General features: G+C 33.8%; 1 protein-coding gene and 2 long non-coding RNA genes across 4 annotated transcripts; all 3 read right to left on the bottom strand.

Moving 5' to 3' along the window:
• Positions 1-41426: 41426 nt before the first annotated feature.
• On the bottom strand, positions 41427-45026 carry LOC131947714 (cysteine-rich motor neuron 1 protein-like). The gene is made up of 5 exons (XM_059308994.1): positions 45003-45026; positions 44716-44800; positions 44162-44287; positions 42696-42797; positions 41427-41568 (listed from the first exon to the last, which is right to left on the bottom strand). Exons 2-5 carry the CDS (start codon positions 44791-44793, stop codon positions 41560-41562), a joined length of 315 nt encoding a protein of 104 aa, XP_059164977.1. The 5' UTR covers positions 44794-44800; positions 45003-45026; the 3' UTR covers positions 41427-41559.
• A 6810-nt stretch (positions 45027-51836) lies between these two features.
• LOC131947703 (uncharacterized) lies at positions 51837-56246 on the bottom strand. The gene is made up of 3 exons (XR_009387910.1): positions 56137-56246; positions 52196-52297; positions 51837-51967 (listed from the first exon to the last, which is right to left on the bottom strand). It is a non-coding gene; the product is annotated as an uncharacterized LOC131947703 (long non-coding RNA).
• Positions 56247-56250: 4 nt separating this feature from the next.
• Positions 56251-57810, bottom strand: LOC131947704 (uncharacterized). 2 transcript variants are annotated; one of them, XR_009387911.1, is made up of 3 exons: positions 57781-57810; positions 57467-57556; positions 56251-56305 (listed from the first exon to the last, which is right to left on the bottom strand). It is a non-coding gene; the product is annotated as an uncharacterized LOC131947704 (long non-coding RNA). The 2 variants fall into 2 exon arrangements; XR_009387912.1 differs by having other exon boundaries at positions 57467-57579; positions 57781-57808.
• Between the last annotated feature and the right edge of the window lie 14279 nt (positions 57811-72089).

Raw genomic sequence — 72089 nt, 5'->3', positions numbered from 1 at the left:
ATAATCTATATTTAAAATCGTTATGTAAAGTAAACGGACAAAGAAAAATATTAAAATATCATAATACTTATTATTTTTAACAAAAAAATGAATTCGTGTTTGATAAAAGAAATCAAACCATTAAAATTTTACAATAACGTGCCATTTGTTTACATCATTAATTTAGATTGTTATATTTCAGTGATAGGTATAAAATACCAAGACTAAAATCAGTAAAGAAAGTGTTTCTCCAAATATGCCTCCTGTGTAATAAATGCGTAATGAAATTTTTTTTAAATTTATATTTTACCATCTAGAAGTTTTTAATTGACAAAATGTCATTTAAATAAGATTTAAAGAATGGTTTAATTTTTATAAATTACGATTTTCTGAATATTCTGTCAATCTATTTTTATCAAAATTGAATTTATCTCTTAACATATTTTTTTGTCTTCATTCATTTATAGAGATACGCTTGACGTTAAACTATCCATTCTGCTTAAGAAACTTAGGACCGACAAAAATTTCAAAATGAAACCGAATGTAGTAAACGAATCTTGGAAACTGGAATGTATTTTAATAATGGCGTTTACTAAATTTTATCATTTGTCCACGCGTTTTTGTTTTAAAGATATGCACGTCCGGGTAGAAATAAACTAAGGACACCTTAAGAAATCGTAAATTATACCTTCAAAATAACCTGAAAACCCCATTTAAACTTTATGATAAAAAAATTGAACAAAAATATATTACCATGTGTTAAGAAGCCTTATATTTACGAGTTGTCGAATTTGATAAATATAAATATTTGTATTTGCAAGGTAATTTTTGTTTTAGTACATTTTATTGTTGATTTTTTTTAAGCGAGGTAGTCAAAATTATCGCTACGTATCTTCGAATATTTCATAAATATTGAATAAAAAAATATACACTTTTATTATAAGGTTTTTTATTTCACTTTGTTTTAACTTCGAAAAAAGTGGTTAGATGAATTTTTTTCACTATGCGTTTTGTACAAAGTAATTAATGCAATTCATTTGTTGGTTTTTATAAGAATTAAAAAAATGTGTTTTCTAAAATGGTTTTTATTTTCGTAATATTCATGCATTTTTGCGTTTGATATAGTTTTTTTCCTGCAATCGTTTGTTTATAATATAAACACGTACCTAGTTTTAATACTTTATGCCGTAAACTATTTTGTCTTTTTAAATTGTGGCTTAGACATTTTGTAAGATATAGTTGTACTGATACATTGAGTCTTAAATTTTAATAATGACTCTTCAAATATATTTAGCCTGAATATTTAGTCTTCAAGTTGTATACATTATTTACATAAGATTTTAATTTTCTATTATGTAACATATTTTAAAAATTAATTATAAACAAAGCAATGTCAAGGACGTATGTTTTAATGTTTAGAGGCACTAAGTTTTATTTTTACCATTTATTATTTGCAGTATTTTGTTCACAAAAATTGAAAATTCAGTAGATTCTGTCTGATAAAAATAAGCTGAGAAATAATTTTCCATGTAGAATAGATAAAAACGTTATACACATTTTATCTATACTAAGTTTGGTTTTTTTCGTTTTGTATTTACTTCGAAATAAAGTTGTAAGAAGGCATTTTTCTTTTTACAAAGCTTCATATAAAAAATAATTTTTGTTATTTATTTTTCGATTAAAATATGTATACATACCTTTCATAAGCTTTTAATTTTCTATTATGTCAAATTTTTTTAAAAATAAAATATTTGAAAAAAAAAAACAACCGATGTGACATTGTCAAGGACAGTCGTTTTAAAGTTTTGAGGCACTTAATATTTTTTATTTACCACTTGCAGATTTTTGTTAAACCAAAATTGCAAATTCAGTAAATTCTGTCTGATAAAAGAGAGTTTTGAAGTACTTTAAATGTCCTTATCAGGCTGCTCTCTTAAAAGAATCATCTGGTCCACATATCAAAACAAATAAAAGCCGACTGGACCATATTTTCAAATCACTGCTAACTCTAGAAGCTATCAGGTAAGTCATCCTTTACAGAAATAGAACACTAATGTTTGAACGTTTGTTAACATATCTACAGAGATTCATATTTAAATGTTAGGCCACCATATTATTTGGAAACACTTAAATATCCTGATTTTAATTTAGGATGCAAAGACTGAATTTCAGAAGTATGTTAGTAGATTTTATATGTCGACATTTTGTCTTTCAGTAATACACCGCATAATGTTTGCTGCATTGTCTCTTCTTCTCGTCCTACCTGCCATTTGCGTAGGGAGGTATGTGGATAGACTCTATCCACCATATGTGGGTATGACGGGTATTTACCCTGGTGGTCTCTCATATAGATCAGTACATGGATGGGGAGTAAGTAGTTCTCCATTTATTTTGTCATATGATTGCTGATTCTAAATTATTATATGTTTACGAATTAAGTTAAAAAGAGTGTAATTCAAATGCATTTTGGCTAAAGCACTCTATAAATACTTCATTCCAGGATCAATATGGAGGCATTTTGGGTCCGATGACTAAGTATGATAGATCGGTTCTTGGATGGGGAGTAAGTAATAATTTAAGAGTTGCTTCGCTGTTTTAATTCATAATAATAATAATAAAAATACAATATATGAATAAATTATATTTGTATGTCAATTACTAATACATAAACTATTAACTTTACATAAAAATAAAAATATGTATAAATTTAGGACAACTATGGCAGCGTGCTAGGTCCTGTGACTCCATTTGGCCATTGGAGCCGAGCTAACGCACGAACCTACATCCCACATTCAAAACTTTACCTAAGAAACCTCCTTGGCAAGAGTTACAACAATAAGTACGGTGTTTTAGATAGTACTCACCATAGAATGTTGGTTGATTCGGATTTAACCGGGCTTGACACAAGTCTTTATGGCAATAACTACTTGAGGTAAAATGTTGTTTTCTTTTCTTTTAAATCTTTCTATCATATTTTAATTAAAATAGTAGAAAGTTCATAAAATTATCTAAGTAATTTTAATGTAATTTTTATTTTACGTCGATTTCTCTATCTAGTTACGGTACTAAGACAATGTCTGACATTCCAATCTTGACTTTGGGGATGAAACTCAACTTTGTGACCATCCTATCATTCAAAAAGTTAGATACTAACAATGATGGATTTATCTCCAAATCAGAGATGAAAGATAAACTTTTTGTAAGTTTTGAAAGTATAAATAACCTTTATCATGTGCAACATAACAATTACATTTTAAACATATACCATTGTGTACACAGTACGACTATTTAATAATTACAACTTTAAATCTACATACGCTCTTTACAAAAACAAAGTTCATGGGAAAACTATTGTTATTTTTAAAGAAATTTGCAAGAAAAAAGTGTTTGTTTTTTCTTTTCTTGCGTCTTTAAACTAAATCAGCTTTAAAAATGATTCATCAGGAGAATGTTTGGGATATGAACAAGCAGATCACAAAAGACGAGTATGAACGCTGGGTTGATGTTGTCAGCTTTGATCCCCAAACCAAAAGAGTTTTATTGACTCACTTCGATGATTTGGATAAAGACAAGAACGGTGTTTTGGACAGTGTAGATATTGAAGTCATCTTTGATGAGATTGACATAGACAGAGACTTCAAGGTTTCTGAGCATGAATACAAAAGGTCAGAATCTTTATAGAATTAGCTTTCATATATTCATTAACAATCGAGAAAATTTCAAATATAACTAATTTGAGCCACTTTATATATTTAAAACATGTTAAAATATATACTTGAAACTTTTCAAAGGTTCCTGGCTAAGCAGGTGCACCGTATCCCAGCCTTGACCTTGGGAATGAAAGTAAAAATGTTGATCTCCCAGTCATTTAAAAAGATGGACATGAATGGCGACGGACTTGTTTCCAGGACCGAGATGGAACAAAAACTGTTTGTAAGTAGCTTTGTGAAAATAATATTGTATTTTCAAACTTGCAGTGTTTTTGTTTGCTATACTCTTTCAGTTATTTTATCAGGAGAAAGATCTGGATATTACCGGACAACTGACCAGAGGTGAATATGAGCGCTGGGTGGATGTAGAACAACCAGACATTTTTACTAAAAGTGTTCTCGCCACTCATTTCGACCATTTAGATAAAGATAAGAATGGAGTGCTCAACAGTCTAGACGTCGACATCATCTTTGAAGAGATCGACACTGACAATGATAACTTCGTTACAAAGGAGGAGTATAAAGGGTCAGTTATTTTTTTCGTCGTATCAAATAGTTCATTTATAACGGTTTTATTTTGTAACATCACTGGCTTCAAAATTATATTTTGCCGTTACAAATAAATATTTGACTGCAGTTTTACAAATAGATATTGACTGTAGATTAATTTATATGTTTATCCAACGATATACCACAGATACATTGCTAAACAATTGTTTCGTGGACCCACTGTATCAGACTGCATCGGTGAATCTCCTGTGTTGATGGATGTCAAAATGATCACACCTTTACTTATTAGAACTATGGATACTAATGGCGATGGACTTGTTTCAAAACTTGAAATGCTGGATAAACTACTTGTAAGAGTTTATATGTGTTACTAAAAAATTTTAATGTGTGTTACAATACGTTTAGATATTCTTTTCTTTTATTTTGTTTACATATTGCATGTTTCTAGTATGAACATCTTAATATCCATCAGCTTTTATAATATAAAAAAGAGGCCATTGCAAATAATACAAATAGCATCTGTACTGAAATGTACTTTGCCATTTTCTATCAATAGTGTTAAGAGTCATACAAAAACGTTATTAGAAAGAGAAAGTTCTCAGAGTGAAATTTATTTTACCTTTTTAGGAAAAAGATGTGTACAAGACCGGACAAGTAACAATTAACCAATTTGAAGACTGGGTAAATGGCGTACACACTGATCCTCAAATTAAAAGTGTACTGGGGGAACTCTTCAATATTCTGGACACAAACAAAAATGGCGTTTGGGAAAGAAGCGACATTGAAACCATGTTTGATGAGATCGACACTGACAGAGATAACCACATCTCAGAGATTGAGATTTCCGTGTAAGTTCGAGTTGAAAATGTCATTTATATGGAAACCAGAAAACAATAAGATACTTATTTCTTCTTTTGTACGTTTATTTTCAATTCATAATTCTTTTTGTTAGCATACATTTGCCTTCCTTTTGCTAATACAATGATGCAAAAAACTTGAATCAATGACTTATTAAATAATTTATAACGGGAAATACTCAATACAATAAACGTTTTGCACATGAATTATAAAATAAATATTTCTTTCTTTCTATTTAGACATATCGGATCGATGCCCGGGCTGATTACACAAAGATGCTAATTCATGACAGAGACATACAGTTCTAAATGTCACACTTGCTAAGCATTGCTTCTTTAAAGAGGAAACTACGTATTTGGAAAAAAAATGATACACTTATACTTTTATAGTTTTTTACGTTTGAAATAAAAATACAATTGCAAATTAAATTTGATATTGTTCTTTTTTTCACCAAAAGTGTTTTGTTTAACGTCGTCTGAGTTTTAGTGGATAAAATATAAACTATTTCCGTTAAAAACTTAATACGCATTTCAAAATAAACAATCAAAATGAATGAAATAGACTGTTATACTTCGTTTAAGATTGAGAGTACACATTCGCTGTTTATGTTTTTATGTGTGATTTTTAGCAAGTTAAACCTGAAATCCAAAACGAAACAATGAAAATTTGGATGATATGTGGAGGTTGTTTTTCGCTGCTAATTCGAAAATTTGATTTCTCTGTTTTTTAACATATCAAACTTTGTAACCATTATGAAAAATGTCAATATTAAGTATAAGATTCATAATAGCATTAACTTGCCAAAATAAGAAACATTTTAGGATTAACGTTTAATTTTTACAGCGTCATCGTCAACATAATCACAGGGTTTCTTTTGGTCTTTTACAAAATGCATAATACAAAATGTACACAGTAAAGTAAAAATTAAACAGCGAAAAATGGGTTGAAAACAATTTTGGTTGTCATGGAAACCCGAAATAACCCTTCGTCATTTTAAATTTTTTGATATTTTTAAAAACGCTAAGGATTTTTTTTATTTATGCACTTATATCATTCTACACGACGTATTTTCAATATATATCAAAACTTTTGTCACGTCAACTGTTTGAAAGAGTTAGAATTCAAAATTCTACACGTTCTGAAAATCGTACCTTTTTTAGTATGTTTAAGTTTCAAAATTTGCATATTATTTACAATAAACTTTTTTTTCTTCGAACGCCATAACAATTCCCTCGTGGCAAAAGTTTATATTTTCATGAAAAACAATTACTGAAAATATGGTGGGCATTGTTAAATAAACAAAAATTATTAGTCGGTTTTTTAGTGTTAAAAAACTAAGAACTGAGAAAAACAGCAAAACTTAACGAAACGTAGGTCACGAAAAAAGCATATCTGTGCAATTTGTAAAGCTGATTGTAAGCGATGGGAGTTTCCGAGAATATATGAGAAATTCAGCTTTCCAGTAATGCCAAATGCAATTTGTTTACAGATTTAAAAATGTTCGTAAAGATCTCGTAAAATTAGGGAAAAAAGATTATTTTTTAATTAATAGTGTCATAAAAAAGTATTTTAAGCTCATAATTTTTTCTCTCATTGACGTTATTTATTTTCTCAATACAAAAAATGGACAAAATTTCCAAAATTGTAAGAAACCCATTAAGATAATAAATCAGGATTTTGGTTATTTTTTAAAGCGCATAATCCCTTAAAAATGGTCTGTGCCCTAAAATATGTAGTCTTCAAATTTCATAAAAGCTTTTCATAAGCTTTTAAATTTCTATAATGTCAAATTGTTTTTTTTTTTAAATTAAAGTAAAGTAGGAATGATCTCCCCTTAACTTTCTCGAAAATACTTCTAAAACATTACGCGGGATAGCAACTCGGGATATAAACATGATTTTTAGTATATTTTTAATTACTTAAGCTTTTTACAATTGAATAGAATATAGTAGAATAAATAATTTGCATCAATTTAACAGCAAACAATTTGTCTATAATAGTGCGGAATATTAGTACTTCAAAAATTCTTTTGCGTTTTTTTAAATCGGAAATAGCGTAAAGTACTACTTGTGGAACACAGAAATTACTCAAAATTAGATCTTTTACTTCAGTGTGAAATTTCGTCTATCTATCAGAAACAGTACTCAAGGTATAGGTAAAGTTTATACAGATCCACACATTTGAAATAATACCTAAAAATGAAACTACATCAACCTAGCTGTAACAGTACTCAATTTGTCGTCTTTACAGACACACAAACACTCTCTCTCACACACACAGAGACACGCATACTTACAGACACAGACATACGGATACAATTGCAAAATTAAGTTTTTCCGACCCAAGACGGTGTAAGTTTTTTATCATTACAATACTTCCTCTGTGGTTCGTTTACGAGAAAGTTTGGAGGCCCTTACGATTACTTTTTCATTTACTACTTTTTATGAAAACAAAATTGCTAATTCAGTAAATTCTGTCTGATAAAAGAGAGTTTTGAAGTACTTTCAATGTCCTTATCAGGCTGCTCTCTTAAAAGAATCATCTGGTCCACATATCAAACAAATAAAAGCCGACTAGACCATATTTTCAAATCACTGTTAACTCTAGAAGCTATCAGGTAATTCATCTTTTACAGAAACATAACACTATTTTTAAACGTGTGGTAACATAATTTATATACATATATTCTTATTCAAACGTTAATGTACCATATTATTAAGAAATACTTAAACATCGTGGTTTTAATTTAGACTACAAAGATTGAATTTTATAAATATGTTATTAGATTTATCTTTATTTTTCATCTTTCAGTAATACACCGCATAATGTTTGCTGCATTGTCTCTTCTTCTCGTCCTACCTGCCCTTTGCGTAGGGAGGTATGTGGATAGACTCTATCCACCATATGTGGGTATGACGGGTATTTACCCTGGTGGTCTCTCATATAGATCAGTACATGGATGGGGAGTAAGTAGTTCACGTTTATTTTGACCATTTTTATTTAGGGTAACACTACTTTATATTCTATTTTACTATTTAAACAAGTCGATTGCAATTGTTTTTACGTTAAATCAATGAATAAATGTATGTTTGAATATCACTTTTAAATTTTAATAACAGTATAGATTCTTTTGTATCCAATAACTTAAAACGATACATGAGAATTTGGATTGGGTGTAAAATGTATTAGTGGCTTATAAAAAATCAACATTTTTTATATAACATTTAGAAAATAACTAACTATATTGGTAAATCCAGGATAAGTATGGCAGCTGGCTGTATCCACTGACGAAATATGATGTTCTACGCCGGGTGAATGCAAAATCCTACAGTCCTTTATCAAACATGTTCCTAAGGAACCTCCTGGAACAGTCGTACAAACACAAATACGGTGGTTTAGATAGTACTTACCATGGGATGTTGTTTGATAAGGATTTTACCGGTCTTGACACGAGTCTCTATGGTGATAAATATCTGAGGTATTTTTGTGTACTTTTTTCAGTTATTGTTGAAATCACTTAGGATTATACTACAAGTATAGAAATATGATAAAATTAACCGACGTTGTATAACAATTAGCACATAATACACTATCTAATGTTATAACTTTATTTAGCTACGACACTGAGATCATGCCTGACGTTCCAATGTTGACTTTGGGAATGAAACTTAAACTCATGACTATCATGTCCTTTAAGAAGATGGACATGAACAATGACGGATTCATTTCTAAACCAGAGCTTCAAGAAAAATTCTTTGTATGTTGTTTTATCAATTATAATGAGAAATTTACTTTATGTTACTTAGTTTGTACGATATTCAATATTCTATATAAATTAACACATACTCCGATAATTTAATTTAATTATTTTTAAGATTATTTTTAAGATTAAAATATTAATCGTGTGAATTTTTTTTATTCAGGGATCCATTTGGGGCGTGAAGACACCAATAACTAAAATTGACATTGAACGCATGGTTGACGTTGTCAGCTTTGATCCCCAAACCAAAAGAGTTTTATTGACTCACTTCGATGACTTGGATAAAGACAAGAACGGTGTTTTGGATGGTGTAGATACTGAAGTCATCTTTGATGAGATTGACATAGACAGAGACTTCAAGGTTTCTGAGCATGAATACAAAAGGTCTGATTAATTAGTTCACGTATTAAACAATCTATATTTGTGTTTTAGTATTCATTTTTAGCTTTTGAACTTCGTTAACGGTTCTTGTCGTACTTATTTTGTTTCCGATTTTGCGATAATTATATTACTTTTTTGTGTTGTACTTTATATAGTTCACATTTTATTATTATTTTTTTTAGATTCCTGGCTAAACAAGTCCATCATATCCCAGCCTTAACCTTGGGAATGAAAATCAACATCTTAATTTCCCGGTCGTTTAAGAAGATGGATATTAACGGTGATGGACTGGTCTCGAAACCAGAGATGGAGAGCAAATTATTTGTAAGAAGAAATAAATAGTTTTTATGTTTTGCATTCTGGTGTTCACGTTCACTGTTCTACTAGTGTTTATACGCACAGTCACTATTATGTAACCCATGCAGTGTTTCTTCCAGACTTTTTTCTCCGGGGGGGGGGGGCACTTGAAATTTTCGGGGGGGGCGGTAAACTTTCTTCGGGGGGGCGGACACTGTTAAAAGTATATATTTTCTATATAAATTATATAAATTTCATTTCGTTCGGAGAGATGCCTGGAAGAAATTCTGAACCCATGTAAAACAATAATTTTATTTAATGATCATATTATTTTTACCAGGAGAAAGACATTGATGTGAGCGGCCACATTTTCAAAGATGAGTATGAAGAATGGGTTGAGGCTGATAACCCTGAGATTTTAACAAAAATGGTTCTGAAGCATCATTTCGACGATTTAGATAAAGATACGAATGGTGTATTGGACAGTAGGGACATCGCCTTCATCTTCTTCGAGACTGATGCTGACAAGGATGGACTTGTGACAGAGGACGAATACAAAAGGTCTGCTTGTGTAGTACTCTGTCAAATAATAGTTTTTATCTCTTTCGTTTTAATTAGTGAAAAATAACAGCTGTCACTTAATGTTTTTTTTTTATTTCATCAGTTACTAGTAAAAAAAATAACAAAAAGACTACCCATAACGCTGCCAATATGTCAGACAATGTCTGCCGCATTTCACAAAAATATTATTTTTCAGCGCTTTTTGATTATTAATTAAAATACAAAAACACTATTTATTTTCTCGCATGTTACAGGTACATTGTCAAACAAATATTTCGTATTCCTGATGTTTCTCTCGGCATGAATGTCAAAGTGCTGCCTTCACAGTGGTTTAAAAAGATGGACGTCAGTGGTGATGGTTTGGTATCTAAAGCTGAAATTACCGAGAAATTATGGGTAATGCTTTTCATATCTTTTTCTCTATTGTTTATATGCGGTATATAGTGTGTTCTGATTTAAATATACATTTAAATTTAAATTTTATTATCGTCATATCCAAAGTTTTGAGTTTTGGTAACGAAGAATGTTGAATAACAATTAAAAACAATTAATGCAACTGTTACATTCATACTAAAACCAAAAGTTAATTTACTTGAAGTAAACATACATTTTATGACTTGAGAGTTCAACCAGTTTGTTTAAAAACTATAACCATGGAATTCTACAAATAAAATAATAAAAGCGAAATCTTTTAAATAGGAGAAAGATCTCAACAAGGACGGGCTGGTGACCAGAGATGAGTTTGACCGCTGGGTCGACCTTCACCTGCTCGACCCGCAAACCAAACTCATTTTGAAGGACCAATTCGATGTTACCGATAAAAATAACAATGGTGTTCTGGACATTAACGATATTGACGCTCTCTTCATGGAGGCGAACATGGACGGGGACTTGCACATTTCTGAGGATGAGTATAAAAAGTATGCTGGATCAAACTTTTAACTATCTTTAGAAACATTGGTCTATATGCGTATTTGTTTAGAGACAAACATCTTCTTGCAATAAATAGTCTGTTAATGTATGTAGTATAAAATAGAAATAAAAACAAGGTTTAAAACAAAAACTGAATTACTTATACAATGTCTACGTTTAAGTATCTATACGGTAAAATAAAGAAACTAAAGAAGAGAATCGAAATAGGCTAAATTACAAAATTGTAAAAACTAACCCACATTACTTTTAACATGTCACATTTTTTTGCAACACATAAACAATATTAAAGATGTTTATGTGCTGTTTGATTATTCTTTAGGTACTTTGCTAAGTACTTGTACAGCATCCCATCAGCGTCACTTGGCCTTAAAGTCGAGGTTATGACGGAATACTCCTTTAGGAAAATTGATGCAAATGGTGATGGCTTAATTTCAAAACCAGAGTTAATAGAAAGATTACATGTAAGAGTCTTTGGTCATGTAACACGATCTATTACATGTAAGCGTCTTTGGTCTTGTAACACGATCTATTACATGCAAGAGTCTTTGGTCCTGTAACACGATCTATTACATGTAAGTGTCTTTCGTCCTGTAACACGATCTATTACATGTAAGTGTCTTTCGTCCTGTAACATGATCTATTACATGTAAGTGTCTTTGGTCCTGTTACACGATCTATTACATGTAAGTGTCTTTGGTCCTGTAACACGATCTATTACATGTAAGTGTCTTTGGTCCTGTAACAAGTTCTATTACATGTAAGTGTATTTGGTCCTGTAACACGATTTATTACATGTAAGTGTCTTTCGTTCTGTAACACGATCTATTACATGTGAGTGTCTTTGGTCTTGTACCAAAATTTTTTAAAAGTTTATTTTTAAACATCTCCATAAATAATAAGCCTACATGTTTGTATGAAACGTATGGTGTGCCAATACAGGAAGTATATTCGATAATTTCTTTTATAACAAAAAGTAACTAAAGTGTTTGTTGTTAGATGAAGGACAACAACATGGACGGATACATGTCCAGAGATGAATACGAGCGCTGGGTGGACATTGAACACACTGACCCTACGGTTAAACTAATCGTTAAGAAACATTTTGACGACTGGGACCTGGATAAAAATGGATTTCTTGAAATGAGTGACATAGACGGCCTGTTTAACTACGCAGACACAAACAAGGATGGTTTTATTTCTGAAGTAGAGTTCAGAAGGTCAGTTATAATTAAAACGCTTATATTTCAAACTAAATAGAATTAATGAAAATTGTAGCTAATAGTTGTGTAGATGTAGTAACGCAAAAATATACCTCACACATTAAAGACGATAACCAGTACAATGGACGTTTGGACACAAGGTATTCGACAGAACCTAACAATGTGGTTAAAGCCTGAACAAAATAACAGTGCGTCAGATGTAACTTACTTCAGAGGCGTAGCGACCCTCCCGGCGCCCGGGGACAAACTTTCAATTTGGCGCCCCCCAGGAGCAAATTTTCGATTAGCATCCCCCTTTAAACTTTTGATTTGCGACCCCCCCCCCCTTCAAACTTTCGATTTGCACCTCCCCCCCTCAAACTTTCGATTTGCACCCCCCCCCCCCCGTCAAACTATAATTTGTTTTTCCAACCCATTTTGGCGCCCCCTAAGGTCGGCGCCCGGGGACATATGTACCCCCCCCCCGCTTCCCCCCCTCTTTACGCTTCTGACTTACTTTAATTTTTGAAGAGGCTCACACTAGGCCTACCTGTTGTTGTTTTATTATCCTTATTGCATCGTTGTAAGTTAAAATTTTACGATTTATAAATTACACTGAAAATCATATTTTCGTTTGGTTTGAATTTTAAAAACAATATTTTTACTCAGATACGTTTCTAGCGAGTCTGACTGTATCACTGGTTATCCAACATTGATGGATATGTCATCAATCATTCCCTTATCCTTCACTAAATCTGGTGTCAATGGGGATGGACTCGTCTCCAAATCAGAGATGGAAAGCACTTTGTTTGTAAGTCGATGGGTTCATAAAAATTTTAAATCAGGCTAAAAGTTAACATGAATACTAAAATATATTTGTTGGAAACATGAGACTTTAATCAATAAAATAAAAAACATTTTGTGTTTTAAGTTAAATAAGCACGGAGTATCTAACAGGACGTTATCTAATTGAATTAGGACAAGGATTTTGACAAGAACGGTGTTGTGACAAGATTTGAGTACGACAGCTGGGTCGACGCTCAGCCTTTAGACCCACAGACCAAACGAGCGTTGATGCAGCACTTCGACGACATGGATAAAGATAACAATGGAGTTCTGGACCGCGGAGATGTTCACGTTATTTTTTATCAGAGGGACCTTGACAGAGATAGCCATATCTCGGAGATAGAGTTTGAAAAGTGAGAAAAAAATTTTAAAGCACTTTCCCAAGAGGCCATGTTTTTAGTTATTAATTTTCCATTCCGATTCGAAAACCTATTTTTTTTAAAAAGATTGAACACCATACACTTAGATATTGTTTCGCCACTCAACGGAGCATACACAATTCGATATGTTGCATTTTGTAACAGTTGTATCATTTATTTTGTTTCAGATATCCTGGGTCTATGCTTGGTAGCGTTCTCAGACAGAGATGCTAGTTTAGACTAATGGATTCAGCAACAAAACTAAAAGGCTTACATATGTTTTTTTAATTTTATACTTTTTAAGGGCTGACAAATAAAAGAATATCTGCATCATTAAATTTTGTCCTGACTTAGTGTCCAGTATCCGTATGTAATGTTTCCAATCAACAGTTTATATTACACCATTATAAAATGTTATAAGAACGTAATCTCCTATCAAATACAACTTTTCTACTTTGCTCTACCCTTTACACTCATATCACAGTCTAGCTGTGAGTAGGTTGTGTAGGCAACACAATTGGAGTCTATGAATGATGAATGAGTTTCAAAAACTGCGATCACTGATTTATAAGGGCATGAGTTTTAGTGGTGAATGGTGGATTTACTTTACACAATAAACGTGGTCGGATTGTAGAGCTTACGACTGCTAACCCTAAAGTCTCGAGCTCGGATCCCGGGCTTGATTCTATAAGATGTCCATCATTCCACACAGCGTTGGTGTGTACCTGACTATTTAAGGGTATTAGGAGTAGAGCATAATTCTAACCCTATTATCCCCCTCTATGCTGAGGTCTTTGAAACAGACGAACTCTACATTATCTTTCCCATGCGTCTTGGACACGAACAGGAAAAAATTGATGATAAAAATGTGTTCGCTTTCCAGAGGACTTAGGTTTGAGGTACTCTCAGAGTAAGTGTAAAAGTACACATTATCTTGTACGCCGTGTCTGCTGAGCAGTTCCCACATAAACTGTACAGTTGAATACATTTTCACCGACACGCGTTGATTCGTGCTGGCTGTCTTACCCTTGCTCTCAAAAACGGAAGGGTTTAATAGATAATCTCTCGAGAGAGCAAAGGTTAAAAAAAAAACGTGGACACTGATCAATCGATATAGGAAAATATTCGTGACATTGTTACCTTTGTTAATGACTTTGTAAATAGACCACATGTACTACTTGCAAAGGATAGAAATCAATATTCAAATAAAAATATTTATTGCATTACAATTTATGTAACCGTACAGTACATGTAAAAAAGTTCAAAATATAAATACTAGTTAAAATATTATGATGGTTATCAGGTTTATTTATATTGATTTTTGTAAATGTCGTGCTGCTGTATGTAGTAAGATTTGTTGAGAAATGAAATTAGTTCGAAGACAAAATGATACAACAAATGATTGATCTGACGCCGATAACATGGGTATAAAACCGGCGGTACTGAATAGGGGCAACAACAAAAGCTCATTGCTTAATACAGCTGGGCTATTTTCTCAAGTATTATTAGATACTAATGGTTATAGAATATATTTTCCTTGCTATCTTTAGACACTAAAGTTTAGGATAATAACATCCGGTCATGTTGTGTACGTTTCGTGTAATTTATTTTGATCAACGGTTTACGGGAACAAATCTGTATTATGTGATCACATAAAGGTTTAGAAGGGATTGTAGAGAAACAAAACACCGAGTCAATGTAAGAAAATGTGTATAATTAACACAAAATCAGAGCAGACTCGCGGTCTCTAGAATGACTTCAGATTTGTGTCAGGTCAAATTTGACAAGCTTATCAATATTTAGCAGGTCCATGCAAAAAAAACTTATATAACTGTCTGAACTATTGTTAGGTCCCTTAAGTCCCTTCTCACTGTCTGAACTTATGTTAGGTCCCTTAAGTCCCTGTTAATGTTTTTTTTTAAAAATGGGTCATATCCCCATGTCTTACAAGTCTTACTAACATGAAAGACCAACGTACAAAAGCTATAAAAAGAAGTGAGGATCTCTTTGTTCTTTGGTCGAGTAGGATTGATAATTTTTTTATTTACACCTTAAGCTAATAATTCTTTGACAAAATTGTGTAATTCTAAAAATGAGCTTAATTGTGTTTTTAAAAGGAATTTCCGTCGTCAACACCGAACTGTCTGAAAAACGTGATGCAATTCATATTAATTGTTTCTCATTGCTGTGAAACGTTCGAGTCTATGATATTTTTCTCACTTCACTCGTCATTTTATATCACACGATACCAGTTTTAGATGCTGGAAATCTTTTTGTATCCAACATTCACCAGATGTTTTCATGCAACAGCGTAGATGACCAACGAAACTGACGTAATTTAACACATAGCTCTTGATGTTTTCTCGGAATTGAGTCGTTTGTTCTACCCGTCATCTATGATGGGGACCGTCGTGTCCCATACATTAGCTTTTGTTCACACTATACCTAGAGTCAGCTGAGACTGGGATCAAACTTGCTTCTCGTCAATATCCTCTCTTCTTTCAGAAAAAATGCCGAGGGTCTGCAGAACATCAGGTCAACTTGAGGCATGGCGGGCAGGCTGGTTCCTTCACTGGGTGAAATACCAAAGAAAAATATATGTTTGGTCTCATGGACAATATTTAATATGGGCTAGCTTTAAACTAATTATCAATGTAGTTACAATTTTTTCACTATTAAAACCATAAACATAAAGATTCTTCTCAGCTAGACTACAAGTCTCCAGAGACCTCTAAACGAGAAAAGTTTGGTTTAAGATATAGTGGAAACATGTTTAAATCGATTTGTCTTTATTCAAATATCTCAGGTCTAATCACAAATGTAATTTTCTGAGTAAGTGCAAAGCAGAATTTTTTGTTTGCTGATCTAATTTCTCAACTGCATTTGATGAATTAGCAGGTTTCAACATTTCGAGATAATTAGCAAAGTACTAATAAATTTTATCTATATGAGCATTTTTATGAAAAGTGCGACAAAAAATGTTTTTGGAGTTTTTTTATTACATTTAATCAGCGTTTTATTTTATTAAAGTACATCACATTTTACAATAAGATGAATTTGCAAGATTTCAAATTAATTCGCATTATATCAATAAAATGCTAAAATTGTTGGCAGTAATAAACTAATTAATTAAACCTGAATAAATGATGATGAAAATGTCAATGTCCAAACTAACAACTAAACTTCAACGTGAACAAAACACATATAGAAAATTATATCATATAAATTTAACATCCGATGATAGTATTACAAGTGATTTTTAAGCTTGACAATTTTAACTAGCATGAAGAACAATACACAAAACTTACTAATTTTTGTTGGCAAACAAAAATAAACTTCTACCTACATAAAATAAATCCACGTCCCATATTTAAAATTCAAACATCTGCATTTCATAAGTACATATTTAATTTGTTTTTTAAATCATATCTACCAACAGCATATTCAAGGTCATATTGCAGCTGATTAAAGTTCATAGAATTTTTTTTTGTTAAGCAAAAAAATATGGTCCAGTTTTGTCAAGCATATAAAAGTTGACATGTCTCAGAACACAAATCACTTTTACCCACAGCGGTCAGAGGGTAAATATTTTCCATCGCTCTGCTTAAAGAATGCTTTTTATTAAATAGCTTTAGTAAAAAAAATTTAAAAGTATAACTATAGTGCCAAGATCAACTTAAATTGATGTATTTAATGGACAGCTAAGTCTGATAGAGTGTTAATTTAGCAATTAAATATATTATAATATTCTAAATAATTTAATTGCTTTTTATTCCACAGATCTACTCCAAAAATGTTTGCTACATTGTCTCTTCTACTCGTCCTACCTGCCATTTGCGTAGGGAGGTATGTGGATAGACTCTATCCACCATATGTGGGTATGACGGGTATTTACCCTGGTGGTCTCCCATATAGATCAGTACATGGATGGGGAGTAAGTAGTTCTCTTATTATTTCGATCGCATAACTGCTGATTAAAATTACTATGTGAATTTTGTTCGAATATTTTAAGAGTCATGTGGTACTTTTTTTAAAAAGTTAGTCGACAATGTGGCATTAATTTTAATCCGGGATAATTATAACATCATGATGACTCAATTAAATAAATAGTGAAGATCAGTACGAAGATGGGGAGCAAATTATTGATTTTTAAAAAAACTAAATAACTTACGAACATATTTAAAAGTATCAAGTTTGCAAACTTAAAAGAAAATATAATATTTATTTGTAGAATAAGTATACAGGCATGATGAATCCAATGGTAAAATATGAGAGCCCAAAACTTGGATGGGAAGTAAGCATTGTTTGAATTTTTGCAATAAGTCTTGTTATACATCGAGGCATAAAGATTAATACATAACGCATTTTAGATTAAGTAAAATATAAACTTCAACCATTTTTTTTCAATTCCAGGATAATTATGGCAGCTGGCTGAAACCACTGACTAAATATGATGTTCTACGCCGGGAGAATACAAAATCCTACAGCCCTTTATCAAACATTTTCCTAAGGAACCTCCTGGAGCAGTCATACAAACACAAATACGGTGGTTTAGATAGTATTAATCATGGGATGTTGTTTGATAAGGATTTCACCGGCATTGACACAAGTCTCTATGGCGATAAATATCTGAGGTATTATTTGTGTACTTTTTCAGTCTACTAAATAGAATCAGTTACAAATATTATTTACCAAAAAAAAAACACCTTTTTATAAACAAAGCTGAAATTTTATAAATATTAGTTTACAATACATATTAAACTTTTTAAACATTTAGCTACAACACTAAGATCATGCCTGACGTTCCAATGTTGACTTCGGGAATGAAACTCAAACTCATGACAATCATGTCATTTAAGAAGATGGACATCAACAATGACGGATTCATTTCTAAACCAGAGCTTGTTGAAAACATGTTTGTAAGTAGTTTCATTTGTAGGGACTAGTTAAAGATAAAAATATAACCATTAGTTCTATGAGTGTCACTGGTTGCAAATTAATATTAAATGTCAATGGATATAAGTTATAGACTAACACGTTTTAAAACAACAACTTAAAAAAACGCAATCCTTAGCTGAAATTGTATTATAATGAATATAACATTTAAATCATGAATTTTTAAAATTACATTTTACTTGAAAGTTTATGTTAATGTTAGTTGTTTTTTTTAAAATATTCATTCAGGGAGCCGTTTGGGGCGTGAAGACACCAGTAACTAAAATTGATATTGAACGCATGGTTGACGTTGTCAGCTTTGATCCCCAAACCAAAAGAGTTTTATTGACCCACTTTGATGACTTGGATAAAGACAAGAACGGTGTTTTGGACACTGTAGATATTGAAGTCATCTTTGATGAGATCGACAAAAACAAAGATTACTTGGTCTCTGAGACTGAATATAAAAGGTTAGATTTATGTGTTGCCGGTTTATCTGTTGAAAATAATACTATTAAAATGTTATGTATTTATTAGTATGTAATAAAAATACTTGCTTCAGTTTATATTTTATCCATGATTAAATTTTAGGTACATCTCCAAACAATTGTATCATATCCCTGCCTTGACCTTGGGAATGAAAGTTATCATTCTGGCATCTCAATCCTTTAAAAAGATGGACATCAATGGAGACGGGCTAATTTCAAAACCTGAAATGGAAATTAAGTTTTTTGTAAGTAATTTCCTCTTCGATTATATTAAGTTAATCGAGTTTCTAATTCACAGATTTAAACAAAAATAAATATGACCACTTTTTATTAATTTAATTAGGAGAAAGACACTACAATGAGTGGACCATTGACCAAAGGCGAATACGAACAATGGGTCGATGTAGAAGAACCAGAAATGATGACGAAAATTGTTCTCGAGAAACATTTCGACGACTTGGATAAAGATGGAAATGGGGTTTTGAATAAAAAAGACATTGACATCATTTTCTACGAAATTGACACTGACAGTGATAGCGTTGTTACCGAGGAAGAATATAAAAAGTAAGTTCTCTATTTCTTTTTAAAATATTTGGACATTTTCTTTTAAAATTGCAATCATCGCAAAAGTAATTGGTAGACGGTTAAATCAAAGTTTTCAAAAAATATGTATACATATGTGTACATAAAAAAATACTAAGTTTTCTTTTTCGAATCAAATACATCTTTCTCAGAAGCACAAATTAACCGATGAAATTACATACAATCGATTTATCTGACAAAAATGTGTTTTTTTATGTAGATACATCGTTAAAAAATTGTTTCAATTCCCGACGATGACACTTGGAATGACCGTTGAAATGCAGCCTTTGCAATGGTTTTTAAAGATGGACGTCAACGGAGATGGATTTGTGTCAAAAACTGAGATGAAGAATTCATTGATTGTAAATATTTTAAATAATCATGTCGATTTAACTGGTTTAATTTTTAAATTAAAACTGCTAATTGATTCTTCAATATTCATAAAGTTCTATTGCTTAACGTAGTTTTACTGTGTTCAAATTTTCACATTTATCAATGGAAATCACATTTTCTTATCAGACAAAGGACCAGGATGGAAACGGCATTGTGACATGGGGCGAGTATGAAACCTGGGCTGACGTTGAAGGACTTGAGCCTCATACAAAAGTAATGCTAAAGAATCTTTTTGACATGATGGACAAAAACAAAAATGGAGTCCTTGACATCAGTGACATTGAGACCGTCCATTTTGAGGCTGACACCAACAAAGATGGCCTGATTTCTGAGGAGGAATTCATCACGTTAGTATAAAATATCAACACTGTTTAAGCTGTTGTTAACACTTTTTAATTAAATATCAACCCTGTTTAAGCGATAGTTTTCTTTTTCATTTATTGTATAGTTAATATTTTAAATTACAATTATAAAGTTTTTTTTAATCTATTAGATACGTAACAAGACACCGTGGCTGCATTTCAACATTTACCACTGGTATGGGAGTCGAGTCTATCACTGGTATGGGCGTCGAATCTATGACTGGAATGGGCGTCGGATCTATGACTGGAATGGGCGTCCGATCTATCACTGGAATGGGCGTCGGATCTATCACTGGAATGGGCGTGGGATATATCACTCCAATCATCTTCACAAAACTAGACACTAATGTTGACGGTCTAGTTTCAAAATCTGAGATGGTTTTTAAGCTATTTGTAAGTGACAACTGTGTTTGCTTTGCACTACATATGTTATCAAAAATAAATAACTATTTTTGTGATGACCAAAGTTTTCAAATGGACATAATATTACTTAGTACCTAAATATTCAACCATACAGGAAAAGGATCTCAACAAGGACGGTCTAGTGACGAAAATGGAGTTTGACAACTGGGTAGATACCCACCACACCAACCCAGAAACCAAAGTTATGCTCAAAGATCTTTTTGACATCATGGATAAAGATAAAAAAGGAGCTGTTGACATGACTGACATTGATGTTATGTTTGATCAGGCTGACCTTGACCGAGATAACCATATCTCGGATGTTGAGTTTCACAGGTAAGATCATTTTTTAAATCATGTTTTGTAAGTCTAATAACTTTTTGACATTATAGGAAGTTTTTCACTTATACGCCCTAGTGATGTATTGCATTAAATAAACTTGAATGATATTTCAAAATATGTTTTACATGTTTATATTTCGGCAAACTCCGTTGTATATTACAAAATAATTTAAATGTAATTTTCTAAAATTGCAATGAACATGTATACCAATGTATTAAAATAATTATTGTTGTGTGGTTTTACAATATAAACATAAAGCCATTTACAAGCTTGTATGTAATAACATATGTCTTGAATTCCTCAGATATCTTGAAACGATGCCAGACATTGTCTATAGAAGTTGCTAAATTTTCTTTGGGAATTTATTTCTCTTTAGATACTTAATACGTATCAATTATACTTTGAAAAATTGTGTTCCTGACTGAAGATTTAAGCTTTATATTTTTATAATTTTATAGCATAAAATTGTATACAACGTATGTGACAGATGTTTCAAAGTTTAAGTTATTTAGTTTATTAGAATAAAGAATTGTTTTTACATCAAAATGATTTCAAATGTATATTTTTGTGTGAAAGTAGATATAGAATTACTGTGTTGGTTCCTTCGTGTAGTATATTAAGTTTTGACAATATTTAATTTCCTGCATATTTAGAATAATTTTAAAATTTAGTTTAAGGTAATACAATAACTTTACCCGAAAAAGCTAAACCGAAAAGTCCCAAGTTCGTTCTTCGAGCATACTAGGCTTTATATCAAGGGATAGAAACCAATCTAGGCAATAAAAGTCCAAAATCAAACATCTGCTGGCTTATAGCTGGTTGCTGAATGAACAAAGGCTTTTTAAATGAGATCCAATAAGAAAAATATGCTGAAATTGGAGTCAATAGGCCATAAGGCGCTTACAATGTTATCAAGTTGGAGGAAATCCTGTCCAGCGGTACAAATTACATCGAAGATTAAGATAACGAAGAAAAAGCTGAGATTTATTTCAATACATGTGTAAATCAGACTAAATGAAATATTTCCTGTTGCTTGCTATTATCGTATTCAACTGATACTAATGTTTTATTTTATTTTTATTAGCAAGTCGATACACCAGGTGTTAAAAGATAGAAATACTAGCTTTGTAAATATAACAAAGTTATGCATAAAGCAATTTTTTTCTTTTTAGATAATGTTAAAAAAAATATTCTTTTTTTTTAAATAAACATTCAAAAAAGAGGAAATTTTCTACCTTTGTAAATCTGGAATAATAGTTCTACGTATTAAATACACTACAGTTTCAAGAATCTACATATATGAGGACGGCGTATTAGCAGCTGAATTGAAATTTGAGCTTTGAACTTAGGTCATGGGTTAGTAATTTGCTGTAAAATAAAGATGGCTGTCCAATACGTTAATTTTTGTCACTTGCCTAACAAACCATTATTAGCTTTTGCCTATAGCTTTAATGATAAACTGTTTTTCTTTCTATTAGGTTTCAAAACTATTATGAATTATCTTATTCGAGAATAAAAGCTATTATTAGACTTTAGCCATTTGTTAGGTCTGTTTGGTCGGAAAAAAACTTGATTATAGATTTAATATATTGGCCTATAAAGACAAAAATTAAGTTTAATGAATTAATAACTTCCAGCTACAGCTTTGATTATATAACTATAATTTCTATTAAGTAACATTGGAATAGGTTAAATTGAGATTATAATTTCATCAAAACAAGAATTTACCATATGAAAAGGAGAGTATGCTAAATAATACAAATTATTTTTACCAGTTCATATGAGAGTTCATGGCCAAAATGTTTTGTTTTAATGCTCCCACCAAAAAAAAGAACAGATAGATAACTCAAAGCTAGCGAATAGCTCTATATTTAGAAGTTAGATTTAATTTTTTACTTATTATTCATATGAAGTTTGCGCTATAATGAACCAGCCTCATAATTATTATGATTATGATTCAGATTAAGTGAATCAAGGGTTATTTGTTTTAAAAATTAATTCCCAATCAAAATGACACATTTTTTGTGCGCACATGGGACGTGCTACCGCCACCCACGCGCAGCTTATCGCGGGCGTTCTTCTAGTTGAAGAATAAATGTACTACTATACGCAAAGCAAGGCGTATAGTAATGATATAACTTATATCATTAAACTATAGGTCAAAACAGTTTCATTAAGAAAGCAAATAATAATTTAAATTAAAAAATAACCATAAATTTCTGTTGTAATTTTTTTTACAATAAAAGATATCAGCAAGCAGCAGCTTATTTTAATTACGTTGGTAAATCTTTCACAATATAAAAACAAGCCACGTTCGTGCATATAATTGCTTGATCCGATTGACCATTTTCCACTTCTTTAAAACATTTTCAAAGAAACATTACAATTTATCATATTTGCCTATTTACAGGAACTTCTACTACGTGTTAGGAGTTATTATTGAACACGCTTTATTTTTTCCCCGTGTAATAACTCAGCAATATAACTTTTTTTAAATTAATCTAGCCGTGTTTAATTATAGCACATTTTTAAATATTTATCTTTTTAAAAAGAAAATAAACCGGGAGTGATCTCCCCTAAACTTTCACGAATATTCTTATATAAAATAACAGGGGATGGGAACTCGGGCTATAGACATGATTTTTAATCCATTTTAAATACTTAAAGTTTTAAAAAAAATTCATAAAAAACGTTTTAATAACAAGCTTTTATGTAATGATGCACTAAAAGGTAGAAAATAAATTACACACTACTATTTAAATTACTATAAAGAAAATCGTGGGTCACTTTAGTACTTTAGTACCTATTGGATACCTTTACTAATATTTGAGAAGAGATCCACGCTTTTCTTTATAGTAATTTAAATAGTAGTGTATAATTTATTTTCTACTTTTTAGTGCATCATTACATAAAAGCTTGTTATTAAAACGTTTTTTATGAATTTTGTTTTCAGTACTTTACATGTTTTATTTGCAATAATGTTACAAGACTAAAAACCATTGCGCGTCTATTGAACGTGATAGCGTAGCTATTAAACCTGATTGAACGTGATGACGTATGTGGTGTGGTTGGATAGACATGGCTACTAATTCGGTCCAAATTTTAATTAATTCATAAAAAAATAATTAGACATCCAATTAAGTCAAATTTAGATTCAGATTGCATTGTCTTCATGTCTTGACCCACGTGCCAACTGTGAATCGTATCGGTCAAGTAGAACTGTCCGAATTTTCACTCCTGCGTTTCCGTCTAGACAGACTGACGACAGAGGAAGTGAGTTAAATAAAAGCTTGTAAAAAAAAATTCATAAAAAACGTTTTAATAACAAGCTTTTATGTAATGATGCACTAAAAAGTAGAAAATAAATTATAGACTACTATTTAAATAACTATAAAGAAAAGCGTGGGTCACTTTAGTATCTATTGGATACCTTTACTAATGTTAAGGAAGACACCCACGCTTTTCTTTATAGTTATTTAAATAGTAGTATATAATTTATTTTCTACTTTTTAGTGCATCATTACATAAAAGCTTGTTATTAAAACGTTTTTTATGAATTTTTTTTTCAGTACTTTACATGTTTTATTTACAATAGAGTTACATGACTAAAAACCATTGTGCGCCTACTGAACATCACGTTCAGTAGGCGCGCAATGGTTTTTGAACGCAGCCATTACGTGATGGCGCAGCTATTGAAGGTGATGACGCGTGTGGTGTGGTTGGCTAGACATGCCTACTAATTCGGTCCAAATTTTAATTAATTCATAAAAAATTAATTAGGCATCCAATTAAGTCAAATTTAGATTCAGATTGCATTGTCTTCATGTCTTGACCCACGTGCCAACTGTGAATCGTATCGGTCAAGTAGAACTGTCCGAATTTTCACTCCTGCGTTTCCGTCTAGACAGACTGACGACAGAGGAAGTGAGTTAAATAAAAGCTTGTAAAAAAAAATTCATAAAAAAAAATTCATAAAAAAACGTTTTAATAACAAGCTTTTATGTAATGATGCACTAAAAAGTAGAAAATAAATTATAGACTACTATTTAAATAACTATAAAGAAAAGCGTGGGTCACTTTAGTATCTATTGGATACCTTTACTGATGTTAAGGAAGACACCCACGCTTTTCTTTATAGTTATTTAAATAGTAGTCTATAATTTATTTTCTACTTTTTAGTGCATCATTACATAAAAGCTTGTTATTAAAACGTTTTTTTATGAATTTTTTTTTCAGTACTTTACATGTTTTATCTACAATAGAGTTACATGACTAAAAACCATTGCGCGCCTACTGAATATCACGTTCAGTAGGCGCGCAATGGTTTTTGAACGCAGCCATTACGTGGTCGTGATGGCGCGGCTATTGATGACGCGTGTGGTGTGGTTGGCTAGACATGCCTACTAATTCGGTCCAAATTTTAATTAATTCATAAAAAATCAATTAGGCATCCAATGAAGTCAAATTTAGTTTCAGATTGCATTGTCTTCATGTCTTGACCCACGTGCCAACTGTGAATCGTGTCGGTCAAGTAGAACTGTCCGAATTTTCACTCCTGCGTTTCCGTCTAGACAGACTGACGACAGACTGACGACAGACTGACGAGGAAGTGAGTTAAATAAAAGCTTGTAAAAAACGTTTTAATAACAAGCTTTTATGTAATGATGCACTAAAAAGTAGAAAATAAATTATAGACTACTATTTAAATAACTATAAAGAAAAGCGTGGGTCACTTTAGTATCTATTGGATACCTTTACTAATGTTAAGGAAGACACCCACGCTTTTCTTTATAGTTATTTAAATAGTAGTCTATAATTTATGTTCTACTTTTTAGTGCATCATTACATAAAAGCTTGTTATTAAAACGTTTTTTATGAATTTTTTTTCAGTACTTTACATGTTTTATTTACAATAGAGTTACATGACTAAAAACCATTGCGCGCCTACTGAACATCACGTTCAGTAGGCGCGCAATGGTTTTTGAACGCAGCCATTACGTGATGGCGCAGCTATTGAAGGTGATGACGCGTGTGGTGTGGTTGGCTAGACATGCCTACTAATTCGGTCCAAATTTTTATTAATTCATAAAAAATTAATTAGGCATCCAATTAAGTCAAATTTAGTTTCAGATTGCATTGTCTTCATGTCTTGACCCACGTGCCAACTGTGAATCGTATCGGTCAAGTAGAAGTTTCCGAATTTTCACTCCTGCGTTTCCGTCTAGACTGACGACAGACAGAGGAAGTGAGTTAAATAAAAGCTTGTAAAAAAAAATCATAAAAAACGTTTTAATAACAAGCTTTTATGTAATGATGCACTAAAAAGTAGAAAATAAATTATAGACTACTATTTAAATAACTATAAAGAAAAGCGTGGGTCACTTTAGTATCTATTGGATACCTTTACTAATGTTAAGGAAGACACCCACGCTTTTCTTTATAGTTATTTAAATAGTAGTCTATAATTTATTTTCTACTTTTTAGTGCATCATTACATAAAAGCTTGTTATTAAAACGTTTTTTATGATTTTTTTTTCCAGTACTTTACATGTTTTATCTACAATAGAGTTACATGACTAAAAACCATTGCGCGCCTATGAATATCACGTTCAGTAGGCGCGCAATGGTTTTTGAACGCAGCCATTACGTGGTCGTGATGGCGCAGCTATTGATGACGCGTGTGGTGTGGTTGGCTAGACATGCCTACTAATTCGGTCCAAATTTTTATTAATTCATAAAAAATTAATTAGGAATCCAATTAAGTCAAATTTAGTTTCAGATTGCATTGTCTTCATGTCTTGACCCACGTGCCAACTGTGAATCGTATCGGTCAAGTAGAACTGTCCGAATTTTCACTCCTGCGTTTCCGTCTAGACAGACAGACCGACGAGGAAGTGAGTTAAATAAAAGCTTGTAAAAATAGAATAAAATCTCGTAGACAAATTAATTGCACACCAAGTGAACGCCAAATAAAAAAGCGCATAATAGTGCGCAATATTATTAGTACTTTTAAAATTTACATTAGTTTTTTGAGAAATCGGAAGTAGCGTAAAGTACTACTTCCAGTCAACGGAAATTACTCAAAATTTTACAGAAGGTAGAGAATTAGATCTTTTACTTACATGTGAAATTTCATTTATCTATCTGAAATAATACTCAAGTTATAGGCTTTTGAAAAATTCAAAGTAGGAAAAGTACCACTTCCGTTTATCGGAAATCGCTCAAAAGTTGATACGGATCTACGATTTTGATAAAATACTTATATATGAAATTTCATCAACCTAGCTGTAACGGTACCCAAGTTATCGTGTTTACACACGGACAGACAGACAGACACACAGACAGACACACAGACAGACACACAGACATACGGACAAAATTGCAAAATTATGTTTTTCCGTATCAGTGAGGTGTAAAACGTCGAGATTTGTAAAAATCTCGATTTTTTTTTTTTTGCACGATTACAAGACTTTCTCTATACTTCGTATATACGAGAAAGTAAAATGTGTTGCCTTTAGATATGCTGTTTTTTATACGAGCATCGTACTTTATATAGCCTACCAACCCATCAAAAATAAAATGATTATAAAACAGCATACTACCCTTTAAAGAAAGTATTTTCCTTTTCCTAAATAACCCTAACCCATATATAGAGAAATCTACAGAAATGCTTTTTTTAATGTAATTAATAAATATATATACTTTTATTTTAAATGGAGACAAAAAGTTAAGCAAATTATTAAAATAACGTATATTTTAATTTTACAATGTATTGGCAATATATATTGAAGTATGTATTGAAAATAAAACAAAATATATATATTATTTCTAATAGACACCCATGGCTTGCGCTACCTGTAAGGCGAATTAGGCGGCCGCCTAGGGCGCTGTCCGTAGGGGAGCGCCAAAATGGGTGGAAAAAGAAATTGAAAGTTTGAGGGGAGAAGGTTGCAAATCGAAAGTTTGTCCCCGGATACCGGGAAGGGTCGCTACGCCTCTGATAATACGGGGGCACACAAAAAAATTGCGGGGTGGGGGCGCTTTTAATAAGTTTTGCCTAGGGCGCTAAATAACCTGGCGCCGGCACTGCAGACACCAATCACCTTGACCTAGAAATTTTTCATCAAAGGACATTTATAGAGTACAAATAATTTGTAAGTTTTAATCTAGATATCGTACACCTGCAAACCTTTTAGAAACGCTGTATTTTTTAAGATAAGATACATGTGCAATTAGTTAGGTTTATACTCAACTAATTAATTTATTTGTTTGATACCACAGCCATCGTAATATACCGCATATATGTATAGATAGTATTTTTCTAAATAACCTTAAGCCTTATTCAATGAACTCTACTGAAAAGCTGATTCCTTTTATAAAGTGGTTAATAAATTTATGTTTGTATTAATGGGGTCATAAAATATAGAAAATTACATTTTAAAAACGTTTTTTTATTTATTTTGAAATGTTTCGACATTAGCTACTGTTGTATGATTTTTTGAAATTTAAAAAACCACAAAATATATTAAACATATAGCTATCACATTGAACTATAAATTTAAAGTTAAAGTACATTGATCCAAATAATTTTAAGTTTTTTTTATCTAGATATCATACACCGGCTAACAGCATTTTTCCAAGGTTATGTTGTTTTGAGAAGTTAAAAGTTCATAGCATGTGCTGGTTTAGCAGAATGACATGGTCCACTTTACTCAAACATATAAAAGCTTGCAGGTCTCAGATCCTAATTCACTCTTACCCACGGCGGCCAAAAGGTAAATATTTTACAATGCTTTGATTAGCGAAATATTATTTTTATAATAACGTTATAAAAATCATTTAACGGTTGTGCCATTTTATTCAGATAGTGTTTTATATCATTACTGAAACACCAAGTCAGAAAGAAAGCTCTATATTCGTTTAAAATTAAATATATTATAATATAATAAAAAATCACTTTTTTTGCTTTTTATTCCATAGATTTACTCCAGAAATGTATACAGCATTTTCTCTTCTTCTCGTCCTACCTGCCCTTTGCGTAGGGAGGTATGTGGATAGACTCTATCCACCATATGTGGGTATGACGGGTATTTACCCTGGTGGTCTCTCATATAGATCAGTACATGGATGGGGAGTAAGTAGTTCTCCTTTTTATTTCAATCGCATGACTGCTGATTAAAATTACTATATTTTGCATTTTGTTCGAATATTTAAAAGTTTTAAAAAGTTAATCTAAGATGTGGCATTAATTGTATTCCTTTAAAAATAAAACAACTTGCTGACTCAATTAATTAAATATAGAAGATCATTAGAGAAATAGGAAGCAATTTTTTTTTAAATATTTGATTTTTTAAAATCAAAATAACTTACGAACATGGTTAAATGTATAACTTTCCACACGATTAACAAGCGTTTATGAAAATATAATATTTATTTTCAGAATAAATATGCAAGCATGATGAATCCAGTGGTAAAATCTGAGAACCCAATATTTGGATGGGAAGTAAGCATTGGTTGAATTTTTTGCAATAATTCTTGTTATACATCGAGGCATAAAGATTAATACATAACGCATTTTAGATTAAGTAAAATATAAACTTCAACCATTTTTTTTCAATTCCAGGATAATTATGGCAGCTGGCTGAAACCACTGACTAAATATGATGTTCTACGCCGGGTGAATACAAAATCCTACAGCCCTTTATCAAACATGTTCCTAAGGAACCTCATGGAAAAGTCATACAAACACAAATACGGTGGTTTAGATAGTATTAATCATGGGATGTTGTTTGATAAGGATTTCACCGGCCTTGACACAAGTCTCTATGGCGATAAATATCTGAGGTAATATTTGTATAATTTTTCAAATCACTGAAATCGTTCAGAAAATATTCTTCATATATAAACTTTAGAAAAATGCAGTTACCACATAATAAATGTAATTGTGCAATACATATTCAGTTTGTATAATTTGTAGCTACGGTACTAAGATCATGCCTGATGTTCCGATGTTGACTTTGGGAATGAAACTCAAACTCATGACTATCATGTCATTTAAGAAGATGGACATCAACAATGACGGATTCATTTCTAAACCAGAGCTTGTTGAAAAAATGTTTGTAAGTAGTTTCATTTCTAGGAACTAGTTGAAGATAGCATATATAGCCATTAGTTCTATGGGTGTCATTGGTTATGAATTAAAATTACATATCGATGAAATTAAGTTACAGACTAAAATGTTTTAAACAACAATCAGAATAAGTGTTTTAGAAAATTGCAATACTTTCTGGAAATTTTATTAAAATTAATATTAAATATAAATAATTTTTTTTAAATAAATTTTACTTCAAATTTTATGTTTATATTAGTAATTAGTTATTGTGTTTTAAATAAATATTTTGTACTCAATATTCATTAAGGGAGCCGTTTGGGGCGTGAAGACACCAATAACTAAAATTGATATTGAACGCATGGTTGACGTTGTCAGCTTTGATCCCCAAACCAAAAGAGTTTTATTGACTCACTTCGATGACTTGGATAAAGACAAGAACGGTGTTTTGGATGGTGTGGATGTTGAAGTCATCTTTGATGAGATCGACAAAAACAAAGATTACTTGGTCTCTGAGACTGAATATAAAAGGTTAGATTTATGTGTTGCCGATTGATCTGAAGAAAAGGATACTAATGAATTTTAATAAATTAATTAGTTTGTAAGATAAATACTAGCTGTAGTTTATATATTATCCCTAATTAAATTTTAGGTTCATCTCTAAACAATTGTATCATATCCCTGCCTTGACCTTGGAAATGAAAGTTATCATTCTGGCATCTCAATCATTTAAAAAGATGGACATCAATGGAGACGGGCTAATTTCAAAACATGAAATGGAAATTAAATTTTTTGTAAGTAATTTCCTCTTCGATTATATTAAGTTAATCGAGTTTCTAATTCACAGATTTAAACAAAAATAAATATGACCACTTTTTATTAATTTAATTAGGAGAAAGACACTACAATGAGTGGACCATTTACCAAAGGCGAATACGAACAATGGGTTGATGTAGAAGAACCAGAAATGATGACGAAGATTGTTTTCGAGAAACATTTTGACGACTTGGATAAAGATGGAAATGGGGTTTTGGATAAACAAGACATTGACATCATTTTCTACGAAATTGACACTGACAGTGATAGCGTTGTTACCGAGGAAGAATATAAAAAGTAAGTTCTCTATTTCTTTTTAAAATATTTGGACATTTTCTTTTAAAATTGCAATCATCGCAAAGGTAATTGGTAGACGGTTAAATCAAAGTTTTCAAATATATATATACATCTTTTAAACGTACATAACGAAATACTAATTTTGCTTTTCGAATCAAATACATTATTCTGACAAGCACAAGTTAACCGATGAAATTACATAAAATCGATTTATCTTACAAAAATGTGTTTTTTATGCAGATACATCGTTAAAAAATTGTTTCAATTCCCGACGATAACACTTGGAATGACCTTTGAAATGCAGCCTTTGCAATGGTTTTTAAAGATGGACGTCAACGGAGATGGATTTGTGTCAAAAACTGAGATGAAGAATACATTGATTGTAAATATTTTAAATAATCATGTTGATTTAACTGGTTTTATTTTTAAATTAAAACTCCAAATTGATTTTTAAATATTCATAAAATTCCATAGTTGAACGTGTTTTTACTGTGTTCAAATTTTCGCATTTATCAATGGAAATCAAATTTTCTTATCAGACAAAAGACCAGGATGGAAACGGAATTGTGACATGGGGCGAGTATGAAACCTGGGCTGACATTGAAGGACTTGAACCTCATACAAAAGTAATGCTAAAGAATCTTTTTGACATGATGGACAAAGACAAAAATGGAGTCCTGGACATCAGTGACATTGAGACCGTCCATTTTGAGGCTGAAACCAACAAAGATGGCCTGATTTCTGAGGAGGAATTCATCACGTTAGTATAAAATATCAACACTGCTTAAGTTGTTGTTTACACTATTTATTTAAATATCAAACCTGTTTAAGCGATAGTTTTCTTTTTCCTTATTGTGTAGTTAATCTTTTAAATTACAAATATATAGGTGTTTTTTTTAATCTATTAGATACGTAACAAGACACCGTGGCTGCATTTCAACATTTACCACTGGAATGGGCGTCGGATCTATCACTGGAATGGGCGTGGGATCTATCACTCCAATCATCTTCACAGTCCTAGACACTAACGTTGACGGTCTCGTTTCAAAATCTGAGATGGTTTTTAAGCTATTTGTAAGTGACATATGTGTTTGCTTTGCACTACATATTGTTATCGAAAATAAATAACTATTTTTGTGATGACCAAAGATTACAAATGGACATAATATTATTTAGTACTTAACTATTTAACCATACAGGAAAAGGATCTGGACAAGGACGGTCTAGTGACGAAAATGGAATTTGACAACTGGTTAGATACCCACCACACCAACCCAGAAACCAAAGTTATGCTCAAAGATCTTTTTGACATCATGGATAAAGATAAAAAAGGAGCTGTTGAATGGACTGACATTGATGTTATGTTTGATCAGGCTGACCTTGACCGAGATAACCATATCTCGGATGTTGAGTTTCACAGGTAAGATCATTTTTTTAAAATCATGTTTTGTAAGTCTAATAACTTTTTGAAATTATAGGAAGTTTGCACATATACGCCCTTGTGATGTATTGCATTAAATAAACTTTAATGATATTTCAAAATATTTTTTACATGTTTATATTTAGGCAAACTCCGTTGTATATTACATAATACTTTAAATATAATTTTCTAAAATTGCAATCAAAAAGGTATACCAATGTATTAAAATAATTATTGTTGTGTGGTTCTACAATATACACATAAAGCCATTTACAAGCTTGTATGTAATAAAATATGTCTTGAATTCCTCAGATATCTTGAAACGATGCCAGAGATTGTCTATAGAAGATGCTAAATTTTCTTTGGGAATTTATTTCTCTAGAGATACTTAATACGTATCAATTATACTTTGAATAATTGTGTTCCTGACAGAAGATTTAAGCTTTATATTTTTATAATTTTATAACACAAAATTGTATGCAACTTATGTTACAGATGTTTCTTAGTTTAAGCTATTTAGTTTATTAGAATAAAGAATTGTTTTTACATCAAAACGACTTCAAATGTATTCTTTTGTGTGGAAGTAAATATAGCATGACAGTGTTGGTTCCCTCATGTAGTATATTCAGTTTTGATAATATTTAATTTCCTGTATATTTAGAATCATTTTAAAATTTAGTTTACGGTAATAAAATAACTTTACCCAAAATCTCAGAGTTAAAAAGCTAAACCGAAAAGTCACAAGTCCGTTCTTCGAGCATATTAGGCTTGATATCAAGGGATAGAAACCAATCTAGGCAATAAAAGTCCAAAATCATACAGCTGCTGGCTTATAGCTGGTTCCTGAATGAACAAATGCTTTTAAATGAGATGCAATAAGTAAAATATGCTGAAATTGGAGTCAATAGGCCATAAGGCGCTTACAATGTTATCAAGTTGGAGGAAATCCTGTCTAGCGGTACAAATTACATCGAAGGATAAGAAAACGAAGAAAAAAGCTGGGATTTATTTCAATACATATGTGTAATTCAGACTAACTAAAATATATACTGTTGCTTGCTATTATCGTATCCAACTGATACTAAGTCGATACACCAGGTGTTTAAAAAATAGAAATACTAGCTTTGTAAATAAAACAAAATTATGCATAAAGCAATTTTTTTTAGATAATTTAAAAAAAAATGACTCCTTTTTTAAAAATAAACATACAAATTATCTACCTTTGTAAATCTGGAATAATAGTTCTACGTATTAAATACACTACAGTTTGAAGAATCTACATATATGAGGACGGGGTATTAGAAGCTGAATTAAACTTGGAGCTTTGAACTTAGGTCATGGGTTAGGATATTGCTGTAAAATAAAGATGGCTGTCCAATGTGTTAATTTTTGTCACTTGCCTAACAAACCATTATTAGCTTTTGCCTATAGCTTTAATGATAAACTTTCTTTCTATTAGGTTTCAACCTTATTATGAATTATCTTATTCGAGAATTAAAGCTATTATTAGACTTTAGCCATTTGTTAGGTCTGTTTGGTCGGAAAAAGAACTTGATTATAGATTTAATATATTGGCCTATAAAGACAAAAAAAACGTTTAATGAATTATTAACTTCCAGCTATAGCTTTGATTATATAACTATAATTTCTATTAAGTAACATTGGAATATGTTAAATTGAGATATAATTTCATCAAAACAAGAATTTATTATATGAGAAGGAGAGTATGCTAAATAATACAAACTATTTTTACCAGTTCATTTGATAGTTCATGGCCAAGATGTATTGTTTTAATGCTCCTACCAAAAAAAGAGGACAGATAGATACCTCAAAGCTCGCGAATAGCTCTATATTTAGACGTTAGATTTAATTATTTATTCATTTATTATTCATATGAAGTTTGCGCTGTAATGAAACAGCCTCATAATTATTATGGTTATGATTTAGATTAACTGAATCAAAGGTTTTTTGGTTTAAAAAATTAATTCCCAATCAAAATGACACATTTGGGATGCGCACAAGGGACGTGCTACAGCCACCCACGCGTATCTCAGCGCGGGCGTTCTTCTAGTGTTGAAGAACAAATACACAAAGCAAGGCGTATAGTAATGATATAACTTATATCATTAAACTATAGGTCAAAACAGTTTCATTAAGAAAGCAAATAATGATTTAAATTAAAAAAAAACATACATTTCTGTTGTTGTTTTTTTTACAATAAAATATATCAGCAAGCAGCAGCTTATTTTAATTACGTTGGTAAGTCTTTCACAATATTAAAACAAGCCAAGTTCTTGCATATAATTGCTTGATCCGATTGACCATTTTCCCCTTCTTTAAGAAAACATTTTCAAAGAAACATTACAATTTATCATATATGCCTATTTACATACGCTTCTACAACGTGTTAGGAGTTATTATTGAACACGCTTTATTTTGTCCTCGTGTAACAACTCAGCAATATAACTTTTTTTATTAATCTAGCCGTGTTTAATTATAGCACATTGTTTTATTTATCTTTTTAAAAAGAAAAAAAAATGTGTTGCCTTTAGATACGCTGTTTTTTAAACGAGCATCGTACTTTGCTAGATGAGATAAATGTGCGAATATTTTACTATTATCATCAACATATTCATTTATATTTTTATATACCCAACCATCAAAAAATAAAATGATCATAAAACAGCATACTAAATTTTAAAGAAAGTATTTTCCTAAATAACCCTAAGCCATATATAGAGAAATCTACAGAAAAGCTTTTGTTTTTTAAATATAGTTATAAATATATACTTTTATTTTAAAAAGGAGACAAAAACTTAAGCAAATTACTAAAATAACGTTTAATTTTACAATGTATCGGCAATAGATATTGAAGTATGTATTGAAAATAAAACAAAATATATATATTATTTCTAACAGACACCCAGGGCCGGCGCTACCTATAAGGCGAACTAGGCGGCCGCCTATGGCGCTGTCCGTAGGGGGGGGGCGCCAAAATGGGTGGAAAAAGAAATTGAAAGTTTTAGGGGAGGGAGTTGCGAATCGAAAGTTTGACCCCGGATACCGGGAAGGGTCGCTACGCCTCTGAGAATACGGGGGCACACAAAAATATTGCGGGGTGGGGGCGCTTTTAATAAGTTTTGCCTAGGGCGCTAAATAACCTGGCGCCGGCACTGCAGACACCAATCACCTTGACCTAGAAATTTTGCACCAAAAGACATTTATAAAGTACAAATAATTTGTACGTTTTTATCTAGATATCGTACAGCTGCAAACCTTTTGGAAACGCTGTATTTTTTAAATTATTTTTTTAACAACAAGATGAGATACATGTGCAACTAATTAATTTATTTGTTTGATACCACAGCCATCGTCATACACCGCATATATGTATTGATAGTATTTTTCTAAATAACCGTAAGCCTTATACAATGAACTCTACTGAAAAGCTGATTCCTTTTAAAAAGTAGTTAATAAATATATGTTTGTATTAATGGGGACACAAAATATAGATACATTTTAAAAACGTTTTTTTTTTTTTTTTTTTGAAATTTTTCGACATTTGTTACTGTTGTATGACTTTTTTGAAATTTAAAAAACCACAAAATATATTAAACATACAGCTATCGCATTGAACTATAAATTTTAAGTTAAAGTACATAGATCCAAATAATTGTATGGTTTTTTTTTATCTAGATACACCGGCGAACAGCATTTTTCCAAGGTCATGTTGTTTTGAGAAGTTAAAAGTTCATAGCATGTGCTGGTTTAGCAGAATGACATGGTCCACTTTACTCAAACATATAAAAGCTTGCAGTTCTCAGATCCTAATTCACTCTTACCCACAGCGGTCAATAGGTATTTAGTTTACAATGCTATGATTAGCAAAATATTTTTTATAATAACGTTATAAAAACATTTAACGGTTGTGCTATTTTATTCAGATAATGTTTTATATCATTATTGAAACACCAAGTCAGAATGAAAGCTCTATATTCGTTTAAAATTAAATATATTATACTATTACAAAAAAAATTTACTTTTTTTTTGCTTTTTCTTCCACAGATTTACCCCAGAAATGTTTGCAGCATTTTCTCTTCTTCTCGTCCTACCTGCCCTTTGCGTAGGGAGGTATGTGGATAGACTCTATCCACCATATGTGGGTATGACGGGTATTTACCCTGGTGGTCTCTCATATAGATCAGTACATGGATGGGGAGTAAGTAGTTCTCTTTTTTATTTCAATCACATGACTGCTGATTAAAATTACTATGTGAATTTTATTCGAATATTCAAAAGTCTTGAACAGTTTAAAAGCCTTATGGTACTTTTTAAAAAGTTATTCTCTGATGTGGTATTAATTTTATTCCTTTAAAAATAAAACAATTTGCTGACTCAATTAATTAAATATAGAAGATCATTACAAAAATAGGGGGTAATTTTTTTTTTAAATATTTGATTGTTTTAAAATCAAAATATCAAAATAAGAACATAGTTAAAAGTATCACGTTCCACACGATTAACAAACGTATATGAAAATATAATATTTATTTTCAGAATAAATATGCAAGCATGATGAATCCAGTGGTAAAATATGAGAGCCCAATATTTGGATGGGGAGTAAGCATTGTTTGAATTTTTTGCAATAATTCTTGTTACACATTGAGGCATAAAGATTAATACATAGCGCATTTAGATTAAGTAAAATATAAACTTCAACCATTTTTTTTTCAAATCCAGGATAAGTATGGCAGCTGGCTGAATCCACTGACTAAATATGATGTTCTTAGCCGGGAGAATACAAAATCCTACAGCCCTTTATCAAACATGTACCTAAGGAACCTCCTGGAACAGTCGTACAAACACAAATACGGTGGTTTAGATAGTACTCACCATGGGATGTTGTTTGATAAGGATTTTACCGGTCTTGACACAAGTCTCTATGGCGATAAATATCTGAGGTATTATTTGTTTAATTTTTCAAATCACTGAAATCGTTCATAAAATATTCTTAATATATAAACTTTAGAAAAAGGCAGTTACCATATTATAAATGTAATTGTGCAATACATATTCAGTTTGCATCATTTTTAGCTACAGTACTAAGATCATGCCTGACGTTCCAATGTTGACTTTGGGAATGAAACTCAAACTCATGACTATCATGTCATTTAAGAAGATGGACATCAACAATGACGGATTCATTTCCAAACCTGAGCTTGTTGAAAAAATGTTTGTAAGTAGTTTCATTTCTAGGGACTAGTTGAAGATAGCATATTTAGCCATTAGTTCTATGGGTGTCATTGGTTATGAATTAAAATTTCATATCGATGAAATTAAGCTATAGACTAAAATGTTTTTAAAAACAATCAGAATAAGTGTATTAGAAAATAGCAATACTTTCTGGAAATTTTTATAAAATTAATATTAAATTTAAAAGTTTTTTAAATAAATTTTACTTCAAAGATTATGTTTATATTAGTAATTAGTTTTAGTTATTGTTTTTTTTTAAATAAATATTTTGTGCTCCATATTCCTTAAGGGAGCGGTTTGGGGCGTGAAGACACCAATAACTAAAATTGATATTGAACGCATGGTTGACGTTGTCAGCTTTGATCCCCAAACCAAAAGAGTTTTATTGACCCACTTTGATGACTTGGATAAAGACAAGAACGGTGTTTTGGACACTGTAGATATTGAAGTCATCTTTGATGAGATTGACAAAAACAAAGATAGCTTGGTTTCTGAGACTGAATATAAAAAGTAAATTTGTTTTTGTTTTTATAGATATGCAAACTGATCTCATTGAGTGTATATAATTCCTGTTAATATGAAGAAGAAAATTTAGCGAAGTTTAAAATAATAAAATAATTGATTTAGCTATTCCGTGCATTTAGTTTGCAAACATGTACTTGCATTACTTAAGCTAAAATATCTACATCAATATTAGGTTCATCTCCAAACAATTGTATCATATCCCTGCCTTGACCTTGGGAATGAAAGTTATCATTCTGGCATCTCAATCCTTTAAAAAAATGGACATCAATGGCGACGGGCTAATTTCAAAACCTGAAATGGAAATTAAGTTTTTTGTAAGTAATTTCCTCTTGAAATATATTAAGTAAATCGAGTTTCTAATTCACAGATTTAAACAAAAATAAATGTGACAACTTTTTAACATTAAATCAGGAGAAAGACACAACGATGAGTGGACCATTGACCAAAGGCGAATACGAACAATGGGTTGATGTAGAACAACCAGAAATGATGACGAAAATTGTTCTCGAGAAACATTTCGATGACTTGGATAAAGATGGAAATGGAGTTTTGGATAAACAAGACATTGACATCATTTTCTACGAAATTGACACTGACAGTGATAGCGTTGTTACCGAGGAAGAATATAAAAAGTATGTTGTCTATTTCTTTTTTAAAGTGTTGAAATCTTTTTTTCTAAATATGCAAACATTTTGTAAATTAATAAAACGAAAATCCATTCTTTTTTTCTTTCGATAGTTATAATATATCTATCAAAGCAGTACAAATTAACCTATTGAAATATCTAAAAATCGTTTTATCTGACAAATATTAAATTTGTTTTCGTAGATACATTGTTAAGAAAATGTTTCAATTCCCGACCATGACACTCGGAATGACCGTTGAAATGCAGCCTCTGCAATGGTTTTTAAAGATGGACGTCAACGGTGATGGATTTGTGTCAAAAACCGAGATGGAGAATACACTGATTGTAAATTTTTAATATATTCATAATGCGATTATGTCTTTGTTGCTTCAATAAGCAGTTTAAGTTACTTAAAACAATTAAAATTAAAATACGAATAATTTATAATGTTCTTTGGTTTGAATTTGATTCGTTTTTACAAAGATAAACTAAGTAAAATCGTTGAATAATTCCATTTGAAAGTTACATAGAAATCATTAGTTTATAGCTATACATTTTTTAACATTACAATTTATAACCAATGTTTCCTAATCAGACAAAGGACCAGGATGGAAACGGAATTGTGACATGGGGCGAGTATGAAACCTGGGCTGACGTTGAAGGACTTGAGCCTCATACAAAAGTAATGCTAAAGAATCTTTTTGACATGATGGACAAAGACAAAAATGGAGTCCTTGACACCAGTGACATTGAAACCGTCCATGTTGAGGCTGACACCAACAAAGATGGCCTGATTTCTGAGGAGGAATTCATCACGTTAGTATAAAATATCAACACTGCTTAAGTTGTTGTTTACACTATTTAATTAAATATCAACCCTGTTTAAGCGATAGTTTTCTTTTTCCTTATTGTATAGTTAATCTTTTAAATTACAATTATAAAGGTTTTTTTTAATCTATTAGATACGTAACAAGACACGATGGCTGCATTTCAACATTTACCACTGGAATGGGCGTCCGATCTATGACTGGAATGGGCGTGGGATCTATCACTCCAATCATCTTCACAAAACTAGACACTAATGTTGACGGTCTCGTTTCAAAATCTGAGATGGTTTTTAAGCTATTTGTAAGTGACATCTGTGTTTGCTTTGCACTATATATTGTTATCGAAAATAAATAACTATTTTTGTGATGACCAAAGATTATAAATGGACATAATATTATTTAATACCTAACTATTTAACCATACAGGAAAAGGATCTGGACAAGGACGGTCTAGTGACGAAAATGGAGTTTGACAACTGGGTAGATACCCACCACACCAACCCAGAAACCAAAGTTATGCTCAAAAATCTTTTTGACATCATGGATAAAGATAAAAAAGGAATTGTTGACATGACTGACATTGATGTTATGTTTGATCAGACTGACCTTGACCGAGATAACCATATTTCAGAACTTGAGTTTCAAAGGTGAGATATTTATACGTAATTTACATACTATAACTTTGTTTTATTTTTGCTTTTAAATCTTGTATAAAGTTGTTTTTTTTTATAATTATCGTTATGATTGTTTAATTTTTATAGATTGGTGATAAACTGATATTAATTAAAGTAAATAATTTATATTTTTAAATAAAAACTATTGTTTTTTTCCCAAATAAAACAAATTAATATTTTGCTTTAAGTTTAGATAATAACAAAATTAGAAAATTCACTATGTCAAATTTAACAATACATACACATATTAAAGATGGTATTTTTGAATTCACAGATATATTGCAATGATGCCTGAGCTTGTACACTTCAGATGTTGAAGTGTCGAGGTTTCACTACATAGTTTCTAGTCTTATTTTTAGCGCCAGTATAATAATGCTGCGATTTTGTACTTTTTTAATTTTATAAACGCGAGTATGTCTTTAGCGATTCGAGAATTGAATTTTTTTTTTCATTTTATAATGTGTGCTTGAAGTTAGAATAAAAAATTTAAGCAAGAGAACTTGTCAATGCGTTTTTGTGTGTGTGTGTGGCTATGTGATATTTTATAAATATTAGTAATTATAATTTAAAGCTGCCGACCCACAGGTAATCTATCACAATTTTCAAACTTGTAGTGACGTTTTTTTTTTATTTTGACAAAACCTGTGGTAATAATGTACAACAGAAAATCAGTTCACATCTAATCATTACATTGAATGTTTTTCGTGAGGGATTTCAGTAAACAATTAAACTATTAACTAGTGGTATATACAGACGAAGATTGTTTTATTAAAAGTTGTGTTATTAAGATTTTTGAGAACCATGCAAACGGTCTGATTCATTTCCAAGATGTTTGTAGCCACAAACAAATATATTAAGTGATCGTAGTACAAAATTTGGAGGCAAAAAACAACTATATAGGCTTACATGTGAATCGTAATTTAACCCTTTAATAGAAAACAACATTCAGTGAATAAAACTAAATCAAGAAACAGCAACTAAAATACGATTTCAGGAATTCAAAGTTTAATATTGAAGATTTGTCATTGATATATTTCTTTAATTATCTGTCCAGTAACAGCGTTAGAAAAACTTCTTGAAATCTTGAACAGGATCCACGTAGGCTTGAGGTCTTGACTAGATGACCTGTTCATAAACACGTACATGTTAGCATCTACGGAAAATGTGATGTCAGCTTCATTATACATGGAGCACACTAGATGATATACTTTCATCTTTCTTTCGAACACTATAACAACATTACATTAAAGTAAGAAAAAAAATCTGATTAAATTGTCAGCTAAAACATTTGAACGGAACATAATGCACAGACTACTGATTACTGTCCATTATTTACATATAACCTATGAATTACTGCCCATAATCTACAGATTACTGCCCATAATCTACAGATTACTGCCCATAATCTACAGATTACTACCCATAACCTACAGATTACTGACCATAATCTACAGATTACTGCCCATAACCTACAGATTACTGACCATAATCTACAGATTACTGCCCATAACCTACAGATTACTGTCCATAACCTACAGATTACTGACCATAATCTACAGATTACTGCCCATAACCTACAGATTACAGCTCATAATCTACAGATAACTGCTTATAATCTACAGATTACAGCCCATAATCTACAGATTACTGCCCATAATCTACAGATTACTGCCCACAATCTACAGATAACTGCTTATAATCTACAGATTACTGCCCACAATCTACAGATAACTGCTTATAATCTACAGATTACAGCCCATAATCTACAGATAACTGCCCATAATCTACAGATTACTGCCCATAATCTACAGATTACTACCCATAACCTACAGATTACTGACCATAATCTACAGATTACTACCCATAACCTACAGATTACTGACCATAATCTACAGATTACTGCCCATAACCTACAGATTACTGCCCATAACCTACAGATTACTGCCCATAATCTACAGATAACTGCCCATAATCTACAGATTACTGCCCATAATCTACAGATTACAGCCCATAATCTACAGATTATAGCCCATAACCTACAGATTACTGCCCATAATCTACAGATTATAGCCTATAATCTACAGATTACAGCCCATAATATACAGATTACTGCCCATAATCTACAGATTACTGCTCATAATCTATTGCCCATAACCAAATGATTACTGCCCATAACCAACAGATAACTACCCGCAGACTACTGATTACAGACAAAGGGCTAACGCTGAACAACGTTTAGAGCTTTGACTCACAACATTTTCTGGACACGCCATCCTAGTACACGCACGAACTGTGCCAGCACAGAAACATCTGTTACAATCAGGTGAAGGCATAGAATCTCCCGTTTGGTAGAACTGTCAAACACAAGTGGGGGGGGGGGTGGTTTTATAATTTAGAACAGGGGTCTCCAAACTTTTCAGCCCGAGGGCCGCATTAACTATCAAATATCAGTTCGGGGGCCAGTTTCTTTCAGGCATCACTTTGGGGGACCCCCCCCCCCCCCCCGCCCACACTTTCCCCGAAGAACGTCTACCCCCAACCTCCAATGAACTAATAGAAATATATACAAATTTAATGTGTAGAATGTTTTTCTCATTTGCTTGTCCAACCAAGCCTTTCTTTATGCCACATGTTCTTTCATCCATGAATTGCCAGGTAACTAAGGGTAGTTTAGTCCAAGTTATAATCAGCAAATGTTTTTTTTTTACTAATTGAATATCCTCTCCGGTAACAGTGTAATACATGTTTTGTAGGGAAGCCAGCTCTTGTGTTATGTTCATGTATTCTTCCACACCTCTAATGAACACAAGCAGTTGAGAGGCGGAACAGCTGTCCAGCGACTCATCCATTGCAATTGAAGCATGGCGAAACTTTCTTGCATTTTTCGCGATTTGAGTTACACAGTTTTCACCAATTTCTGTAACATGGCGGGCAATTGTTTTAAATTTTCTGGGCATAGTTCCTCAGCCACCCCCAACAATCCTTTTTTTCCGTGGACAAAATGATCTTAGCGGGCCGGATGAGAGGACCTCGCGGGCCGCATCCGGCCCGCGGGCCGTAGTTTGGAGACCCCTGATTTAGAACATGTAAATCATAAAATATGATGTTTAATTGTTATATAGGGACGGTGCGGCCTAGCGGTTGAAGTTCGATTGCTAACACGAAAGCCTCGAGTTCCAATCCGCGTTCAAGTCCAGCTCTGATGGATACCTAACTCACGTTAGGGAACTAAAAGGCGTCTGGGCATAGTGCCGACAACACTATAATATACCGAGGTCTTTGAAACAGATTAATTTTATTTCATCCGCTTCGTGTATCTTGGGCACGAACGGGAAAACATGATTCAGAATCATTATATACTTTTGCCAACCATAGATTAAAGAAGGCCGCATCTTTTAAGTCTGCCTCGAAGACAGTTTTGAAGAGAATGTGTATCCATATAAAAGTTGCATCTGTTCCCTTCACTAGTGATCATTTTTTAAAATAATTATTTAAAGGCCCTATAAAGTATATTTCAAAATACTGAGTCATGTCTCTTCTCACACGCCATATTAAAACGCTGAGCCCCTCCCCCCACCTAGGGACATTTACGGACTTTCACATGAGAGACAGGCTATGAGAATGATTGTTATGTATATACTGGGCTATGAGAATGAGGGTTATCTATATACCTGGCTATGTACAAACCGGGCTATTAGAATGAGGGCTATGTACATACCGTCCCATCCAAGTAGCAGCCAGGCTGATGTTCTGGACATGCCATTAAGGTGCACATAATCCCAGGTCCACTGCAGATACAGGTGTTACAGCTGTCTACTGGCACCCTGTCACCTTGGTTGTATTCCTGACATGGGAAATAAAATGTATTCAGCCACAACTCACAGGGTTAGTACTGTATTTAGTCATCTTAATATTCATTATTTTAAACAAGATAAACTTCTAATAACAGTTTCGTATTTTCGGGAGTCACAAGTATTTAATAAAACCAAATTACTCGAAATGTTATTTTAACTATTCAATTGATTATATATATATATATATATGCTGAAAAAATAATTTTGTTTAAAAAAAAGTCGCATATGCATATATCAAATAATTTAATTTATTTAATTTATTAACTTACACTATTTAAGTTTTGTTTGACAAAACTTTGTTATAAGTGGCAGATATTGATTTGCATCAAGTAATACTAACGAACCTGATGTGAATAAATGAAAACAATATTTGGCTTGCGCTGATGCCTCTTTTATAGAAACTTTAAAAAATGCTTACCACTCCTTCATGAATGCATGTCTGGCCAGCGGCATAGGCAACATACAGGGCCAAAGTAATAAACAGCAGGCACGTCATTCTTGCTCTGTCACGGAATTGTATTAGTAATATATAAAAAATGAGATTTTTAAAAATGTAAACAATTTAAAAATAGTTTTAGAGACTAATATATATATATATATACATATATATATATATATATATATATATATATATATATATATATATATATATATATATATATATATATATATATATATATATATATATATTATATATATATGCACCCTGTTGCGAAATCTGATGTAGATGTGTTCGACCAAGGTGAAAACCCCAAGTTTTATACACACTCCAACCTGTTACATTGGCATCGTTAATTTTTAGCAATTTTCGCACCAGGCTAAGCAATTTTCGCACCAGACTAAATAAACGAGGCTTGTGTTAAAATGTCAGATACAAGAGGATAGTTTGGTCTCGTATGTTTAATTACAACTAATTATGCCCAATTCGTATTTTCCAATTAAGTAATTATCTAGTCCCAGATGGTGACAGATCGTGATGCTCATTAAGTAAAGGTAACATTAATTTACAAGGTAATTATTTACATCAAACTAGACGAGGTGGCATGTTCTTCACTAGTATTTTTTGTAATGATGGTGGTTCCTAAAAATTACGTATTATGCTCCATTACTAGTAAGATTTATTGGGCGGATTGGGGCTTAATCCCCGAAACCTTTTACGAAAAGTATACTGGTGTATTATTAGTATAAGATGGTTAATTTTGCTTGAAGTAATCTGGACGTAAAACCTCTTTTATTGCTTGTTACTTCCAAATCGAGGCAGAAATTTGCAGGAATAGATTATTTGTGCATCTATTGCATCATAATCGCTGTAAATTATTCCACCTGTACTCATTAAGAAGCTGTTTAGGACATGAAATACATTGAAACACAAGTTTGAAATCGGCTATTTGCTATTTGCTATTTTACACTCAATATTCTTCTTCGTTATACGCATTATGACCTTAGAATTTTTTTTCTGGAATTGCTTCCATAGCATTTTTTCATTAAAAAAAACTAAAAGGCAGCATTTTTAAATACATTTTTCTCTTGTACATGGGTTGCCGTCCTCAGCTAACCAGCCTCGTCTTCCCGGGCTTCGAACTCGAAACTTTTGGAATAAGTGTAATCCGAATCTTATTGGGTCGCTGTTCCTATTGATCGGAGTTTGTAATGTAACGCTGTGCTCTTGGGAGCGATGGTTACCACTTGTCCCATGTCTTGTGACCTCTGGGATTTGGGTAGTTTCTGACACTACAGGACGGCAGTACAAGGTTAAGATGCTCGTTATATTGTGAAAGATATTAGGGAGAATATTCTTAATGAAGCTAACGCCAATCATTTATTGTGTGTATGTTATGACAATGTGTGTTGTCGGTTGCTAACAGCTATTGGTATACCTTTATTATGCAGTATTTGTTTTATTGTGAGATAATGTCTGCAGTATATTTTTGCATGTCATTAGTGTTGTATCGTGTGTCATTATTATGCCAGTCTTAATAAGTTGAAGACTCAAACAGGCATAGTTATTGTTCGCATAATTACTATTACCGCATATTGCGGGCTAGAAAGATTGTGATTAGATGTGCCTTATGTAGTGCCGGGGCCAGGTTATTTAGCGCCCTAGGCAAAACTTATTAAAACATCCTCTTTCACACACATTAATTACAAAAACATGTGTATAAGAAAACACTTAGTTTTAATTGAACTGTTAATTTATTATCAATTGCATAAAGGTTACAAGTAGACTGCAAAATCAAAATCTAATTTTACTTGCCTCCTTCGTCGCGAAAGTTTGTACTAATTCCTTCAACTCCAGTATTGTTCCTAAGTCTACTAGTCTACTTTTACGACATGGTCCCCTTCCCCCCACCCCTTCCCCTCTTTTAAGCTGGAATGTCTAGAGTTAGAATTGTAAAATGTCAATAATGCGTGTTTATGTAATGATTTTTAGTTTTTGAAAAATAAAAGTTTACTAAATGTTATAGATTCCAGCCTACACGTGGTATATATTAATCGTTTAGGAGTTAGTCAAAATTTGAAAAATACACTTATCTAATGAGATAATTAATTTATGCCACAGTGCAGAGTTTCTCAAACATGGCAATATTTCCAAGATTTATTTTCTTCGGCGATTTTGCGGCTTTAATAAAAATGACCCGAGATTATCATGGAAAGTGATAATATTCATTCATTTTCCTTGAAGATTCAGGTTAAGCTTATGTTGATGTTCGAAAAAATCTGCTAGGTATGATACTCTCTCCAACCACGCTTCTAAGAACAATTTCACAGCCGTTTCAACATATTTTATACATCGAGTTTCAAAAAACGTATTTATTTTCTCCATGCTATCTTCACAAAATAGAAACTCTTCTTTGCTATCATCTGAATGAATATAGACAAAGACCAGCAACTGCTAAAACGAACTCACGACTGTTGATTCATCAACTTGAAAAGCAAACAATGGTAAAAGCTTGATTTCATTAGAAATTCGTATTTTTAACATCTACGGACATGTCTGCTATAAACCGCTGAATAGTATTATTAGGGAGAGATATTTGTTGAATGTTTACTGCACTAGAATCCCCAAAAGTTAACTTCACCATCTTTAACATGCAGCGTTTAATGAGACTTTTTTCTGTTGATTTTTTTTTTTTTTTGCTTGGCATTCTGTATCGCGACTTCATTTAATAATTGTACTAAAACTGTGTTTCCTTGGTGAAAACTTCCTGTTCGATCAAGTCTCTGACGTTTGCAACAAGCTTCATGCCGAAAAAAGAACTCTATATCTTTTTTGGTGTGTTCCGAATGTCTCAAATGTCGTTCTAGTTTTGAAGATTTCATTAACTCATGACTGAGAAAAAATGTATACAGTACGCATTGCTTCTTCTTTATTCCATTTCCAGTGATGTTAGTAAAGCAGAATTTCAAACTTCTAAATATTTTATGTTTTGTTTCACATTACTAGGGTTTAGTATACCAGTTGGCGACCCCAAAGAAAGCCCTTCGCGACCCCAAGGTCGCGACCCCAAGTTTGGGAACCCGTGATCTATACAATACAATTTTCTCGGCCTAAACGTATAAAATTTACTTTATCTATTTGGAGTCTAGATCTAGAGATTCTAGATCTAGACTAGATCTAGATCTAGACTAGATCTAGATCTACGCAAAAACTAGACGTTGACCCTAAAATCTAAATTAGATTCTAGATCTAGATCTAGATTCTAGATTTAGACTCTAAATTATATTCCAATAATAAATTTTATTATTTTATAGACATTTTTGTTTGTTTAGCTATGGAATTGGCTAATTTGAGATAATTTTTTTGAAAGAATAGGCCTATTAGTTAAATTTCTTTAATACGCTTTTTATTCTTCATCAATTATAAGGTGCCTAAATAGCTGAGATGATAGTGTACTTGATACCATGCGGGTGGTACAGGCAGTGGCGGAACTAGAAAAAAAAAGGCTCCCCCGCAAAGAAAAAATTAGGGCCCCTTATATATATATATATATATATATATATATATATATATATATATATATATATATATATATATATATATATATATATATATATGTATGTATGTATATATGTATATATGTATATATATATATATATATATATATATATATATATATATATATACATACAATCTATATCCTGAGTAATTTAGTCTACTTCATTGCAATCGATAACCATTCTGAGAGAACAAACCAGAAAAATTTAGTCCAAACTCATCTTGAGATACAGATATAACATACACATGCTGGTCAAAAATATATAAAGACGTAAGCTTGATTCGTGAATGGTTTCTCGCGTTATGTTTATTTTTTTCATTTTTGGCTTTTATAATATCAATTTTGAAAACATTGATTTTTATAGCTATACTATTGTATAGTACGTTTTATTTAAGTAACAATTCAGAGAATCAATTGCTTTTTTATATACATAGTACAAAACTATTTAAATAAGCTTCGTGGGCATCCCTATTTTAAAGAAGGGCAGTAAGTCATGGAAGTAGTGTGAATGTTTACCTACCTTTCAAACTATAGCTCTTGTAGATTTTAAAATATTTTTCTACGCAACAATCTCTGCTATAGTAGACCTGCTGTTTTTTTTTTTTACAAAACCTCTTTCAAAACGCATGAAAAACATAATTCCTGTAAAAAAAATTCATTGTTTTTTGGTCGGAACAGGGCCCCTAAACGTCCTGGGCCCCCCCGCATTGCGGGGTCTGGCGGTATGGTAGTTCCGCCCCTGGGTACAGGTTCTAGAAACAAAAACTCAAATTGATTTATTTTTCAATTTGTTTTTATATGTTAATCTTCCGATTTTAGAATATAAAGAAAGTAACTATTTCAGTCAGATTTGATCTAGATATATAGATCTACTTATCAAGACATACGCTATGAAATTTAAAAAAAAAAATTATCGGTCAAACTAATACAAATTACTTTAAAAAAAAAAAAACAACATAATAACTATTTTATAAAATATTAGGATATTGGTAGCTTTTTTGTTTATTTAAATGTGCTGGATTTAGGATTAGGATATTGGTAGCCTTTGTTTATTAAAATGTGCTGGATTTAGGATTAGGATATTGGTAGCCTTTGTTTATTTAAATGTGCTGGATTTAGGATTAGGATATTGGTAGCCTTTGTTTATTAAAATGTGCCGGATTTTTTGCTATTTTAGTTATTTCTTTATTTTGTCAATAATATATCAACGTGTATTGTTGCATTTTGATCAATAACTATTTTATAACTTGTTATTTCCAAATATTATAACATTAAAAATATATAGGTCTATAATTCACGTGAAACGGGTACCGAAGGCTAGTTTTATATAAACGTAGAATTATGCAAGGATTTATCTCCCTTCTATTAATCATAAAGAAACAATTACAGTCAAAGGATATAACTTATACAAAGTAGTTAAATTGACCAAGCAGAAATAAAATGAATTTTATAAAACACTATTAAGTGCTGTACTTTCATTTAACTACATATGTATATAGTTAGTCATTTATAGTCTATGTATAATCTATCAAAATGATGAATTTGAATTATTGATTACCTAACACCTTATGTTGTTTGAAAGTATTAACACATTAGCTCAATTATAAGATTAGTGCACACAATTTATAATTCTTATTTAAAATTGAATATCTACATCACTTCTTTTTCATATATTTCTTGATCCCTAAAGGGATATAAAGTATAAAAATTGATTGTTCTAACCCAGCTTAGTCACATCGCCTTGGGCCAACTTTGGGACATGGAAAATTTAGGAAACATGGAACGATAGATCAGCATAACAGCAACCAATTTTTTGTCACATCGCCTTGGGCCAACTTTGGGACATGGAAAATTTAGGAAACATGGAACGATAGATCAGCATAACAGCAACCAACTTTTTGTCACATCGCCTTGGGCCAACTTTGGGACATGGAAAATTTAGGAAACATGGAACGATAGATCAGCATAACAGCAACCAATTTTTTGTCACATCGCCTTGGGCCAACTTTGGGACATGGAAAATTTAGGAAACATGGAACGATAGATCAGCATAACAGCAACCAACTTTTTGTCACATCGCCTTGGGCCAACTTTGGGACATGGAAAATTTAGGAAACATGGAACGATAGATCAGCATAACAGCAACCAATTTTTTGTCACATCGCCTTGGGCCAACTTTGGGACATGGAAAATTTAGGAAACATGGAACGATAGATCAGCATAACAGCAACCAACTTTTTGTCACATCGCCTTGGGCCAACTTTGGGACATGGAAAATTTAGGAAACATGGAACGATAGATCAGCATAACAGCAACCAATTTTTTGTCACATCGCCTTGGGCCAACTTTGGGACATGGAAAATTTAGGAAACATGGAACGATAGATCAGCATAACAGCAACCAACTTTTTGTCACATCGCCTTGGGCCAACTTTGGGACATGGAAAATTTAGGAAACATGGAACGATAGATCAGCATAACAGCAACCAATTTTTTGTCACATCGCCTTGGGCCAACTTTGGGACATGGAAAATTTAGGAAACATGGAACGATAGATCAGCATAACAGCAACCAATTTTTTGTCACATCGCCTTGGGCCAACTTTGGGACATGGAAAATTTAGGAAACATGGAACGATAGATCAGCATAACAGCAACCAACTTTTTGTCACATCGCCTTGGGCCAACTTTGGGACATGGAAAATTTAGGAAACATGGAACGATAGATCAGCATAACAGCAACCAATTTCTCGCGAGTGTTTTTTTTATTTCTGGCCATGGGTCGCAACAGTGTGAACTTTTGGCTTCACAGCTGAGAGTGGGGAACAGTGAACGAAACTAATAGAGTTGCTCCCCCTAATCATTGTTTTAATTAAGCTTTATGCCATTTTACTTTCTTCATTTATTTACTATATATACACTTTAAGAGTCCTTCTGATATATATCTAGTCATGTAAATCTATTTTGATACTGGCTTGTTACAATGTGATTGTTGGCCTGATGTGTTTTGCTTACAAGGTCTATGCAAGTATTTGTTATAGGTTGTAATATTTTAGTGTAACTTTGGCAGGTGCATCCTAGTGTTTCCTTTATTTAGGGGTATACGTCACATTCTATACCTCAACTACATTCATAGTCGTCGTAATGTAAGATCACGGGTATATGTAGAGTTTTTGTGTTGTCTCACAGTGGCAGCCGCTAAAAGCACTAAACCTTAATCGGTGACCATGATACCCTATCCCCACTAAGACAATACCTAACTACTTAAGGTATACAGGTAATCTGATTGAGCACATTAGGTCTTATATTTTACACAAAAAGTATATATATATAATTATATATAGGCCTATATATATATATATATATATATATATATATATATATAAATATATATATATATATATATATATATATATATATATATATATATATATATATATATATATATATATATATATATATATTGTTTATTACTTACAATGGAAATTTTATTTTAAAAATATCAATGTTTGACAGAAATCGAAATAACAAATATTTTCCAAATAAAACAATTCTATTTAGACACGTGATGTAATTGAATTATTTTACATTTTTTTTCTGTTCAGTAGCAGCGCTTGTTATCCGAGACACGAGGTAAAGAGGAGCTAAGCGACATCGTGTCCTGTCTAGTTTTCCTGTTCATAATGAAGAGAAATATGAAAACGACTAGCAGTGCGAATACATTACATGGGAAATCATCCTAATATAAACTTGAGGTAATGAAGAAACGTCATGGGAGATAATTTTATTTAAACTTGAGCTAATAAACACATGTCATGGGAGATAGTTTTAATGTAAACTTAAGGTAATGAAACTGTTTAAAATTTTAAGGCATGACCAAATGACGAAAACATTTTACTTACGTCATCTCTTGGACACACCCTCCTACCACAGTCCCGAGCTCTGCCGTCACAGAAACAGCTGTTGCAATCAGGTGAAGGCATCAAATCTCCGAGCCGATAGAACTATCAAAAAAGGGTGAAAGTGTGAGGGCTTCAGAAATCTCATAGAATACACTAACAACACAATAATGTTAGGTATAACAGTCGTCTCTTTTATTTTCCACAATCACCTTTCCAGTTCCACATCAACCTGTCTAATTTCACCTCAACCTTCAACTTTCCTCCGCATTCAATCCTACACACCTGTTTTCTCTCGCTCACAATACAACCAACTCGACCAGTCGCTTACCTTCTACCCTCGTTCACTCCGTACACAATACACGTCAACACTCCCGACCTCGCGTCTCGCTACTGAATACATACACACGCAGTGATACGTCCCACGTATACACCTTTCATACACATTACCTCACAACAGAAAGGATCTATACATGTAAAGCAAAGTGGTTGGGTGCCCGATAGGGCACTTCCCGGCGCCGCAGGCGCGTCAAATTTGGCACGATGATGCCTTGGGGCGATAGAACACGAGGGCCAGTGACGGTTGGCCGAAACGTCCACGGAAAGGGGGTCAAAACTGACCTCGACTGACCTGAGCCTTATATGGGCTATATTACGAAAAAAACCTTTTGCCGATCGACCCCCCTTGATATCTTATGAGGTGGTAGGAGATCGCTTAAGGGTGTCACAAAAAACTCGCCATGTCCGGGAAAAATCTGGAAATGGGTCAGAACTGACCAGCCGTATTTCCCTATATAATCTTTGTATTTTATGGGAAAAACAGAGGGTCATTTCAACGCGGATTTTTGGGTACTTAAACTCAGTATATCTAGCTAATTTTTTGCATGCTCCTAGGTAAATGGCTTGATCTTTAGGGAAAACTGTCGGTTTGACTCAAAGCCCTCGACGAGGGCTAAAACATGACCGCGAGTAAAATTCTCATTATACGAGATATATATAAATAAATTGACGAACGATCCCCTAATATTTTGTGATGTCCTAGACCGACCCTGAAGGGTAACAAAAAACATTATTATTATAAAACCCTTAGAAACGTTTGATTTGTACATACGGCGTATTTTCCCTATATCAACAATTGTTTGTGAAATTAGTAATGTAAGACTGTCATTTGGTCTATGAACAGGGGAGGTTGCTTTTTAATGTAATAATTTTTAAATATTTTATATACTATTTATAAGAAAAAACAAAAATCATATATTATAGCATTCTTTTAAATAGAAATTTTGTTATAAATTACGTTTTGTATTGTACTGAAATTGTAAACATTAATTACAAAAGTAATTTAATATAATAATTTGTGATATACTATTTAAAAAGCCCTTGCAGTTCTAATAACCTTGCGAGTAATAACTATGCGAATATTCCATCAAAGTTTGAATGATACGAAATTACTCAACTGTATAAATTCAGGCCCTAAGCATTTAACATAACAGCCAATCACCTATCAATTAATCATTCAATTTCTCTTTTTTTTTCAAACCTAAGCGAATCTAGGCAGTATGCCTTGTATTTTTTATAATTAAAACAGAATGTGGTATATCTAGATAAGAGATTACTCAGATACGTATCTTCCACTAAAAGTTTGTTTAGTGTCTGCTACTGTTTTAAACCCAAGATATTAAAAATGTTGAATTGGATATTCATATTTCCCAAATTAGTCTAAATTCATTAGAATACACGACATGAGGTAATAGAAGAATACACTGGCTTCACTTTAATGATCAGCTATAGCTGTGTGGCTTAGATGTCTGGTCAATTGGCATTTTGTTTTTAGAATCTGGTTGATCAATCAAATTGTTTTAATTTGTTTTTAAATATATTTTGATATTGTATGGAAATTGCAGAAACAAAATAATCCAACGTTGCTATTGTATTTCAATTCTTAATTTAATATTATATATATATATATATATATATATATATATATATATATATATATATATATATATATATATATATATATATATATATATATATATATAATTCTCTTCATGGAGTGAGCATGCAAGACACCACCACGTAAGCACGCCGACCCTCCCCCCTCCCTCGCTCTCGCAGACCATATTGCTACCACCACCACCAGTCTGATGAGCTGTTTACAATCATAGAGCCGGGTCGAATTGGTGACTGCTATTAGGGGCAGATAATTTAGTTTTGAAACAAAAGGGAGGTAAAAACATGTTCTGCTTGATCTTTTCATTGTTGTCTGTAAACTGTCGCCACGGACGGCTGCTTGCGCGAGGGGGGGGGGGGGGAATTGGAAGGTGAATGTGAGGATAATCGTCCTCCACTAGCTATTGATAGTGTTTTAAAGCAAAACATTTTCTGTCGCAGCTATACACAAATTATAAATTAATGATAAATAAAAAATAAAATACTTAAAAAAAACTTTTTAAAAAACCACGTTTTTCTTGTGGACTAAAAAGTAGAAAATAACTATTTACATACATTTGATGACAAAAAACGTGGGTACGTTCACCATCAAATTTCCCGACCCATCTGCCCGACCCACGTTTTTTGTCATCAAATGTATGTAAATAGTTATTTTCTACTTTTTAGTCCACAAGAAAAACGTGGTTTTTTAAAAAGTTTTTTTTAAGTATTTTATTTTCTCCTTTTTAGTCCGTTGCTACACATGAAAAACGTGGTTTTTAAAAAGTTTTTTATATAGTTTATTTTCTACTTTATCTAATCACTTGATTAAGTATGACTTGACTAAGTGTTTTTAAATACACGGACTAAAAAAATCTTGAGCGACCGATACGCTTTAAACAGAGAAAGGGTGTAATTTACGTTGCTGGCGTCGAGATCTACTCACGAATCACGTGATCAAATCTCCCATAAACAAACAAATAAACGCGAAGCTGAGTTAAGGAAAAACGTGTTTATGTGTATTTTAGCATGCCCAGCGTACCAACCGTGTCACCGTTAACAATGTGTTACCGTGTCCGTTCTCCTTTTTAGTCCGTTGCTACACATAAAAAACGTGGTTTTTTTTTTTTTAAATTTTAAGTATTTTATTTTCTCCTTTTTAGTCCGTTGCTACACATGAAAAACGTGGTTTTTAAAAAAGTGTTTATAAATACACGGACTAAAAATCTTGAGCGACCACGATTCGAACCTGGGTTGTCGCGGCCGCAACGCGAAGTACTAACCACTATACGATCACGGCCAGCGCGCTCACATCGATTGGGGCCGAAGTAACTGTGTCAATAGGCCTCAAGTCTTGTCGGTATCTTTAGAAATCATGTCCTCAATTTTATGGTCCTTGGGGCGTAATTAAATTAAGCTAATTACGGTCACTAATTGCTAGTTTTTATGATTGCATCTGAAATTGTTAGGCGAAAGTAGCATGCATGCCAAATTTCAGGTCTCTAGAGCAATCAGAAGTGGGCTAATTTTCGATGTCAATTTTAACAACAAACATCCAAACAACCAAACAACCAAACAAACAAACGCGAAGCTGAGTTAAGAAAAACGTGTTAATAAAAAAACGTGTTAATAAAACAACTAAATAGCAGCGTATTTTACGTCGCGGGTCAGCTCGTTGCAATAGTTTACCTGCTCTATTGTGCCACAATTAAGACAGAATTGACAAGAAATCTCTCAACAGGTCAAAAAATGGCCAGATGCAAGGTAATATTAAACAGAGTGAGAAATCCTAAAAATATTTCATCTGGAATTAACCACGATTTTGACATAAGCAGGTCAATATATTTAACAACAGTTTGAACGAAATGTCATTGTTTTATGTCATTTTTCGACAACCACACCTTCCCCCTCCCCAACCCCTCCTCCATCCACTAATAATTATATATATATATATATATATATATATATATATATATATATATGGTATTATAGACAAATAAAAAGATACATACCTTCCCGTCGTGGTAACAGCCCTGTGGATTCCCTGGACATTCCTTGCGGGTACACGCAATACCAGGTAGTCGGCACATGCATTGGTTACAGTCTATGGAGAATCTGTCGCCTAGGTCGGCACATGCATTGGTTACAGTCTATGGAGAATCTGTCGCCTAGGTTGTATTCCTGAGAGGGAGAGACAGAGAGAGAGGGGGGACACAGGGAGATAGGGGGGACGGATAGACAGGGAGAGAGGGGGAGAGGGAGAGACGAAGAGACAGGGGAGAGAGGGGAGACGGGGACACAGGGAGAGAGAGGGGAGACGGAGAGACAGGGAGAGACAGGGAGAGAGGGGGAGAGAGGGGGAGACAGAGAGACAGGGAGAAACAGGGAGAGACAAGGAGAGAGGGGGAGACGGAGAGACAGGGAGAGAGGTGGAGACGGAGAGACAGGGAGAGACAGGGAGAGACAGGTAGAGAGGGGGAGAGAGGGGGGACACAGGGAGAGAGAGGGGAGACGGGGACACAGGGAGAAATAGGGAGAGAGAGGGAGACGGAGAGACAGTGAGAGAGGGGGAGAGAGGGTTGACACAGGGAGAGAGGGGACACGGGGACACAGGGAGAGACAGGGAGAGAGGGGGAGACGGAGAGACAGGGAGAGAAGGGGAGACGGAGAGACAGGGAGAGAGGGGGAGACGGAGAGACACGGAGAGAGGGGGAGACGGAGAGACACGGAGAGAGGGGGGAGTCGGGGAGAGGGGAGAGAGGGGAGAGAGGGGGAGACGGAGAGAGACGGGTGAGACGGAGAGAGGGGGAGACGGAGAGAGAGGGGGGGGGAGAACGGGCAGAGGGAGAGATTATAGGCCTTTTAATTTCCACAGTTGTCGTTGCTCTATTTTATAACATGAACTTCACATTGTTTTATAAATCCAAATGGTACTGGGTAATTATTTTACACATAGTATATTTGTTATATAATTAACTACTAAAATTTATATCAAAAACAAAAAAACAACTCATATATTAAAGTAAAACTTGTTCATGTGTTATATTTAATAATAGCAATAGAAATGTGAAGTTGCTCGTTTAAAATAAAACTAAATTGCTGTTTAGCAAAAACATTAGCAAAAACTTGTCAATTACAGTTTGAAAAATTTCTAGGATTACATAGAGGTGGGGAGGGAGAACATATTTTATTATTAATGTAGGACTTCTAAATGACTTCAATGACGATAGGCAATGTATTTTTTTTTAATTTATCTAAATTATCTTTAACTTATTGTAGAGGAATGGGTATAAATTGACGTAGTTTTTAATAAGAGATACAAGTGCGAAAAGATAATCTCACCACTCCTTCGTGAAGGCATCCTTCGTGAGCGGCGACATGGGCCGCAAACAGAGAAACAGTCATAAACAGGAGATACTTCATTCTTGGTCCCTATGGAAATGTTTATACTAACGCTTAAACAAAACAATATATATATATATATATATATATATATATATATATATATATATATATATATATATATATATATATATATATATATATATATATATATATATATATATATATATATAAGTATATATATATATATATAAATATATATATATATATGTTACATAAAATATCTGAAACACAAAACATGAAAGCATATATACGCCTTGTTACAAATGCTTATGAGAGTGTACTCTACAAAGGCTAAAGCCACCATATTTATACTCACTTCCATGCCAGTGGTGTTGCCATAACTTGATAACTTTTCTTTGAGGTAGGACGAGGTTTAAAAAGGTTATCAGTGGCATGAAGGGGTTGTAGCCTCCCCCCCCCCCCCCACCCATCCACACCAGCGACCAACGCCGCTGTGTTGAACTATTAGCTTGATTGGTGTCGGTAATTCCCTGCAATTTTTTATAACAAGCTAAAATAGCAAAGCATTTTTGTAATGTTGAATAACTTGCCCTAAATAGCTGTAAACACTTGCCCCCTTTTTTTACTACCAGGCAATGTATATTTAGAAGGTCACGTGACTGACCTTAGTGTTTAGCTGTAAAGGTTATTTACTGGCTGTGTGTACTTTTGAGTACCAAGTAACATGTTTTTCACTAGCATTTCATCAACAGGACAGTATCTATAGAAATTAATGTGTTATGTTACAACAAATCAAATATGTTGAGTGTGGCTTATCCATCACAATTTTAATTAAATTTATAAACTACCGTAATGAAGTGGGTTGCTATTATTGTTACGTTATATATTAATTATAATATTATGTATTGATTTTCATAAAAGTTTTGAATTCCTTTCCTGCCTTCTAAGATATAGGTTTTTGGAGGTACCGATCCCAACCAGTATTTGGATGTACCGAACCCCACCAGTTTTTTGAGGTACCGAACCCCACCAGCTTTCGGAGGTACCGAACCCCATCAGTATTTGGAGGTACCGAACCCCATCAGTATTTGGAGGTACCGAACCGCACCAGTGTTTGGAGGTACCGAACCCCATCAGTATTTGGAGGTACCGAACCGCACCAGTGTTTGGAGGTACCGAACCCCATCAGTGTTTGGAGGTACCGAACCCCATCAGTATTTGGAGGTACCGAACCGCACCAGTGTTTGGAGGTACCGAACCCCGCCAGTGTTTGGAGGTACCGAACCGCACCAGTTGTACTGCACACATACGTACCAAACACTTCTTAACAATTTTATCGTTGACGAAATTCGATCGTGAATATGAGTAGGGTTGTTTTTTTCTAAACTTCCGCCTAAACCCTGAGACTGAATCACCGAAACCCTAATATAATGATGGTAGAAAAACATTTATCTAGAGGTCCATTGACTGCATGTACAATGTAAAAGAAAAAAAACATATTTTCACGAAATATGACACAACTAAAGTATATTATTATAATTAGTGTGTATTTGAGCATTTTTCTGTTTCGGGACTTTTCGTTGCGTAGGCCTATGTTTCCGATTGCGCATTATTTTTCTTTGTCTAGGTTTTTTTTTCTTGTAACTACTAGCTCAAGCCTGTTTAATATTTGACATGATGTAGCCACTATGTCAAGAGTTTTTCCCAATTAACTTGTAACCACTTGGTCAAGAGTTTTTTTCCATTTGACATGTAACTATTGGGTCAAGAGTTTTTCCTTTTGACACGTAACTATTGGGTCAAGAGTTTTTCCTTTTGACATGTAACTATTGGGTCAAGAGTTTTTTCCATTTGTCTTGTAACCACTAGGTCTTATGGTTTTCTCAACATGTAACATGAATCACAAGTAATTGAGACTGAGACTGAACACACTGTTTATATAAACGCCAAACACATGTTGAAAACTAACCATAAAGATCAGGTGCTCCTGCTAAGTTATTTAAACTATATTTAATTAATGCAACTTTAGATACGGCATTTGGTCTCTCCATATTGTAAACATGGGTCTATACAGAGATATACGGCATTTGGTCTCTCCATACTGTAAACATGGGTCTATATAGAGAGATACGGCATTTGGTCTCTCCATACTGTAAACATGGGTCTATATAGAGAGATATGGCATTTGGTCTCTCCATACTGTAAACATGGGTCTATATAGAGAGATACGGCATTTGGTCTCTCCATACTGTAAACATGGGTCTATATAGAGAGATACGGCATTTGGTCTCTCCATACTGTAAACATGGGTCTATACAGAGAGATATGGCATTTGGTCTCTCCATACTGTAAACATGGGTCTATACACAGATACGGCATTTGGTCTCTATACAATAAACATGGGTCTATATAGAGAGATATGGCATTTGGTCTCTCCATACTGTAAACATGGGTTTATACAGAGAGATATGGCATTTGGTCTCTCCATACTGTAAACATGGGTCTATACAGAGAGATATGGCAGTTGGTCTCTCCATACTGTAAACATGTCTATACAGAGAGATATGGCATTTGGTCTCTCCATACTGTAAACATGGTCTATATAGAGAGATATGGCATTTGGTCTCTCCATACTGTAAACATGGGTCTATACAGAGAGATATGGCATTTGGTCTCTCCATACTGTAAACATGGTCTATATAGAGAGATATGGCATTTGGTCTCTCCATACTGTAAACATGGTCTATACAGAGAAATACGGCATTTGGTCTCTCCATACTGTAAACATGGGTCTATACAGAGATACTGCATTTGGTCTCTCCATACTGTAAACATGGTTTATACAGAGAGATATGGCATTTGGTCTCTCCATACTTAAACATGGGTCTATACAGAGAGATACGGCATTTGGTCTCTCCATACTGTAAACATGGGTCTATACAGAGAGATATGGCATTTGGTCTCTCCATACTGTAAACATGGTCTATATAGAGAGATATGGCATTTGGTCTCTCCATACTGTAAACATGGGTCTATAAAGAGAGATATGGCATTTGGTCTCTCCATACTGTAAACATGGGTCTATATAGAGAGATATGGCATTTGGTCTCTCCATACTGTAAACATGGGTCTATAAAGAGAGATATGGCATTTGGTCTCTCCATACTGTAAACATGGGTCTATATAGAGAGATACGGCATTTGGTCTCTCCATACTGTAAGCATGGGTCTATACAGAGATATGGCATTTGGTCTCTCCATACTGTAAACATGGGTCTATACAGAGAGATATGGCATTTAGTCTCTATACTGTAAACATGGTCTATACAGAGAGATATGGCATTTGGTCTCTCCATACTGTAAACATGGTTCTATACAGAGATATGGCATTTGGTCTCTCCATACTGTAAACATGGGTCTATACAGAGAGATGGCATTTGATCTCTCGATACTGTAAACATGGTCTATACAGAGAGATATGGCATTTGGTCTCTCCATACTGTAAACATGGGTCTATATACAGAGATATGGCATTTGGTCTCTCCATACTGTAAACATGGGTCTATATACAGAGATATGGCATTTGGTCTCTCCATACTGTAAACATGGTCTATACAGAGAAATACGGCATTTGGTCTCTCCATACTGTAAACATGGGTCTATACAGAGATACTGCATTTGGTCTCTCCATACTGTAAACATGGTCTATACAGAGAGATATGGCATTTGGTCTCTCCATACTTTAAACATGGGTCTATACAGAGAGATACGGCATTTGGTCTCTCCATACTGTAAACATGGGTCTATACAGAGAGATATGGCATTTGGTCTCTCCATACTGTAAACATGGTCTATATAGAGAGATATGGCATTTGGTCTATCCATACTGTAAACATGGGTCTATAAAGAGAGATATGGCATTTGGTCTCTCCATACTGTAAACATGGTCTATATAGAGAGATATGGCATTTGGTCTCTCCATACTGTAAACATGGGTCTATACAGAGAGATATGGCATTTGGTCTCTCCATACTGTAAACATGGTCTATATAGAGAGATATGGCATTTGGTCTCTCCATACTGTAAACATGGGTCTATACAGAGAGATATGGCATTTGGTCTCTCCATACTGTAAACATGGGTCTATATAGAGAGATACGGCATTTGGTCTCTCCATACTGTAAACATGGGTCTATATAGAGAGATATGGCATTTGGTCTCTCCATACTGTAAACATGGGTCTATACAGAGAGATATGGCATTTGGTCTCTCCATACTGTAAACATGGGTCTATACAGAGAGATATGGCATTTGGTCTCTCCATACTGTAAACATGGTCTATACAGAGAAATACGGCATTTGGTCTCTCCATACTGTAAACATGGGTCTATACAGAGATACTGCATTTGGTCTCTCCATACTGTAAACATGGTCTATACAGAGAGATATGGCATTTGGTCTCTCCATACTTTAAACATGGGTCTATACAGAGAGATACGGCATTTGGTCTCTCCATACTGTAAACATGGGTCTATACAGAGAGATATGGCATTTGGTCTCTCCATACTGTAAACATGGTCTAAATAGAGAGATATGGCATTTGGTCTCTCCATACTGTAAACATGGGTCTATAAAGAGAGATATGGCATTTGGTCTCTCCATACTGTAAACATGGGTCTATATAGAGAGATATGGCATTTGGTCTCTCCATACTGTAAACATGGGTCTATAAAGAGAGATATGGCATTTGGTCTCTCCATACTGTAAACATGGGTCTATATAGAGAGATACGGCATTTGGTCTCTCCATACTGTAAGCATGGGTCTATAAAGAGAGATATGGCATTTGGTCTCTCCATACTGTAAACATGGGTCTATACAGAGAGATATGGCATTTAGTCTCTATACTGTAAACATGGTCTATACAGAGAGATATGGCATTTAGTCTCTCCATACTGTAAACATGGTTCTATACAGAGATATGGCATTTGGTCTCTCCATACTGTAAACATGGGTCTATACAGAGAGATGGCATTTGATCTCTCGATACTGTAAACATGGTCTATACAGAGAGATATGGCATTTGGTCTCTCCATACTGTAAACATGGGTCTATATAGAGAGATATGGCATTTGGTCTCTCCATACTGTAAACATGTGTCTATATACAGAGATATGGCATTTGATCTCTCCATACTGTAAACATGGTCTATACAGAGAAATACGGCATTTGGTCTCTCCATACTGTAAACATGGGTCTATACAGAGAGATGGCATTTGATCTCTCGATACTGTAAACATGGTCTATACAGAGAGATATGGCATTTGGTCTCTCCATACTGTAAACATGGGTCTATATACAGAGATATGGCATTTGGTCTCTCCATACTGTAAACATGGGTCTATATACAGAGATATGGCATTTGGTCTCTCCATACTGTAAACATGGGTCTATACACAGATATGGCATTTGGTCTCTCCATACTGTAAACATGGGTCTATATAGAGAGATATGGCATTTGGTCTCTCCATACTGTAAACATGGTCTATACAGAGAGATATGGCATTTGGTCTCTCCATACTGTAAACATGGTCTATATAGAGAGATATGGCATTTGGTCTCTCCATACTGTAAACATGGGTCTATACAGAGAGATATGGCATTTGGTCTCTCCATACTGTAAACATGGTCTATATAGAGAGATATGGCATTTGGTCTCTCCATACTGTAAACATGTCTATACAGAGAGATATGGCATTTGGTCTCTCCATACTGTAAACATGGTCTATATAGAGAGATATGGCATTTGGTCTCTCCATACTGTAAACATGGGTCTATACAGAGAGATATGGCATTTGGTCTCTCCATACTGTAAACATGGTCTATATAGAGAGATATGGCATTTGGTCTCTCCATACTGTAAACATGGGTCTATACAGAGATATATGGCATTTGGTCTCTCCATACTGTAAACATGGTCTATATAGAGAGATATGGCATTTGGTCTCTCCATACTGTAAACATGTCTATACAGAGAGATATGGCATTTGGTCTCTCCATACTGTAAACATGGTCTATATAGAGAGATATGGCATTTGGTCTCTCCATACTGTAAACATGGGTCTATACAGAGAGATATGGCATTTGGTCTCTCCATACTGTAAACATGGTCTATATAGAGAGATATAGCATTTGGTCTCTCCATACTGTAAACATGGGTCTATACAGAGAGATATGGCATTTATTCTCTCCATACTGTAAACATGGGTCTATATAGAGAGATATGGCATTTGGTCTCTCCATACTGTAAACATGGGTCTATACAGAGAGATATGGCATTTGGTCTCTCCATACTGTAAACATGGTTCTATACAGAGATATGGCATTTGGTCTCTCCATACTGTAAACATGGGTCTATACAGAGAGATGGCATTTGATCTCTCGATACTGTAAACATGGTCTATACAGAGAGATATGGCATTTGGTCTCTCCATACTGTAAACATGGGTCTATATACAGAGATATGGCATTTGGTCTCTCCATACTGTAAACATGGTCTATACAGAGAAATACGGCATTTGGTCTCTCCATACTGTAAACATGGGTCTATACAGAGATACTGCATTTGGTCTCTCCATACTGTAAACATGGTTCTATACAGAGATATGGCATTTGGTCTCTCCATACTGTAAACATGGGTCTATACAGAGAGATGGCATTTGATCTCTCGATACTGTAAACATGGTCTATACAGAGAGATATGGCATTTGGTCTCTCCATACTGTAAACATGGGTCTATACAGAGAGATATGGCATTTGGTCTCTCCATACTGTAAACATGGTTCTATACAGAGATATGGCATTTGGTCTCTCCATACTGTAAACATGGGTCTATACAGAGAGATGGCATTTGATCTCTCGATACTGTAAACATGGTCTATACAGAGAGATATGGCATTTGGTCTCTCCATACTGTAAACATGGGTCTATATACAGAGATATGGCATTTGGTCTCTCCATACTGTAAACATGGTCTATACAGAGAAATACGGCATTTGGTCTCTCCATACTGTAAACATGGGTCTATACAGAGATACTGCATTTGGTCTCTCCATACTGTAAACATGGTCTATACAGAGAGATATGGCATTTGGTCTCTCCATACTGTAAACATGGTCTATATAGAGAGATATGGCATTTGGTCTCTCCATACTGTAAACATGGGTCTATAAAGAGAGATATGGCATTTGGTCTCTCCATACTGTAAACATGGGTCTATATAGAGAGATATGGCATTTGGTCTCTCCATACTGTAAACATGGGTCTATAAAGAGAGATATGGCATTTGGTCTCTCCATACTGTAAACATGGGTCTATATAGAGAGATACGGCATTTGGTCTCTCCATACTGTAAGCATGGGTCTATACAGAGAGATATGGCATTTGGTCTCTCCATACTGTAAACATGGGTCTATACAGAGAGATATGGCATTTAGTCTCTATACTGTAAACATGGTCTATACAGAGAGATATGGCATTTGGTCTCTCCATACTGTAAACATGGTTCTATACAGAGATATGGCATTTGGTCTCTCCATACTGTAAACATGGGTCTATACAGAGAGATGGCATTTGATCTCTCGATACTGTAAACATGGTCTATACAGAGAGATATGGCATTTGGTCTCTCCATACTGTAAACATGGGTCTATATACAGAGATATGGCATTTGGTCTCTCCATACTGTAAACATGGGTCTATATACAGAGATATGGCATTTGGTCTCTCCATACTGTAAACATGGGTCTATACACAGATATGGCATTTGGTCTCTCCATACTGTAAACATGGGTCTATATAGAGAGATATGGCATTTGGTCTCTCCATACTGTAAACATGGTCTATACAGAGAGATATGGCATTTGGTCTCTCCATACTTTAAACATGGGTCTATACAGAGAGATACGGCATTTGGTCTCTCCATACTGTAAACATGGGTCTATACAGAGAGATATGGCATTTGGTCTCTCCATACTGTAAACATGGTCTATATAGAGAGATATGGCATTTGGTCTCTCCATACTGTAAACATGTCTATACAGAGAGATATGGCATTTGGTCTCTCCATACTGTAAACATGGTCTATATAGAGAGATATGGCATTTGGTCTCTCCATACTGTAAACATGGGTCTATACAGAGAGATATGGCATTTGGTCTCTCCATACTGTAAACATGGTCTATATAGAGAGATATGGCATTTGGTCTCTCCATACTGTAAACATGGGTCTATACAGAGAGATATGGCATTTGGTCTCTCCATACTGTAAACATGGTCTATATAGAGAGATATGGCATTTGGTCTCTCCATACTGTAAACATGTCTATACAGAGAGATATGGCATTTGGTCTCTCCATACTGTAAACATGGTCTATATAGAGAGATATGGCATTTGGTCTCTCCATACTGTAAACATGGGTCTATACAGAGAGATATGGCATTTGGTCTCTCCATACTGTAAACATGGTCTATATAGAGAGATATAGCATTTGGTCTCTCCATACTGTAAACATGGGTCTATACAGAGAGATATGGCATTTGGTCTCTCCATACTGTAAACATGGGTCTATATAGAGAGATACGGCATTTGGTCTCTCCATACTGTAAACATGGGTCTATATAGAGAGATATGGCATTTGGTCTCTCCATACTGTAAACATGGGTCTATACAGAGAGATATGGCATTTGGTCTCTCCATACTGTAAACATGGTTCTATACAGAGATATGGCATTTGGTCTCTCCATACTGTAAACATGGGTCTATACAGAGAGATGGCATTTGATCTCTCGATACTGTAAACATGGTCTATACAGAGAGATATGGCATTTGGTCTCTCCATACTGTAAACATGGGTCTATATACAGAGATATGGCATTTGGTCTCTCCATACTGTAAACATGGTCTATACAGAGAAATACGGCATTTGGTCTCTCCATACTGTAAACATGGGTCTATACAGAGATACTGCATTTGGTCTCTCCATACTGTAAACATGGTCTATACAGAGAGATATGGCATTTGGTCTCTCCATACTTTAAACATGGGTCTATACAGAGAGATACGGCATTTGGTCTCTCCATACTGTAAACATGGGTCTATACAGAGAGATATGGCATTTGGTCTCTCCATACTGTAAACATGGTCTATATAGAGAGATATGGCATTTGGTCTATCCATACTGTAAACATGGGTCTATAAAGAGAGATATGGCATTTGGTCTCTCCATACTGTAAACATGGTCTATATAGAGAGATGGCATTTGGTCTCTCCATACTGTAAACATGGGTCTATACAGAGAGATATGGCATTTGGTCTCTCCATACTGTAAACATGGTCTATATAGAGAGATATGGCATTTGGTCTCTCCATACTGTAAACATGGGTCTATACAGAGAGATATGGCATTTGGTCTCTCCATACTGTAAACATGGGTCTATATAGAGAGATACGGCATTTGGTCTCTCCATACTGTAAACATGGGTCTATATAGAGAGATATGGCATTTGGTCTCTCCATACTGTAAACATGGGTCTATACAGAGAGATATGGCATTTGGTCTCTCCATACTGTAAACATGGGTCTATACAGAGAGATATGGCATTTGGTCTCTCCATACTGTAAACATGGTCTATACAGAGAAATACGGGATTTGGTCTCTCCATACTGTAAACATGGGTCTATACAGAGATACTGCATTTGGTCTCTCCATACTGTAAACATGGTCTATACAGAGAGATATGGCATTTGGTCTCTCCATACTTTAAACATGGGTCTATACAGAGAGATACGGCATTTGGTCTCTCCATACTGTAAACATGGGTCTATACAGAGAGATATGGCATTTGGTCTCTCCATACTGTAAACATGGTCTATATAGAGAGATATGGCATTTGGTCTCTCCATACTGTAAACATGGGTCTATAAAGAGAGATATGGCATTTGGTCTCTCCATACTGTAAACATGGGTCTATATAGAGAGATATGGCATTTGGTCTCTCCATACTGTAAACATGGGTCTATAAAGAGAGATATGGCATTTGGTCTCTCCATACTGTAAACATGGGTCTATATAGAGAGATACGGCATTTGGTCTCTCCATACTGTAAGCATGGGTCTATACAGAGAGATATGGCATTTGGTCTCTCCATACTGTAAACATGGGTCTATACAGAGAGATATGGCATTTAGTCTCTATACTGTAAACATGGTCTATACAGAGAGATATGGCATTTGGTCTCTCCATACTGTAAACATGGTTCTATACAGAGATATGGCATTTGGTCTCTCCATACTGTAACCATGGGTCTATACAGAGAGATGGCATTTGATCTCTCGATACTGTAAACATGGTCTATACAGAGAGATATGGCATTTGGTCTCTCCATACTGTAAACATGGGTCTATATACAGAGATATGGCATTTGTTCTCTCCATACTGTAAACATGGGTCTATATACAGAGATATGGCATTTGGTCTCTCCATACTGTAAACATGGTCTATACAGAGAAATACGGCATTTGGTCTCTCCATACTGTAAACATGGGTCTATACAGAGAGATGGCATTTGATCTCTCGATACTGTAAACATGGTCTATACAGAGAGATATGGCATTTGGTCTCTCCATACTGTAAACATGGGTCTATATACAGAGATATGGCATTTGGTCTCTCCATACTGTAAACATGGGTCTATATACAGAGATATGGCATTTGGTCTCTCCATACTGTAAACATGGGTCTATACACAGATATGGCATTTGGTCTCTCCATTCTGTAAACATGGGTCTATATAGAGAGATATGGCATTTGGTCTCTCCATACTGTAAACATGGTCTATACAGAGAGATATGGCATTTGGTCTCTCCATACTTTAAACATGGGTCTATACAGAGAGATACGGCATTTGGTCTCTCCATACTGTAAACATGGTCTATATAGAGAGATATGGCATTTGGTCTCTCCATACTGTAAACATGGGTCTATATAGAGAGATACGGCATTTGGTCTCTCCATACTGTAAACATGGGTCTATATAGAGAGATATGGCATTTGGTCTCTCCATACTGTAAACATGGGTCTATACAGAGAGATATGGCATTTGGTCTCTCCATACTGTAAACATGGTTCTATACAGAGATATGGCATTTGGTCTCTCCATACTGTAAACATGGGTCTATACAGAGAGATGGCATTTGATCTCTCGATACTGTAAACATGGTCTATACAGAGAGATATGGCATTTGGTCTCTCCATACTGTAAACATGGGTCTATATACAGAGATATGGCATTTGGTCTCTCCATACTGTAAGCATGGTCTATACAGAGAAATACGGCATTTGGTCTCTCCATACTGTAAACATGGGTCTATACAGAGATACTGCATTTGGTCTCTCCATACTGTAAACATGGTCTATACAGAGAGATATGGCATTTGGTCTCTCCATACTTTAAACATGGGTCTATACAGAGAGATACGGCATTTGGTCTCTCCATACTGTAAACATGGGTCTATACAGAGAGATATGGCATTTGGTCTCTCCATACTGTAAACATGGTCTATATAGAGAGATATGGCATTTGGTCTATCCATACTGTAAACATGGGTCTATAAAGAGAGATATGGCATTTGGTCTCTCCATACTGTAAACATGGTCTATATAGAGAGATGGCATTTGGTCTCTCCATACTGTAAACATGGGTCTATACAGAGAGATATGGCATTTGGTCTCTCCATACTGTAAACATGGTCTATATAGAGAGATATGGCATTTGGTCTCTCCATACTGTAAACATGGGTCTATACAGAGAGATATGGCATTTGGTCTCTCCATACTGTAAACATGGGTCTATATAGAGAGATACGGCATTTGGTCTCTCCATACTGTAAACATGGGTCTATATAGAGAGATATGGCATTTGGTCTCTCCATACTGTAAACATGGGTCTATACAGAGAGATATGGCATTTGGTCTCTCCATACTGTAAACATGGGTCTATACAGAGAGATATGGCATTTGGTCTCTCCATACTGTAAACATGGTCTATACAGAGAAATACGGGATTTGGTCTCTCCATACTGTAAACATGGGTCTATACAGAGATACTGCATTTGGTCTCTCCATACTGTAAACATGGTCTATACAGAGAGATATGGCATTTGGTCTCTCCATACTTTAAACATGGGTCTATACAGAGAGATACGGCATTTGGTCTCTCCATACTGTAAACATGGGTCTATACAGAGAGATATGGCATTTGGTCTCTCCATACTGTAAACATGGTCTATATAGAGAGATATGGCATTTGGTCTCTCCATACTGTAAACATGGGTCTATAAAGAGAGATATGGCATTTGGTCTCTCCATACTGTAAACATGGGTCTATATAGAGAGATATGGCATTTGGTCTCTCCATACTGTAAACATGGGTCTATAAAGAGAGATATGGCATTTGGTCTCTCCATACTGTAAACATGGGTCTATATAGAGAGATACGGCATTTGGTCTCTCCATACTGTAAGCATGGGTCTATACAGAGAGATATGGCATTTGGTCTCTCCATACTGTAAACATGGGTCTATACAGAGAGATATGGCATTTAGTCTCTATACTGTAAACATGGTCTATACAGAGAGATATGGCATTTGGTCTCTCCATACTGTAAACATGGTTCTATACAGAGATATGGCATTTGGTCTCTCCATACTGTAACCATGGGTCTATACAGAAAGATGGCATTTGATCTCTCGATACTGTAAACATGGTCTATACAGAGAGATATGGCATTTGGTCTCTCCATACTGTAAACATGGGTCTATATACAGAGATATGGCATTTGTTCTCTCCATACTGTAAACATGGGTCTATATACAGAGATATGGCATTTGGTCTCTCCATACTGTAAACATGGTCTATACAGAGAAATACGGCATTTGGTCTCTCCATACTGTAAACATGGGTCTATACAGAGAGATGGCATTTGATCTCTCGATACTGTAAACATGGTCTATACAGAGAGATATGGCATTTGGTCTCTCCATACTGTAAACATGGGTCTATATACAGAGATATGGCATTTGGTCTCTCCATACTGTAAACATGGGTCTATATACAGAGATATGGCATTTGGTCTCTCCATACTGTAAACATGGGTCTATACACAGATATGGCATTTGGTCTCTCCATACTGTAAACATGGGTCTATATAGAGAGATATGGCATTTGGTCTCTCCATACTGTAAACATGGTCTATACAGAGAGATATGGCATTTGGTCTCTCCATACTTTAAACATGGGTCTATACAGAGAGATACGGCATTTGGTCTCTCCATACTGTAAACATGGGTCTATACAGAGAGATATGGCATTTGGTCTCTCCATACTGTAAACATGGTCTATATAGAGAGATATGGCATTTGGTCTCTCCATACTGTAAACATGTCTATACAGAGAGATATGGCATTTGGTCTCTCCATACTGTAAACATGGTCTATATAGAGAGATATGGCATTTGGTCTCTCCATACTGTAAACATGGGTCTATACAGAGAGATATGGCATTTGGTCTCTCCATACTGTAAACATGGTCTATATAGAGAGATATGGCATTTGGTCTCTCCATACTGTAAACATGGTCTATATAGAGAGATATGGCATTTGGTCTCTCCATACTGTAAACATGGGTCTATACAGAGAGATATGGCATTTGGTCTGTCCATACTGTAAACATGGTCTATATAGAGAGATATGGCATTTGGTCTCTCCATACTGTAAACATGGTCTATATAGAGAGATATGGCATTTGGTCTCTCCATACTGTAAACATGGGTCTATACAGAGAGATATGGCATTTGGTCTCTCCATACTGTAAACATGGTCTATATAGAGAGATATGGCATTTGGTCTCTCCATACTGTAAACATGGGTCTATACAGAGAGATATGGCATTTGGTCTCTCCATACTGTAAACATGGGTCTATATAGAGAGATACGGCATTTGGTCTCTCCATACTGTAAACATGGGTCTATATAGAGAGATATGGCATTTGGTCTCTCCATACTGTAAACATGGGTCTATACAGAGAGATATGGCATTTGGTCTCTCCATACTGTAAACATGGTTCTATACAGAGATATGGCATTTGGTCTCTCCATACTGTAAACATGGGTCTATACAGAGAGATGGCATTTGATCTCTCGATACTGTAAACATGGTCTATACAGAGAGATATGGCATTTGGTCTCTCCATACTGTAAACATGGGTCTATATACAGAGATATGGCATTTGGTCTCTCCATACTGTAAACATGGGTCTATATAGAGAGATACGATGTAGTACTATAGGTCTGTTATAGTTCTTTTCTAACATGATTAAGCCGTAGAGGTGTCAGAATAAATTGTTTTCTTCCAGACTTTTTACTTCGGGGGAGGGGGTGCACTTGAAATTGTCGGAGGAGGGGGTGGGAGGACTAAAATTTCCGGGGGGCTGACACTGTCAAGAGTATATATTTTATATAAATTCCATTTCGAGATGACTGGA

Source organism: Physella acuta, unplaced genomic scaffold (assembly GCF_028476545.2).
Source record: "Physella acuta isolate Inbredline_101_S28 unplaced genomic scaffold, ASM2847654v3 ptg000604l, whole genome shotgun sequence".
In the NCBI taxonomy this organism is placed as follows: domain Eukaryota; kingdom Metazoa; phylum Mollusca; class Gastropoda; family Physidae; genus Physella; species Physella acuta.
Note: the sequence above shows the minus strand (reverse complement) of the source record. Positions and strands in the feature narration are given on the sequence as shown.

Excerpts from the sequence above, each read along its gene's own strand:
- LOC131947714 (XM_059308994.1), bottom strand. The coding sequence starts at position 44,793 with ATGACGTGCCTGCTGTTTATTACTTTGGCCCTGTATGTTGCCTATGCC. Across the intron at positions 44,288-44,715 it reads CATGCATTCATGAAGGAGTG|GAATACAACCAAGGTGACAG; the intron begins GTAAGCATTTTT and ends TTCCCATGTCAG. Across the intron at positions 42,798-44,161 it reads GCTGCTACTTGGATGGGACG|TTCTACCAAACGGGAGATTC; the intron begins GTATGTACATAG and ends TGTGTTTGACAG.